This window comes from Terrapene carolina, unplaced genomic scaffold (genome assembly GCF_002925995.2).
Source record: "Terrapene carolina triunguis isolate 2854851 unplaced genomic scaffold, T_m_triunguis-2.0 Scaffold714, whole genome shotgun sequence".
Taxonomy (NCBI): Eukaryota; Metazoa; Chordata; order Testudines; family Emydidae; genus Terrapene; species Terrapene triunguis.
In genome coordinates, this window is record NW_020665065.1 from 12,855,215 (window position 1) to 12,927,303 (window position 72,089).

At 43.9% G+C, this 72,089-nt stretch overlaps 1 protein-coding gene across 1 annotated transcript; it reads right to left on the minus strand.

Moving 5' to 3' along the window:
* Positions 1–25,715: 25,715 nt before the first annotated feature.
* Positions 25,716–50,676, minus strand: LRRC38 (leucine rich repeat containing 38). Its single transcript, XM_024197707.3, is given in 3 exon segments — positions 25,716–26,009; positions 49,924–50,646; positions 50,649–50,676. Coding segments are annotated over 3 exon segments (1,002 nt in total). The 3' UTR covers positions 25,716–25,758.
* Between the last annotated feature and the right edge of the window lie 21,413 nt (positions 50,677–72,089).

Sequence of the window (72,089 nt, forward strand, 5' to 3'; positions counted from 1 at the left end):
GGGAGGGGAGGGGGGAGAATAGACATTTTGGGTCAATTGAACGTTTTGTTTTGATATTGACCTTGGTAAAAAAAAATTATATAAAAAGTCCATTTTGATGAACTTGACTAACTTCTGTGCAGCGCTCCCTCCATCCTGCAGAGTCCTTGTCTTTAAGGGGGCTCCCAAGACCAGCAGCCAGGGTCCCACTTGAACATTAGCGCGGGCTGAGGGACTACTGGCCGGTGCTTCCAGCAGCTCCCATTGGCCTGGAGCAGCGAACCGAGGCCACTGGGAGCCGCGATCGGCCGAACCTGCGGACGCAGCAGGTACACAAACCGGCCCGGCCCACAAGGGCCTTTCCCTGCACAAGCGGCGGAACAAGTTTGGGAACCACTGGTTTAAAGGAACTTCCACTTTCCTGCTAAATGCAGTATGGACACTAGGGGGCGACATAATAATTTGCCGTTCCACGCTCAGTCAGACCTGCTGTGTCTAGTGACAATATCCGTGACAAACTGGTTGGTCAGGGACAGAGTCTTCCACTGTACTGCACCTAGCACAATGCTCCCTGAGCACTTATGCAATATAATAATAAAAATATAGTTGTAGTTTGACTGCTTTGAAGACAAAAGGGTAGCACATGCATAACTGAGGGCCTAATTTGGCGTGCGGAACCTCTCTGTTCTGCTGATGATGGGGCGGGGGGGCGGGGCGGAAAACACAGCTTCACCCTCTGATCCCAGGCTGAGTTTGCAGAGTTGTCAGCTTGTAAAAAAAATACACGTAAACAGAGCACAGTTGGTAGGAGGTTTGAAAGGCGATAAAGACAAAACTTCACAACCTTAGTAGTGCAGTCGCTTTTCATAGGGAAACTGTACTTCAAACATTACACTGTGCTCTAGACGCAGTCATTTTATACATGATTGTGGAAGCCAAAGCACAGACGTTGTCAAGTTTGTTTAATGACATTAGGCAAGCTTTGAACAGCATACTACATATCACTGGCAATTTGGCCATAACTCATTCTCTGGCTTCTTGGCTATTACATTTAAGCAATAATATTTGACCCTAAACATAATTCCAGCACTGAATCAATTACTTTATTAGTACAATTAAATACAGTTACAATCCAATTCTAATTTCTTTGGGGGAAAAACAACACCCAGGATGGTTGCTGGTCGTGTTACATGAACAATCAGCCTGAAATGTAACTCCAAGCCCTTTCACAGAAATTATTCATAATGAGCTCTCTGTTAAGGTGTTACATTACTTCCTGTTCCCTCTCACTGACACAGGAAGTCTGTGTTGCGAAGGGCAGCCTCCTACGGTTGTTATAGAGATGCCTTCAGCTAGGTTGTCCAGTTCCTGCTGATCCTAGGGTTAAATTAATTCAAAGGAACGCGTGCCAGGACAGAGGTCTTAGGTTGTGCCAACATGTTTTTAGAATTGCATTAACAAGTTGCTCCGCATGTATAATTAATAGAGAGGAAGGAACCCTAGACTGTCAGAGAGCTCAGCCTCCATCCCAGCACATCTTCCTTCCCTATACCTTCTTTTCTCTTCTCTGTTGTTTCTTAGAAGGTGGACAGGGCTTAGTATATTACACAGGGAAAGGAAGAATGTAGAAGTGAACAAAGAAAGGAGGCACTAGCTGTGGTGCTAAAGAGAGGACAGCGAAACTATTTTGCACCACAGCAAAAGAGCATCTTTTACACTGACAGCTCAAAGTGCCTTACAGAGTTTAATTAACAATTAAGCCTCACTACACCCATGCCAGGTAGGTAAGTAGTCTCATATCCATTGTACAGATGGTTAAAATGCCGCATAGAAAGGTTAAATGATGTCATACAAAGTCATACAAGAAGTCAGCTGCAATGCTGGGAAAAGAGCCCAGGAATTCTGGCCTCTACTCACTGCTATGATTATTAGACTGCAATAGAGAATGAGAGTGACTCTGTTGTCCCATGAAAATGATTCAGGGGACTGGTTTTTGGAGGTGGTGTATTTCACCATTGATGGTTATTGGTAAGTGGACAGGATAGCTCTTGGGATTGGAACTGGCCTAAATCAGTAGTGAGCATGAGTCCTTATTCTCTGTCTGCAATATACCAATGCTGTGGATAGAAAGAGGACTTCTCCCCTCACAGCTGTCAATCTGGAATCTTTGAAGATAGATTTCAAAAGTTCCTGCTTGTTGGTCTTGCTGTAAACCATCCAGACCGTGATGCAGCAAAGCCCTTAAGAACACACACAACTTGAAGCTGTACTTAAGTTCATCTCTATTCAGCAAAGCACTTAAGCACATGCTGTCGATTTGGAATCTCAGGGAGCAATTTCCAGCTCAGACAAGCTCAGCAGTGTATTGTCTCACTCAGAAGGAGACTTCCCTTTCCTCAGTTCCCCTGGTAGAGCTGCCATCTACAGACGACAAGAAAGAGTCTAGTTCTAGACTAGGGGCTTGTCTTCACGTATAGCGTTGCAGCTGTAGCGCTTTAGTGAAGACACTACTATGCCGACAGGAGAGCGTCTCCGGTTGGCGTCGTTAATCTGCCTCCCCAAGAAGCAGTAGCTATGTCGATAGGAGAAGCCATCCTGCCAATATAGCACTTTCTGCCCCGAGTGTTAGGTCGGTATAACTACATCGTTCTGGGGGGTGGATTTTTCACATCCCCGAGCGACGTAGTTCTATTGATATAGGTCTGGAGAGTAGACCTGGCCTAGGCTGTGGTCCTGGTTAGAGGGCAGGCCACACATCCAGGAAACCCAGTCTCTGGATGTGGGATTCTGGTAAGTAGCTGCTGCCATTAAAGTTCTGACAGCATTATATGATAAACCCTTATTCTGAAGGTTTCCTAACTTGGCCATTTTAAATCACATTCATCTGGAGTGCAGCCAGCAGGGAAATCATTTTGTAAAGGCTAGCCCAAAAAAGCACCGTGGCAGTTTTACACAATGCCAGGAGCACTCATTGAGCTGAAACATTTTTTCCTTTTCCATTTAATGTTGTGACTTGCCTATTTCTCCAGCACAGTCGTAGAAAAAACCCGAAGACAAACCCCTGTTTGCTCTATCAGTGATAGTGTAACCCACACACCTTCTAGGTGTGGTGTTCTGTCCCATCCAGTGGCACCAAGACCACTTAGAGAGAGAGAAAATGAGTCTGCTCTACACCCTCGGCTAAAAGCCAGTTAGCTTTTAGTGCATGAATCTCTACCGCATGAGCTAAGCTCCAGAGGTCCCGGGTTTGATCCTCCCACTGACGACCGGGGTCTGTCGGTGTTACAATAGCAGCAGCAGCAGTGATGGGGATGGGGGGCAGTTCTGGGTCTCAGCTGTACGTTAGCATACATCATTCTCTTATTTGTATTAAAAACAAAGCAAACCGACAAACACAACCAGCCTATTGGAATCCCAAGACAGTGGGTAGAGTCCACCAAGACGACATGAATAGTCCACCCCTTCAGACAAGGGAAGGGCCACAGAGCCCAGAACTCAACAAAATAGAAGGATACAGTGAATGCAAAAAACAGGGACTGGGTGCAGGTCACAGGGTCAAAGCAAGGGGACACCAAGCGGAGAGCTCCAGACAGCACCCTAGGGAGTCCAAGGAGTCAGTGGTTGCTGCCCAAAGGAATTCTGCCTGGATGTGAGCACGGACAAGGGATTGGGGAAAGGCCCCACAGTCGCAGAGAGCCCCCCCACCTCCACCCAGCTTTGTCCTGCCAGGACTGATAAATGGTCCTCTTAACCGCTGCTGGGAGAAGATTGATGAGGAGGGCTTGGGACTTTGTGGGGCAAGGAATGGGGAGTGCATAGAGGAGGAGGTGCAGGGAGAAGTGCATGAGGAAAGGGGCTCCAATCTGCTACCCTGCAGGTAGGCATGTGCCAGGATCTCCCTCTTGCTGCAGAAGGGAAGAGGTGTTGGGGGCCTCAGTGCACAGGGCTAGAATGACAGCCCTGGAGATGGAACTTCTGCTTGCATCCACCCAGAGCACAGATATGGCAACAGAGCAGCGGACTTCCCCCACACGAATAAATGAGATATTAATAACTCACATCTCCTTAGAAGGATCCCAAGACACTAACAACTGAGTTCCTGGTCCAACATCCATTGAAGTGAATAGGGGTCTCGCCATAGATCTCAGCAAGCTTTGGAATGGGCCCTAAAGGAGGGGATGGTGGCCAAGCAATCCAAACAGAGACAATGGAAGTCAGGACTCCCAGACTTATTCCCAGCTGTGTCACGGCCTTGCTGGGTGACTGGCATGGGGTTCACTCACCACTAGCAGCACCTCCTGCTGGCAATCCTGGGAATTAGCAATGCCAGGCATTGCACGCATGCTCCAGCGGTGTCTTCCCCCGTGCTGTCTCGCTCTGCAGCCCCTCTCACTCCAGGGACTGCGATCTCCTCTTCATGGCTTCGCCCTCCAGCCAGGTCATTACAGTCCTCCCCTTCTGGGGAATTCAAAGTCCTCCCAGGCCTGCTGGCAGCTCCAACACCCCATCACTTTCCAGTGGCAGGTAGGGGAACCTAGGCCCACCCTCCACACTGGGATCCAGCCCAGGGACCCTATAACAAGCAGCCAAAGTCTCTGCACTATCCTACCCCTTGCTGCTGTTTCCCTGGGCTTCTTCCCACATCACTGTCTCCTACCCTCTCCGGGTTTGCCAGCCTCTCAACTCACTCCACTCAGGGAGCGGCTGCAGTCTATTTCCCTGCAGTCTTCCCCAGCAGCAGCCCTCTGTCTGCACTGCAGCCAGCTACCTGGCTTTATACAGGTCCCGCCTGTTCCTAATTAGCTGCTTCCAACCTAAAGCTCCCCTGTTTGCAGCCCCTGTTTGCAGCTCTTGCTGGGCTAGTGTGGGGAGTGCCCCCCATGACAGTGACCTTGGGTGGGACTCAGGCATAGCTTTGTGCTTCAGTGTTCTTATTTCTAAAACGTTGAGAGTGATATTTGCGTGCTTCATAGGAGTATTGTAAAGCTTTCCTAGCTAGGGCCAGACCTTCCTTCCTTCCACACATGAAGCCATTTGTGTGAGTGAAAGGAGCAAGATTTGGTCCTAAGTTTGCAAATTATATTGAGACCCTGAGATGAAAAGTGTTTTGTCCATTCAAAGCATACATGATAATGATAAAATCATTTTATAAAGACATACACAGGGCATTGTACTAACCTCCCACCCCCACAAAACAACCTCAGGCCAGTTGGTGTTTTCTGACAGCCACCTCACATCCCCGGAACTCAGTGAGGGTGCCTGGCTGAAAACGAGATCACAGCAATGGCCTCTTAGCTACAAACCATTTCCACATCCATCTATCAAATGAAAGGTCCTTAAAAAAATCAATCCAAAAATCCCTCTGGTGCAACGTTCTGAGAAATAATAAATTAAACCAAAGCTGCTCCTCAGAGAGATTAGGCCAGACAAAACAATTATCTTCTGCTTTTTGATTTAATCCGAGATCAACCCCACACTGGAACATCCCTCCCTTTCATACGTCACAGACGTTGGACAATCCCATAACCTAATGCGTCCCGTGGCAGGATTAGTGTGTCGTCTGTCTGTGACTTGGCTGAGACCCAGTCATGCTAAAGTTTGGGGCATATGTTCAGTAATACACATCCCAGGGAATTTGCAGTAAAAGAGGATGGGAGCAAAATTGGAAACAGTTATCCACTTTCCCTCTCTGCACACTACATTGGAGGGGCTCAGAGAAAAGATCTAGCTAGCTACAACCTTGTGAAGCTTGGGAGGCTTTCCATAGATGTCAATGGGCTTTAGATCAGGCCTTCCCTGCACTCTTGCTACCCTTCTATTTGCTTACCTGGCCTCCACCCCCAAAGTATCTGACTCACCCCACAGTTATGGACTTGGTTACAGATGGGCCTAAGATGTAAAATCCTCATGTGGCCCCAGATTCTGAATGTCATGAAGTTCAGAGTTGGAGGTTGGGATCAGAGTATAAAGGTGGGGCTCAAACGTGAGATCGGGATTCAGAATCTGAACGTCCCCTCCCCACCAAGCTTTGTTTTGGGCGCCTCTCTAATACGTATTTTGCAAAATCAATATGACTCGCTGCTTTGCTCATTTCTACAACAAACACCTACAGAAGGCCTCTTAAGTCGAGGAAATATCTAGATTCCATTGAAACATAAGTTTGGATCCCTTCACAATCAGTGACGCAATCGAAAGACCTCCCAGAGTCCCACCGTGCAGCCCCCATGCCACCCCCAAAGAACATGCATCAAATGACCCCTTGCAAGCCTGGCTGGTGCAGTGAGGAGCATGAAGCATAGCCCCAGGCCCATCCCCTTACTGTCCTTGTTGAGATGCAAGCTACAGCAGAGCTATTAGCTGTCAGGAGCCTGGCTGCTCCTTGCATCCTGTCTCCTCTATTGGGCACCCACACTTGGGAAGGTCACAATCTTGCCCTATGCCGGGGAAGACCATGATTCAGTGCTTGTTTTGTCAGACCACAAGAAGACACCTTGAAACAAGAAATGGCTCTTGATGTGTCAGTCTGCCTGGCGGAGCAGATAGCTGGGTGAGGCTGAGGTGAAAGACACTCAGAATAAATCCATCATCAAACGAGGACAAGGTACATAGAGGTACAATGATGATGAGATGTGGAGCATGTGCTTGGAATGGCAATGACTCAAGGATTTGTTCACAACTAAGACAGGACTGTGGTCAAGTTTAGATGAATGGGGCCTGATCCGGCTTTCATTGACCCTGGGGTGACTCCACTGAATTCATTTTAAGCCCGTTGAGCATCTGTGTGGAGAACTGAGTCCCATGTTTGTGCAGCACCGGGACCCTCTAAGCAGTGCTATTTGACATCATAAACAAGAAGGCGCAACCACGCCCCAGTTCAGAATCAGATGTTCACGGCAGTATGGAAATGACAGATGTATAGTTCATCCTTGTAAAATGTGCATGCTATGGGCCATTCGTTTCCTTCCTGCAACAAAATGTGCAGAGGGCAATAAACATACAAAAGCTCCTAAGCGCCGTAAGGTTTACATTTTCCAGCCTATGTCCTCATTGGGGTAAACCAGCATAGCTCTGTACCACTGAAGTCAACAGATCCACGTTTGTTTATATCAGCTGAAGAATTGGTCCTGTATTTTAGTGTGAGGCCATACAAGGGATATTGGTCTTCAGGCATTTTTAAAAAGTCCTATTTGAAATTTAATAGAAACCAATCAATTGTTCTTTTTCTTTCTCACTCCCAGTCACACACACACAGGCGTGCACACACGTACACACAAATACACGCACACACATTCAAACATCAGTAAGTAATGTGCACTCTGCAACATTACACAGAAATCAGTCCCCATGGTATATTTTCTTCTGGAAACAGTAAAAAGCTCTCATCTCAAAGTGTACTGCGCTCTTAGGGGATGATATTAATTAGACCGTGTTAAATTTTTTGGTCATTTTCTTGTCATATCATAGTTTTGTGTTCGTCAGACTATGGTTTAAACCCTTTCATTTATAAACCAGCCTCTCAGGGTATATTTTCATTCTACTGCTTTAAAAACAAAAAAGGCCATTCCAGACTGAATAATCCCAACAGAAGCTTTTTCTTGCAGGTCTGTTTTAAAGATTATTTTGTACAGTTATGAACAATGTTTGTTAAGTTTGGACACTCTCTAACATAACTTCAGCCTTGAAATGTTGTCCGGCAATTGGATTGTGAGAATTTCCAACACCACGTTATATGATGCTAAAACATTTCTGGCACTATGTTTTAGATATCACTTTTCTTGTCACATTTGCCAAATGAGCTGTTAGCCAAGGTCAAAAAGTAGAATGACACTTAGGATTTGTCACAAGAAGAAAACAATTAATCCAGTTCACTGCAAAGTAACGCACCCTCCCTTCCTTTTTAAAGATGCAATGCACATTTTAAAAACAAAAGTTGTGAGTGTAATGATCATGAAAACTGAAGGATGAATTACACTGAAAGAATCACCTATTGAGCGGGAACAGCACGGACAGGTGGACAGTTTAGGATTAGGAGTCAAGACACTTGGGTTCTAATCCCAGCTCTGCCTCTGCCTTCGCATGTGACTTTGGAGAAATCACTTTGGTCCAATTTTTCAGAAGTGGCCTCTGATTCTGGAGGTTTTAATATTTGCATACCCAAGCTGAGATGCACCCCAAAATCAAGCCACTCAAAAAGACCAGCCAGGTTTGAAAATGTTGGCCTTAATCTCTTTGCACCTCAGTTTTACCATTTGTAAAATGGAGATAATAATGTGTATGGTACCTGCCTTTGTAAAGTGCTTGAGATCTATGGATGGAAAGCCCTATAGGTGTGCTAAGGGCTAAGTGTTGTTGTACACCCTTAATGAAATAATAATAATAATGTATAAAAAAATAGACCACCTGGCTTTTATAGACATGGATTTAGGTGTAAAATATGACATTTAATACAGAAATCAAAACATTCTATTATGTTTCCCTTGTCTCCAGTATAAATAGTGAATGAATAAGAAACTAGAGAATTTGAAAATGAATATTATTATAGCCTTTCATGGAAATAAATTAAGACATAATTGCTTAAAAGTGGAATCAGACAAGGTAATAGAAATAGACTGTAAACTCCGTGGGGCGGGGGGCCATGATTTCGTACCTGCTTGTTCAATGCCCCAGTACATTGTGAGCACCACCAGAAATAAAGAATAGTATTTAAACTTTTTAAATGACTTTCCTTATGGATTTTAAATATGCAGCTAATTTGCTGACTCTGTCCCCCAATGCACCACTTCAAGTAAATAGGAAAATTCTACACCTTTTTGGACAGATCGATGGCTCAGAAGGTTGGTTCAGCCGTTAAGTAACACAGGTATTTTCAAAAACCATCTGAGTCCATATTTATATGAGAGACTGAACAGGTTACAAAGGAGCTCCCCAGCCCGGCAGGTACAGCGTGTACATTTTTAATAAAGGTCTCAAATGTGTTTGCCCAGCTGATCGAAATGACCGTAAGGGATTTTTTTCTGATCATTTTCTTCTGTGACCTAAATCCATGTTTGAAGCCAGATCTTCGAAGGATAAAGGGTAATACTTTAACCCGCTGCAGATTGTGCGACCTAATCTACTCTTGAGAGCACGACAGAGTTACTCAATTTGGGGGGAAATTAGTAGGCAAAAATAGATTGCCAAACTGCACAGAGTCATTTCATTCCCTATTAAAGGCTTTGAGGACGAAACCACATTTCTTTTGCAAAGCTTTTCAACAATGATCCACTAAAAAGGCAAAAAACACCCCAAACCCTGCATTGCAACACTAATGAACCCGCTACCTGAGTGCCAGATGTACCTGAACTGTATTGTCTGTATCCAATTGTAAGAGACCAATTGCCTGTAAGCTCTCATACAATTTGGCAGTTTTGTTTCGTGCACAAGCTTAGCGGGCCAATGGAAGTTCCCTCCTGCACAGAAGAAACTTTGGGTGATGTCCAGCTGCCCTAGCAGCTCCTATGTTACCATCCCCACTCCTGGCAACGGGGCCAGGGGGTGTGACCAGGAAAAAGGAGGTGTGATTGAGGTATCTTCATACCTCAGGGATTCCTGGTTGGCAGAATGACCCGTGGGGCCCAGAGACCACTGATGCAACTTAGAGCAGCCTTCCGGTCTCATATTCTGGGTGGGGATTTGGACTCTTTCATTTCTGGGTTGCTCAGATCTGGGGTTTTGGTACAGCCCATTACAGAGGTAGCATGGCCCATTTCAGTTCCCAATTCAAACTTCCCTGAAGTTGGCAGGTGTTTCAATTCAGAGCTGTGTAAAGCTGAGATTTTAATTCAGGTCCATTTCTACCTGGCCTACCCAGATGTGGCTGGTCTAACCTTCAGGATTCACATTTTGTAGCAGACGGTGTAAGGAAAGGCGCTCACCAATCAAGCAAAACGCTGCCTGGGAGACAACCTTGAATCTACCAAACAGCAGCAGCCCAGTCGCCCCGTTCATCTCCTGTTTGCTGTTCGTTCCTGCAAACTTTCCTCTTCCCAAGATGCTAAAACTAAAGCTTGTTCTGCAGTGTTTACTCATGTTTTTTGACAGCCTGAGAAAAAAGCACATTATGCGCTGCTAACCCAATGTTACACATTTCCACGTGGCTTCACAGGGCTGGTGGCGGGGAGTGAAAGTGCTGAAAATGCAGACTCCAGACTCCAGTTGCAATTCAAACATTCAGCATTGCAACAGGAGGGCTTTCTTGCAGGCTTGCACTGTCGGAAAGCTTGAAATCCAATGGGGTTTTCCTCCAAACTCTTTGAAGGCATCAGTACATGGGGAGTCATTCAGTATAAACAAAATCCTGCTTTATGGGGGAGCTTGCCTTAGTCTTCTGGTTAATGATACTATTCTGTTTGATTGATCATTTGTATCACTGTAGCATTCAGAGATTTTAACCCGGTTGGGACCCCACTGTACTGGGTACTGTACAAAAGTATAGTAAACAACAGTCCCAGATGCAAAGACCTTACAGTTTGACCGATAAGACATAACAGGCAGGTAAAGCAAACAGGTGAGCAAAGGGAGAGAGGATGTGGGAACTAAAATAGGATGTTTCAGCACAAGTTAGCGGTATGCACAATCGGTAGCTGATCAGTAGCAGTGATCATAGTAATCACAACCTGTGATCTGTAACCCCAGTCCTTTCCTCTTCCCGGTTAGTAGGGTGCCTCTGACTAAAGCAGTCAACCTGGTCACAGATGATTGACTACAGAAAGGTGGGAAATTCCCACCCTGCAGTTCATGTGTGCCTCTGCAGTACGTCACAGCATGTTTAAAGTTCAGGCAACTGGACACACTGGCAGGTAATTACACAAATACCTAAGTAAATAATGCTTTGCATTAATCCAGTCTGTATCTGAGTCTGAAATAGAACCCAGCTCTTGTGTCGCAATATTCTCGTGCTTGGAGCACAAACCCATCCTTTTCTTTACACACTTGATAGAAGTTCAGGTGGGACATGGAACCAGGAGGCCTTTGATGGCTTATGGTCATTACAAAGTGCCTGACACACAGAGCCCCTGGCACTTCCTGTTCCACAAGCAGTTTTATCGGTTTAGCTTTCTCTTTGGAAAGGGCGTATGGGCATTCAACATGTCAATCTAAAAACACTACTATGAACCACAACACTCTAACTCCCTAGTAAAGCACTTCTATTGCCACTAGAGGTCACTAAAAACAGGTTCCAGGACAAATCATAACATTTTTACTCAGTGAGAACTCTTGCCAGGGATGTCAGACAAATTCAGATGTAACACGAAAATAAATGTCTGTGTTCTTTTCCTTTATTTGTAGGCAGGTGAATTTAGTGCTCAAGAAATATGCCAGACTGGCAGCCTTGGAGACTAACGGTAGACTGCAGGTAGAGAGCATGGTAAACTTCCCCATCTGGCTCTGCCAATGTGCTTGGATCCTTGTCTGGAGGCATGAATGGTCATTTCAGCCCCCATGGCCCATTCACTCTTCAGACGTTCTACTGAGACAGACTACAAGGGGGATAATTAGAGGAAGTTCTCTGCCCACTGCTGATATAATTTTTTTAGCCCCAAGGTAGGGTTGTGCCTGCAAACCAGCAGCATTTTGCTCCATTTTCAAGTCTACAAGATTTCTGGGAAAGACTTTGGGGGTCTTGTAAATTTTGAAAGTTATTGTGCATACCTCCAGACTTTCCCGGGCTACTGTTCACAGGGCACTTTGCATTCATGCCCAGTTTGTTGGGATACATCACATGGTATTTTTGCTGTGTTCCTTATTTGTTGTCTGATAATTGGTTGTCTCGGTAGAGATTCATAGATGTTAAGGCCAGAAGGGACCTTTAGATCATGTAGTCAGACCTCCTGTATTACACAGGCCATAAAATTTCCCCTTGTTACCCCTGCATTGAGCCCAATAACTAGTGTTTGACTAAAGTAAATCTTCCAGAAAGGCATCCAATCTTGATTTGATAAGAAGAGATTGAAAATCCACCATTTCCCTGGGTAGTTTGTTCCAGTGGTTCCTCACCCCCACTGTTTAAAATTTGTGCCTAGTTCTAATTTGAATTTGTCTGACTTCAACTTCCAACCGTTGGTTCTTGTTCTGCCTTTCTCTGCTAGACTGAAGAGCAATTTGGTACCGAGTATTTTCTCCCCAGGAAGGTACTTATACACTGTAGTCAAAACACCTCTCAATCTCCTCTTTGGTAAACTGAACAGATCGATCTCTTTAAGTCTCTCCCCGTAGGGCATTTTCTCTAGCCCTTGAATATTTTTTGTGGCTTTTCTGCACTCCGATTTTTCAACATCCTTTTTAACATGTGGCCACCAGAACTGGATGTAGTTTTCTAGTAGCAGCCTCACCAATGCTGTAAATAGAGGTAAAATCACCTCAGATTCTGTACTCCCAGGATCACACTGGCCCTCTTTGTTCCAACATTCCACTGGGAGCTCATGGTCAGTTGCTTGTCCGCCATGATCCAAAATCCCTTTCAGGGTCACTGCTTTCCAGTAGGCAGTCCTTCTGTAGGCATGGCCTGCATTCTTTCTGTCCCAATGTAGGATCTTGCATTTGACTGTATTACAACATATTTTGTTTGAATGGGACCATCTTACCAAGCAATCCACATCGCTCTGTATGACTGCCCTGTCCTCATCATTACTTACCACGCTGCCAATCTTTGTGTCATCTGAAAATTTGATCAGTATTGATTTCATATTTACTTCCAGACCATGGATACAAATATTGAATAGTGCTGGGCCTAGTACTGATCCCTGGGGAACCTCACTAGGAATACCCAGGGCCGACGAGAGGGGGGGGAAGCCAGTACAAATTACCAAGGCCCGGCAGTTGGGAAGGGGGCCCGGGGCCTGGCTTCCCCACCCCCCCCACTCGTCGGCCCTGTTTAGCCGGTCCGCCCTTGCAGGGGGCCCGAAAAAATTCCGGAAGGGGGCCCGGGGCCCGGCTTCCCCAGATCCCCCCCCTCTCGTCAGCCCTGTTTAGCCGGTCCGCCCTTGCTGGGGGGCCCGAAAAAATTTTTTCACCGGGGCCCGAACCCGCTCTTGGCGGCCCTGGGAATACCTCCATCCAGTGACGATTTCCCATTGACAAATACTTCTTGAGATCAGTCCATTAGCCAGTTCTTAATCAATGTAACATGTTCTTTACTGATATTGTACAGTTATAATTTTTTAATCAGAATGCCATGTTGTACTAAGTCAAATGCCATACAGAGGTCTAAATGTATTACATCTACATAGTTCCCTTTGTCAACCAAACTTGCAAATCCATAAATTTGTTTCATAAATCCATGTTGAATGGCACCAATTAGACTCCCATACTTGAATCCTTTATTGATTGAATCCCATATCATCATGGGATTATTAGTCCATTATTTTTTTTGGAAATTATTTTTCCATATCATTATTCAATTATATTTTCCAGAATTGATGTCTGACTAACCAACCTGTCATTACCCAGGTTATCCTGCTGGTCTTGTTTGAATATTGGCATGACATTAGCACAGAAGGAGTCTTCGGGAGTTTCCCCCATATTCCAGGATTTATTAAAAATTAACGTCCGCAGGCAAGAGATCCCTTCCAGCCAAGGTACAAGTTATCCACGCTGGCTGATTTTAAAATGTTTATCCCTAGTAGATGCTGTTTAACATCCTCTTTAGTTTTAGTGGATTGGAAAGTACTTCATCCTCCTCCTGTGATATAAGTACATCATCACACTTCTTTCCAAATACTGCCCATGAGTAATACTGCCCATGAACACTTCAGTCTTTCCTGCATCATTATTCACAATTGTATCATCTCTACCTAGTAATGAGTCTTTAGCATTGTTAGGATTTTTTTCAGAGGCTGCATTGTATTTGAGTTTTCTAATCCAGATGGAAAAATGAGGGAAAAAACATGTTCTTTTAATCCTAGCACTTGGGTCTGTTTGATTCCATCAGGTAGGAGCCTAGTGCATTTAATGGCTTCATTAATCCCTCTGGGAACTGTCTTATTTTTATCTTATATTTGCCTTGCCATAAACGCAGCACCTCCCAGGTTTGTAATCTGTTTTACTGGTATCTGCGATTTCTCTTTTGCCATCAGACCAAGACTCTGTGTATTACTCATGAACAGAAGGGGGTGGCAAAAGCTTCAGTGCACTAACATTTTACTAGCTAATGGACAGGTTATAATTTTTGCACTCTCTCTGTGCTTCATAAGTGCACTGAAACACACACATATGCACAACCTTTTGTATTTGTGTAGATACAAATGCGGATTGTATCAGCTATTCCATGATAGGAAAAGAAAAGTCTTTGCATGGGGGTAGCATAGATCCATTTTTCACTGTGGGTCTCATGATTGAAATTTGACCTACTACACAAATGTGACCTACGTTATTTTCAGTGGTATTCTGCTATGGAGAAGACCAGCTGAATAATGCTGCTGTTCCTACCAAGTGACTCTGTTTGTTAGTTTATTCGATTTTCATGTGCTCCTTCTCAGTGCTGTGTCTCTCTGGGAACGGTGCACAAGATCAGATTCAGTAATGTGGGATCCTGCAAACTCAAGTGAACTCACAGGTAATGCCGGAATTTCTCAGCCAGCCACAATTGATGGGAATTTGCATTTATGCAATGCAGACATGGGATTTTGCTTGAGCACAAATACCAGCCATTTGTGAAGGCAATTTGCACGTGGACTGGACCAATGACAAAATTCACAGAATTGTGGGAGAGCCACATTGGAGGATCCACTCAGCACTGATCAGAATCGTGTGTGGTGGCATTTTGTGTGGACAGTTAAGTCATTGGCAAGTTAACTAAGGCCACGCAGTCTGTTGCACATAGGAAACCTCACAGTGGGTAACAAGTTTTTGTTATTATTAGGTGTGTCCTGAGCAGGATGCAAATTAGCAGCCTAGAACCTACCTGCCGTTGGCTTCAATTAAACTATACTTCTGTGAGAGGCAAGCAAGATTTGGCCTTTACATTGCCATTTACCAGTTCTCAGGACCATCCCCTCGACTTGCTTTCCCAAGACATGTTTATGTTGCTCCAGAAACTGACCCATTCTTATCCATAATTGACTATGATCCACAGCAGGGAGAAACAACAAGGAGTCTGGTGGCACCTTAAAGACTAACAGATTTATTTGGGCATAAGCTTTCGTGGGTAAAAACCTCACTTCTACCCACGAAAGCTTATGCCCAAATAAATCTGTTAGTCTTTAAGATGCCACCAGACTCCTTGTTGTTTTTGTAGATACAGACTAACATGGCTACCCCCTGATACTTGACAGCAGGGAGAAAGTCAACTCAAAACACCTTGGCTGATGAAGAATAAAATGCTGGGCTCATATAGTCACTCCAGGTGATATGTTACTTAAATATTCTCTATGTTGAACCATCTTTTTTAGTCAATGTGTATATTTCTTAAAAGTCAGTGCCCATTTCTCACAATTTCATCGCACAGATATGCTTCCCTGCACAATATTTTGGACCTTAATGCACAGCCCCATGATGCTCCAGCATTTCGTCAAGGAGATATATCCTCAGGCAATGTAACAGCTGCTTCCTGGCTCTTTCAGCTTGCAACATTTTATCTGGGTCAGGTGAAGTATCTCTTCTTCCCTTGAAGCAGGTAAAACATTTGCTCATTTCAGGGTGACAGCAGGAGACATTACTGCGAACTAAAAGCCATTTTTACAAGGGAAATTGTAAATTAGGATGCACCTGCTCCGCTATTACACAAGTGTTTGTAATAAGCTACCGATAAAGCTTCTTGTGCGTTGCTTTGAATTGGTGGCATAGGGAATTAAAGTTAACGCTCTCGATTGTATTGGTGACATGCTTATTTTAATAGGGTTTCACTCTAGATTAACACCAGTGTAACTGAGAAGAGAGGGCCCAATCAGACCCCCTCCACAGGTAAATATCCCACTTCTGCACAGAAGGAAAGGGATTAGCCAGACCCTACCAGCCGTACAGAGCTAGGGATCGAAAAGATAATATAAGCTCTTTAATCATGGTCACTCTCTTCGTGGTGGGATTCTCTCTTAAAGAGGGGGTGGCCCCCCGTGGCCTCTTCTAGTTGTGGGACTCCCCTGCAGCTGTACTACTAGGAAATGGACGGGAAGGAGCGCCAAGTGCCAGAGCAGAGGCATAGGGTCAGGTGGGCCTGGCCTCTTTCTGATCCCTGTATCTACACAGAGCCCAGAAGACCAACATGATTTGGTGGCCGGCTCTGCAGGGTGAGAATTGGGGCTCAAACCCAAAATCTGGGCCTATGGAGTCAGAGCCTCCTTTCATTGTCACTGGTGTAAATCAGAGAATCTCCACAGTGGCTCCTATGGGTATCTAAGAGGAAATAGGCTAGAGAGAGACATGCAGACAGACAGAGCTTGGGGGTTCTCTGTATCGATGCTGAAGCCTCTCCCTGACACCCGAGGCTCCCTGATCCTCGAGAATACTACACCCACCACGGTCAGTGGAGTCACTCTGGGTTTACACTGGAGTCACTAACAGTAGAATATGACCCATTATCTTTACCTGCGGCCATAGCACGTCTCTCAGTGCACTGCATGACAATTTTTCCTACCCACTCTCAAATGCCACCAGTCTCCACTGATTAATAAGCCACTACTCCATGCTTTTTTTTTTTAGTAAGTCATAGAGAGGATAATCAGTCATTTCAATTATGGGCAATAAATCAGAGTAATTGGTTGGCAATTAGTACAGCACAAATGGTTCTGAAAAAGTGAGTGATGGTCGTAAGAATGGAATGCTTTGGACTTTCACAGCACCTTGCATCCAAGAATTTTAAAGTGATTTACAAACATTTTGTTACATCTCACAACCTCCCTTTGAGGTAGGGAAGTATTCCTCACCCCAGTATGCAGGTGGGGAAACTGAGGAATAGGGAGGCTCAGTGATTTGTCCAAGTTCCCACTGCACGTCTGTGAAGAGCTAAGGACAGACTCCCAGTTCCAGCTGTGCCACTGTCTCATACATCGTCCCTTCCAGGTGCGCACACACACACACACACACACACATCATTGTGGGTATATGCATTTCCATGACATTAACATGGGTTTCATGTGTTTTTCACATATTTTACCAGCTAGTTAATATATATGTTATACATACATATGCCCAACTGTACATATTTGATTGTAACCCTCTCTCTCCACCTGCTCCTTATCCTCATAAGATCTTTGGGGCAGGGACCATGTCTTCGTATATGTTTATTTAACACCTAGCACAACAAGGCCCGGTTCTGATTGGGACTGTGTGCTTTGGCAATATTATTATTATTGTTATCCTTCCATATTACATTATGGGCATTTTTTAAACAAATAGCCTTCACAATGTACAAGATCTTTAAGCTTAAAAAGGGGATTTCTGCTGACTAAAATTTATCCCCATGAGTCACTGATAAATCCTGATCATGAACTGGCTCTGTAGGTTTGAGTAGTCAGGAGTTTTGTTAAACCCTCCACAGAATTCTTGCATTTTAGGGGCTCACGTGCATTCGTTCTCCTTGACTTTCCTTAAAATCCTCACAGTGTCTAAGTGCACTGTCTTCTGGAGGTCACTGATCCTGATGTCTTGCACTCCCAATTAGTTCTTGAGCTGCTCATCCGTATCCTTAGGGATTGCTCCAATTGCTCCAACAGTCACTGGGATTGTCTTTATTCTAGTTTTCCATAATCATTCCACTTGGTGGCAGAGTTCTTCAGACTTCACTATCTTCTCCTTTTGTTTCTTTTTCTATGTGTCTGTCTGCTGGGATCGCAACATCAACAAACACGATCTTTTTTGTCTTCTTTTCTACAACAACGATGTCTGGCCTGTTTGACAGCACCATTCAGTCTGTGACAATTGCCAGATCCCATAAAATCTTGGCCTCCTCGTTCTCTAGAGCAGTTTCAATTAGGTGGTCATAATACTGCACCGTTTGTTTAAATCCGTATTTGCCACAGAGGCTCCAGTGCAGATACTTGGTGACCTCATTGTGTCTGTTCATATATTCTCTCCCAGCCAGGCTCCGACAGGCGCTCGGCACATGTTCCACCATCTCTTCCTTTCCGGAACACATTCTGCAGTTCAGGGAGCAGTGCTGTCGGTTAGTTTTGCTTTGAACATAATTAAGCCTGAAGATCTGCTCTTGTGCACTCATAATGAGGTTCCCTGACTCTCTTTTGAGGCATCCTTCAACAAGCCAGGAGCATGTTAGTTTTTGATCACTAAGGGGTTTGAGCTCTCTCCACCACTGTCCGTACCCTGATTTCTGTGTACATCTTTTGAGTCTCTCTTTGGCGATTTGCTTTCTTCTTTCTTTTATGCTTTCTTGGGCTTGGATGCACAGTCAGTCATCACTTGTTATCATGAACAGATGATCTTTTACTCTGGCTGGCTCATAATATAATTTAATCTTATACTTTATATTGTCAGATGCTTCCTCCACAGATAGCAGACCTTTTCTTCCATCATATGGTCGGACCCCAACTCCTTGGCTGCCAGTGCTGTGGTACATTGTTCCCCCATCCATTTGCTGCAATGCCACAACCCTTTAGGAATTCTAGAGGATTGTGGAAAATGAACGTCTTCCCATCCACCAGGACCTTAACAACGTCCCTCACCACCGTTTGCAGTCACAAGCATTGGACCCATGCATTTAACCTTCAGCAATGCAACTTCAACCCTGAGGCAGCTTGGAAAGCCAAATGGACTTCACAAGAAGTCATAAATAAACACCTTGTGAAAGATCTGATGCAGTCAATCCATGGCTTCGATTTCCCATGAAGCTCATGGGCAACCCTAAAACTTATCCGCACAAACCCTGGTAGATGCAGATACTTGCTGCACAAATGGAAAATTAAAAACTCTCAGTGTGTGACTGTGGTCACCCAGAACAGACCATGGAACATTTAACAACTCAATGCCTGATTCACAAATACAAAGGAGGCATCACAGCAATGAACTCTGCTATTCCAGATGCAATTATCTGGCTTAACCATCTAAATGTAAAGTTTTAGTTGTTGCTCTATACCTACATCAGTCATATGAAGAAGAAGAAGAAGAAGAAGTCAGGTGTACATCCTGTCAACATCTTGATTGATATTCATTACTCTATGCATCTCCTGGAGCTTTCTTGTTTAGATGCCAAATTTTTTCGTCTCCCCTTGATTCCACTTGATCACCCCCACAGTGTACTGTACTACTGGTATCACCCACATATTAATAGCTCAGCTCAAATTCTTCTAGTTGAGTCTTGTCCTTAGAATAGGTCTTATTTGTCTGTACTATTCTTTCCGCCCCTCTTCATTGATTTCCTTATGTTATAACACTCACAGTTCCCTGATTCAGGTATTTGTAGGGGCTACGCTGAGAGATATCTTGAATAGCACCTTTGTTAACTTGTATGCCAGCTGTCTGTACCAGTTTGTTCTTCTTTACAGATCCGGATGCATGTTTAGCCAAGTCAACTCGTAGCTTTATATCTTCACCAAATGTATCTACCACATCATCGATTTCTGTATCTCCTTTTGTGATAGTCTATATAGTTTCAGATCATCCATGTATAGCAAATAGTTAACTGGTGGTTGCCCTTTGCTGATATGGTAACCACAATTGGTCTCATGTAGCATCCATGCCAGCAGCATCATTGCTACAACAAACGGCATTGGTGATAAGGGATGCCTTTGAAAATTTCCTCTTTTAATTTGGACCTCACCAGTGAGAATGGAGTGTTATTATTAATTATTATTAATTATTATTATTATTTATATTACAGCAGCTCCCAGGCACCCAACTGAAATAGGGCCCCCAACATGCCAGGCACTATACAAACACACACTAATAGACAGTCCTGCCCCAAGAAGTTTATAATCTACACAGACAAGACCAACCAAGGAAATTTGATTACCTACATTTTACAAGTGGGGAACAGAGGCACAGAGAAATTAATTGACTTGCTCACAGTCAAGTCTGTGGCAGAACTGAACCCAGGACTTCTCTGTTCCAGCCCTGCGCTTTAGCTCCAGCCCACCATTCCTTTCAATATAGATATTAAATAATAATAATAAAAACCCAGTGAGAACTAAGTCCAAGTTCTGACACATTGAATAGCAAGTAAAAATATGTGAAACCCATGTTAATGGCATGTGAGTGCATATGTTTATCTTTGAGTGTGTTTATCTTTGAAAACTCATGGCAATCGGGGGAGGTCCCGGATGACTGGAAAAAGGCTAATGTAGTGCCCATCTTTAAAAAAGGGAAGGAGGAGGATCTGGGGAACTACAGGCCAGTCAGCCTCACCTCAGTCCCTGGAAAAATCATGGAGCAGGTCCTCAAGGAATCAATTCTGAAGCACTTAGAGGAGAGGAAAGTGATCAGGAACAGTCAGCATGGATTCACCAAGGGCAAGTCATGCCTGACTAACCTAATTGCCTTCTATGAAGAGATAACTGACTCTGTGGATGAGGGGAAAGTAGTGGATGTGTTATTCCTTGACTTTAGCAAAGCTTTTGATACAGTCTCCCACAGTATTCTTGCCAGCAAGTTAAAGAAGTATGGGCTGGATGAATGGACTATAAGGTGGATAGAAAGCTGGCTAGATCGTCGGGCTCAACGGGTAGTGATCAACGGCTCCATGTCTAGTTGGCAGCCAGTTTCAAGTGCAGTGCCCCAGGGGTCGGTCCTGGGGCCGGTTTTGTTCAATATCTTCATTAATGATCTGGAGGATGGCATGGACTGCACTCTCAGCAAGTTTGCAGATGACACTAAACTGGGAGGAGTGGTAGATACACTGGAGGGTAGGGTAAGGATACAGAGGGACCTAGACAAATTAGAGGATTGGGCCAAAAGAAACCTGATGAGGTTCAACAAGGACAAGTGCAGAGTCCTGCACTTAGGACGGAAGAATCCCATGAAGAAGTTACAAACTAGGGACCGAATGGCTAGGAAGCAGTTCTGCAGAAAAGGACCTAGGGGTTACAGTGGACGAGAAGCTGGATATGAGTCAACAGTGTGCCCTTGTTGCCAAGAAGGCTAACGGCATTTTGGGCTGTATAAGTAGGGGCATTGCCAGCAGATCGAGGGACGTGATCATTCCCCTCTATTCGACATTGATGAGGCCTCATCTGGAGTACTGTGTCCAGTTTTGGGCCCCATGCTACAAGAAGGATGTGGAAAAATTGGAAAGAGTCCAGCGGAGGGCAACAAAAATGATTAGGGGGCTGGAACACATGACTTATGAGGAGAGGCTGAGGGAACTGGGATTGTTTAGTCTGCAGAAGAGAAGAATGAGGGGGGATTTGATAGCTGCTTTCAACTACCTGAAAGGGGGTTCCAAAGAGGATGGATCTAGTGTGTTCTCAGTGGTAGCAGATGACAGAACAAGGAGCAATGGTCTCAAGTTGCAGTGGGGGAGGTTTAGGTTGGATATTAGGAAAAACTATTTCACTAGGAGGGTGGTGAAGCACTGGAAGGGGTTACCTAGGGAGGTGGTGGAATCTCCTTCCTTAGAGGTTTTTAAGGTCAGGCTTGACAAAGCCCTGGCTGGGATGATTTAGTTGGGAATTGGTCCTGCTTTGAGCAGGGGGTTGGACTAGATGACCTCCTGAGGTCCCTTCCAACCCTGATATTCTATGATTCTATGATGTTCACAATGCAAAAATGATTCCAAACAGTTGAGTATAATACCGACATATTATATATTATTCAGTAGTGTACGATGTTATGAAATGCTCTTATCTTGAAAATAACATATTTTGCAAAAGTCTCTTTAACATGAAACAGTGACAGTGTTATAAACAGAGCTTTGCTAAACTCTGCCATTCAGTTGGCAATGGGTTTACAAACTATTTTGGGTTTCAGCCTGGCTTGGTTCTCATCCCCTGAGTTTCAAGTGGCGCTTAGGCCCTAACCAAAACCAGTGTTTCACAAGACTTCTATCTTCACAGTGGGTTGAACCAAAATCTTCAAATGCCAACAGGCCTAAACCTGGGAGCATTCTCAGTCCAAATCTTAGTTTTGTGAAGCAAGTCTAACAAGTTAAAACGAATCTGGAAATTCAAATTAGAACCCCGTCAAAATGGCCAAAGTTTTGCCTAGTTTGGGTCAAAAAGCACACAAAATTGCTGAGTTTCACAAGACATAAATCCCTCCCTTGAATGGTTTTATGACTATTATTTATTATTTGCAGTACCGTAGCATCTATGAGCCCTCATCATGGGCAAGGATCCTGCGGAGCTAGGCACGGTACAAACAGAAAAAAAGTTGATCCCCATAGGATTTTCCCCCCAAACATAGTGAAGTTTCACTTGAAAATTGGGCAAAACAAAACATTTGGTGAATCCGGACCAAGTTTTGGAGCCATAATAAAACTTGAAAGCAGAAAAGTGTCACCTTGGTTCATGTGTCACTAAAAGCTGTTTGCACAGCTCTAATTATAAAACTGTTGCTAACATATCTGTGTATGCTGCAAATGGCGCATTTTTCATTAATTGAGCGAGTAGGGCAAAGGAGTTGTGTATTTCCACTCATGTTGTGCAAAGTGTCTTTTTAATAAGAACAGAATCAGGTGCTTGTTGGGTGGGGGGGAGAGTGCATTCTCATATACAAATAAACAACAGCAGCAATATATTCATTAGAAATATATTTGTGTAATTTGTAACCATGGCACTACATAGTGAAAATCATGTCATTTCATTTTCTTGAAAGAGCAAGAAGAGAGTAAGAGAGAATTGATGCAGCATATCCTTTGACTGGACCACTTAATTTTGTTTCAGTGTATTTCCAGAAAGAATAGTCTTATGACTATAACTGTAACATTACATCAAGTTGAAGAAGCTAGAGAGATAGGGCGGAATGAGAAACTGAATTACACTAGGTTTGATTCTGATCTCACCCTGGTGTACATGAGAAGTAACTCCATCGAGATCAATGGAATTATACTGGTGTAAGATCAGAATTAGACTTACTGTATATCTTGTGCTCCAGCCTAGCTTATGTAATAATAATACATAGCCCGATACAGTGCTTTTCACCCACAGATCTCAAAGCACTTTGTAAAGATAAATAAGTATTAATCCCCCTTATACATATAGGGAAACTGAGGCACAGAGATGGAAAGTGACCTGTCAAAAGTCACACAGCAGGCCAATGGTAGAGTTGGAACGAAGACAGGTCTCTTGAGTCCCAGTCTTGTTCCCTATCCACTGACCCACACGACCTGTCAAATAGGCAAATTAAATTTCACTCCCATCTGTTTGAGCAATTAGCACACAATATAGATACAAGGGATTTGGATGATTGCCATAAAAATCAATCCGCATGAATTGTGCAAGGCAAAATCATAGCAAAAAAATGTTTTCCAGAAACAATACCAGTTTTTACAGTAGTTAGATGCTACTTATGGTCACATCTGAGTCTTCTACAACAGCTTATAGTTCTTGGCTTGCTTCTACTTATTTTTGTTTGTTTGTTTTTGGTTTTTTGTACTATTTTCAGTCTTCGTAGCTTTTCTAAATAATATTTTCAGTATGTACATTTTTAAAAAAATATTTCCATGGCAAATTTTTTAAAAATATACTTGTCCAAAAAAGCTGTCCATTGCTATTCCAAAAATCTCCTTTAATAAATGTTCATTTATCTTTTTAACAAAAATATCTGCCCTTTTATAGATGAAATCAAGTTTTGACAAGACCTATAATACAATCAGAATTGATGTATCCTAGAGCCAGATTCTGCTCTTGTTTGCATTGGTGCCAATCTGGATTAACTCCATTGATTTCACTGGTGTTATTCTGGATTTATACCAGTGCAACTGTGAGCAGAACATAGCCCTTAGTATTTCAAAACAATAATTTAGAGCCAGATTCTGCAAGCAGACCCTTGCTCCTGCTTGAAGTCCAACTGAAGTCAATAAGGGGTGTGTGAATGCCAGGATTGGCCCGCCTGGATCTGCTTGCAAGATCAGGGCCTTATTGGCCAATAATTTTCACTGATTATGTCATGCTGCCAGAGCAAGAGTAGGAGAAGATCCCCAGTTCTTCTAATATCTCACCCCAGTTCCATGCATTACAAACATAATTTTTCATCATGTCTATTTATCCAATATTGACTCACTGAAGAAATAAATGATTTAAAACATTCTTTGATAAATGTCAACCCCCTTCCTGAACAAACTCCTTGGTGATCCCTGCCTCGTGGAAACATAACATAATCCTTCTACCCAGTGACAAGGCTGTTGGGATGACTGTGACAGAGAGGGGGAAGAAGCCATCTCTGCTATGAGAGTACCTCCTAAGACCCTGATTCATCAAAGCATCCTTATTCAGGACAGCACTTAATCACGTGCTTCAATCCTACTGAGATCATTGGGGCTTCAGCACATATTTAAATCCTGCACTGAATCAGTGTCTAAACGTGGATGGGGATTTGTATTCTGAACCATGATCCACAGCCACGTTTTACCCTTGGCCTCGTCTCAGTGTTGGGCCAAGCTAAAACCTCCATGCCAAACTCTCCAATATTGTGGGTATTCACAATCCAGATCCAGTGATTTCTCAACTTTCCAGAGTTAACCATTGCACTAAGTATGAATGTTTTAATGGTTTGTTTTGTATTTCATAATGGGAACTTCGTATACTCAAACTTGGAACCCACTTCTAGCTAGGCCTGGCCTCGAGCTTCAAAACTCAGAGACGCAATCTGGGTCAGATTGCAAATACCCCAAGACTGGGGCTTTTCCAGTTCAACTGAGGGAACCAATCTTAAAATGCAAACTCAGAAGAAACCTCTCAATCGTTGGGGATGTTCAAATCCAGTGTTCTGCTTCATGCTCAGGTCTCATGGTCATGAACTTGGGTCTAATGAAGCTCTATTTATAATGAAGGAGAACGAATGCACCAGAGTATTTCAGTACATTGCTGTATGCAGACTGCAATTCCAGTTAGAGTATCCCTCTGCTGATTATAGTGAAGTTGTTCAAGTGGCTAATGACACCCAGCGTTGTTCCAGGATTTGAGTGATACATTAGGATAAAGATCCTGGTCCCTAGTATTGCAGGGCTAAAGGATTGTCTTTGCTTCATTGCCCCCCAAACCAGAAAGGAAATCTATCATTATTTATACCCTGGCCAAAGATATGCCGGGCAGCTGCTTAACTGCAGCTAATGCTTGAGGGTTTTTGTTGTTGTTGAGACCTAGAACACTATTGGCTTATTTAAAATGCTTGAATGAGGCCCATAACTCGGAGCACTAACTTGTGGGACAATCTTTGCAGAGACACTGTGTATAAAGAAAACGTCAAACTTCCTATAATGGTTTATACAACTCTATGAACCAATTTAATTGAATTTGGTCATTTGGGAAGTTGGGGAAGTTTACCTGACTCTCCCCTCCCCAGGTAGAGGGAGGAGCCGATATGAAATTGCTTCTGTATTTCCAACTGAAAGCTCTGTATTTATGCTACATATAGTGGGCCCTTTTCAGGGTGCAATTAGAACCATCTATTAAGTACATATGCTATCATGAGGACAATCTTTTCCAAACACCGGGACTTCTTTTGGATTCATTCCCCTCTTTCTTCGTCCCCTAGCCCCACCCTGAGTTTAAAAGCAATGTTTGATTGAACTCCACAGAAACAGATCCAGCGTCAAGAAATCTAGGTTCGCTTTTCTTTCTTTCTTCTTCTTCTTCTTCAACATTGGCTGTTGATCCAGTAACTTATAAACGAGGGATATTTAAATACAGGAATGGTTCAGTCCTCGCTGTCTTCTTCGTCATCGTCATCTTTGCTGGGAGCGCATCTCTGGAAGCAATGCACCAGCGCTGCCAAGAGGAAGCTTGACAGAATGGCGGCGATGGAGACCGCGACGCCAGAGAAGATGATGATCAACAGATCCGTTAACGACAAACTAAATTTGCATTCACTGAAGCTGACCTCAGATAATTCATCCAGAAAGATTCTTCTGTTTTCCACAGGCAGGGAACACTGGAGTTCATGTAGACCTGCAAAGAAAAAAAACAAAAGAGGGAGGAGATGAGAAGCGCATTGGCCGATCGTTTACTTGATTAAAGCTGGGACGCGGATAGCTGGGGAGATTTGTATGGGGATCACCTTTAGGTTTCTAAGTTTGTATTCAGTGAGTCCAGGAAGGAAGTGACTAAAAGCTGACATCATCTGATGGCTGTTGTTACACAGCCCATCCGAAATAAGCTTTGGGAGTATCTAGACAAGTGTCCACATCCCCAAAATAGAACATTAGTGTTGACCTCAGCAAAGAAGGCAAGGATGGAATGGACCATGAAGGCGGAGTTATGCACTTCTCTTTACCCCTTCAGGCCAGGTTTGATATATTAGTGAGTCAGGGTGGGAAAGCATGCAACATGCACGTTCTGTAAATAACAACAGGACTTCTGTCTTCAGGGCTGTCTGTTTTGGGTATGTTTCTTGTGTGCTACAGTCACCTATAAAAATAAAACACATTCTTAAATGTAAGCCTCCACATCATAGTATTATTTTCATATACGACCCTATAATACCTGTGCATTCTCCTGTGGGATTTTTTCCCGCTGTGTGCAGCAACAAAAACCAACCAGGAGGTCACTTTGGGTAAAATTCCCCTCTGCGCAAAGGGTGAGCAATGTTATGCACCATCTAAGTCCCAATTACACTTTATTTTGAGGGCTAAAGTGAGACTTGAATAATGCCTAGGTCTTGTGCTGCCCTTCGCATGAGGGTAAATTTTACCCTTTGTAATGATCTTGTTTGAAACAGATCATTGTTCCTTTAAGCCAAAGGACGTGCAGAGAGATGCCCAGGTCGAGTGCACTTGGTGCTCATGTTGTGAACTTTGGCCTCCCCCCCTCCCACCCGCTTCCTATGGCTAAAACTATAGTGATGTTTTTCCTTCTGATCAAGATAACAGCTTGGGATTAACCGATGCTTGATTAATTCTGTGATCTGCTTTCAACTTCTCCTTTACACTTTGTTATAAGATATTATTCCTCCATGCATTATTGAGGAATGCCTAGAGCTGCGCAATAGTTTGGTTTCTTTATGATGAAATTAGGAAATCCAAATTCAGAAACGAATATGAATGTAGCTTGATACGGACAGCGAGGACACTAGTAAAAGTAATCTCCTCCTTGCAGAGCAAGCAGACTGGAGAGAGTATTTCTAATGGTGCCAAGGAAGTGCTTTGATGGACTGATGGGTAAAGTGAGTGAACTCTTCAGGGGTCGTTAGCATGATGGACTCTACTTGGCTATTGAGGATAGGAATGTAAAGGGGAAATACGAGAAATGTGTATTAATGGCCTGGGAGCCGCTACTGGTCTATTTGATACATTCTTCCCTTTGTCTGCTGGTGAGCACAGAATAGCTGGAAAGGCCCCTGGCCGCCCAGGTTTTGACTCTGTATCATTGCGTGCTCACAGTTCAAGGTGTGTTTCTGGGGCAGTACTGCATGAACACAGTTCCCACTTCATTTTAATTACATGGAGAGTTGTTACAATAGGACTGCATGGGGTGTTTACGACTATCAGATTGAGACGGTTGAAGCTAGTGATCTAGGTGTGACAGACAGTCTGGACCCGGCTTAGCTGTTACATATTAGTTGCTTCATTTGGGATGTGGTTAGGTTGAAGTCCATCCTAGACTCATTGTTCCACTGTCTTTTTGACCCTTTCATGTTACAACCCTGGTTTACTAAATTCTGGCTCCTAAACCTCTCGGCACAACCCTGGCTAATCCTCCCAAGGTTCTATCCTCTTCACTGTGCCCCATGCTCCTCTCACCCATAGCACAATACGCAGCCGCCCGCCAGCTTCTCCAAAGCAGGCTAGCAAAAGAGGACACCAGTCTGCATGCCCCAGGCTGGGTGGCAGAGGATCCTACTGAGCAGTTTCCACATGACAAATTGCCACCTGGAGCATGAGCTGCATGTTCTAAGCTTGGAGGGCAGTGGAAATGTGTGCCGGACAGCCACACAGACTGGTTGGCTATGTGGACCTTTTGAAACCATCCTGTCCGCATCGCTAGCCAGCATCCAGTGAAGCTGCGGAAACCAAAGGTTTCAAATGTCCTCTGAGACCTTCAGCAAATTGGGGCTGCTCTGTATTTAAACAGGTCCATAAATGTTCCCTAGACTTTGTGCAGGCCGGGGGATGGATCGGTGCACTCAGCTAGTGGGAAGAGGGTACAATTTAATTATAATGTCTGTGACTAGTAGGGGCAGCTGGAGGAGGTAGGAGAGAAGGAACTGCTGCTCCATAGCTTGCAGGGGTGTTTTCTGTACCCTCCAGGCATCTCTGCAGATCTTTCCAGTACACGGCCTGTTCACTGGAGCTTTGCATTGGGTCTAGCTAGCATTTGCACTTGGGATAGCCATTCTAACCTAGTTATTTATCCAGTGGTAACAAAAAGGGTAAAAAGCAAAATAAGATTGGAACAGAAGCCCCTCCCCTCCCAAGATCCCTGGGAAAGAAACCAGGGTGAAGAGAAAATGTAGAGGTCTTAGCAAGGGAGGCTAAGCCATAGGACCTAGATCTCTCTCTCTCTCTCTCTCAATTCTATCAGATGTTAAAGCCGTGAACAGTTATAAAATGACTCATTGCAATTTGCACACACAGCTATTGATTTACATTCTTCTTACCAGATTGTCACAAGTAAGAATTTTAGTTGTACTCAGAACGATAAAATAATTACTACCAATAATATAGTGTATGTAAGCCTCATCTCCATGCAAGAGCCACCTAGTTCTCTGGGACAATGCAGCTAAAAAAGGCCCTGATGAAGCGCATGAGAGCTGGACACAAAGCATTCTTGGAGAAGAAGGTTTGGCTATGGAATGAGCTACCAGAGGGGATCAGACTATGCCAAAATTTGGCCACATTTAGAACATGTGGCCAGGCACAGTTTTTTGCGTAAGCTTTTCTAGTGGAACTGGAAAGGTTTTTTCTATATTGCAAATAAACAAATGCACCTGTATACAGGCTTCCTAAAATCTGGGAAAGGAGACGAGCAGAAGTCTGCTATGATTTATACTAACCTAATTTACCTATATGCTTAGCTAATACAGGGCCAAATTTTCAAAAGTGCCTTGCGTATAGGGTTCTGAACATGACTGAAAATCAGACCCCAGCTTTGGATGATGAACACATGAAAATCTAGCCCTGGGCTGTTTTGAAAGTCTGACAGTGAAGTCCAACCTAGAAAACCCCAAAATAGATTTAATGTTATGCAAGCATCTTAATATGTTTTACAAATATTAATGTTGTGATTTTCAAAAGCTCGTAAGTGATTTAGGACCACATTTCCCATTGACTTTCAAAGGGCCTTGTGCTCCTAAATTGCTTAAGTGCTTTTGAAAATCTAACCCTACATTATTAAATTCCCTAATACCCTTGTTAGGCATGTATTATTCCCTTTTAATATATGGGGAAACTGAGGCACCAAGCTTTAAAGAGCACACCACCTCCAGTGTGTCAATGGTAGACAAGAAGTATATGCTAGAGGCCCCGAACTCTGCAAAACCTTTGCATACATTTGCACCTAGAAATTAATTGTCCGCTGCACTGGTAGTTTGCAGAGAAGGCCTCATATGTTGTAAGTTCAGTTTTATTCTCTCAAAAGAAAAAGGACAATTTCTTTCCTCCTGCTTCTGAGAAATTTCCTTGCTGTTTGGTTGTATCCTGAAAACTGCTTCATGTCAGGCTGCTACAATCACATTTTGTAACATAAAAGGACCTGACTGGCCAACTGTGCTGAAAAAGTCAGACTTTCATCATCTGAACCTTTGAGAAAAATCCTGTCTTTTAAAATTTCTTGGCTGATGCATCACACTGGGTCGAAAGAGTCAAGTCACGAATCATGAGGCGATATGGCCAGGAAATAACAAAGGGAGAGAAAGAAACTTTCTGAAAGGGATGTTGGAGAATGCTGCAAGAGAACTTCTTTGAACAGCACTGAAAGCTCATAATGGGTGCTGTAGCAAATCAATGGCGAATCATTTGGAAGGCTAGGAGTTTGAGCCATTATGCATTTCATTGCAAATTGAAAGTTAGTCCTGATTCCATTAAATTATCCTGCCAAAATGGGACCATTTTCAGAGCAGAGAGCATGTACAATCCCAAAACTGCAGCCTCATTCACACGCTGGTTCTCTGAACCCTCGCTGATTGAAACTCTTGGTTGGGGAAGCTCAGGTTCCTGGCATATGGCTGAATCCCAATTCACTTTTTAATTTGAATTAATATTCACAAATATTCTTTTCCCATGAGTCCCTCAGTTTTAACCATTCAGTCTCTGCATCCGTTTATGAGGGTGTCATCTTGCAGGGTGCTCAGTGCCCTCAATTTGCAGAACTGACTTTTACTCCTGGGCCTCTCTGCTGGGACTGCAGAGGATTAAAGTAATGGGGAGCAGCAGGGTGGGAAGCATAGCTCCCCTTCTGCTGTTAAAATTAGCGGGAGCTCCCCAACTACTGCTCCCAGATACTGGAGTTACTCCTATAACTCAGGAATTGGTCTGAGACCATCAGCTCATCACATAGAGTCCATCAAAATAATAAAAACTTGTGGATACTTTTTATATAGACTGGAGTTGAAACAGAGACCAAGACAGCAAAGCTTCATATGCAACTCCCCAGAAACATCCAGTTTCCTTATGATTTATTGAATACAATTTGTACACTAGAAATAATGAAATCTAGCTGCTCTTTGCTTCTCAAACACTAATTATATCTTAACGGTTAAAACATGTTGGAACATAAGTAGGGAGCAGCCAGAAGCGAATCAGGGTAACATATTGCAAATTAGAATGAACAGGAAGAGTTTGCTATGGGGAGGAGATCAGTGCCATGCTGTGACAGAAAAGTCTGCTCCAAGGGGACATAGGAAGGTTTCAGTTAAGTACACTGAGAAAATGGGGGAAGGGCGGGAGAGGGGAGAGAATCTGCAAATAGTCCGTCAGATGTGAAAGCAAATTTCAGTTTGAATGTGGTTGTGACCCTTTGGGCTTTACTAGCGTGAATACTCGTGAGCAGCCCATTGTTTAGCTCAAGTGCCTGAATATTCACTCAGGCTGAAACTCACCCCAAATTCAGAGGGCAAGTGTAACCCATGCCTGCTTGGTGTGGTGCTCTGTCACCCTCTAGTAACAGCTAGACCTCTAGGATTGATGAGTCTGTACAGCTGAAGCTAAGAGGCAAGTGGCTTTTAGCTCGTTCAGTAGAGGCTCATACATAAGCTCTTGAGGTCCCAGGTTCAATCCCGCCCACTGCTGACTGGGGTCTGTCGGAATTACACAAGGACCAGGCCTATGCACCACTTAAATTCTACTGGACTTAAATGCAATTTAAGTAACTGATAAGCTTTGTGCTGGAGCTCTGCCCGGGGTGAATTTCATCCATAGAATAAAATTCTGCACTGACTCACTGACATTATTAGTGGTATTCCAGAAGTGCCCAGAGGCCCCGAATCAGGGTCTCAATGTGCTAGACGTGGTACGAAAATGGAATAAAAGTCAAAGTCCCTGCCCCAAAGAGCATACAATCGAACATCTTTGCAGTCCCACTGAAGCCAGCGGGGAGAGTCAAGGCCCGATATGACTTCTTAGGTCAAAACTAGTTAATAGTGTGTTATTCTGAAATGTGTACGCCTGCTTTTCCTGTTTTCGTTTTACAGATACAGCCTTATCAAGAGCACTATCTCTGGTGCCATGAAATGAGTGGTGGTGTAATTATAATTCTAGGCATATGCACACACCTAGGAAAATCATAAAGTTGGGATGCATCGCTAGAGCCAAACTTCCTCAAAGGTGGTCAGATCCGATCTTCTAGTTTGGGCTGACCATCTATCAGCTTCCATAGCGATAGTTAGCTTGCGAATACCGTTCGGAGAAACTAGTTCCAAACGGCTATGTTTTCCCATATACAAAATTCAAGGCATGTATTTCTCGGCATAGATTGCCACAGTAGCTATTGGACTCCTGTTTGTTGCCAACACTCCTGTCTGTCACGCCCTTATTACACAGACAACATTTATTTCAGACAAAGAACAAAAGAAAGAATGAAAGAAAGAACAACTCTAAAATCCTAAGGAAAGACAGAGCACAGCCCTGCCCTCTGTAACATTCAGCATCTGGACTAAAATTCAAAACGGCAGCTACCCCGTGCAGTAGGCAAGGGAACTCCAATCCATTTAAGGGGACAGCGCACAGAGAACAGAGTGAAAGCGTTCCTTTCCTATTATAGTTACACAGAGCAAACAGGCAAAACAATAGGGGTATGGAGATATAGTGTTATGGTAAGTGGCACTGTAATAAAGAGGGCTCCTATTTTCTGGTACCTCTGCGTTGTAGTCAGCACAAGTCTAGAGGAGGGGCGCAGAAGGTGGTTTTAAGCCGCCTTTGTGCCCACTAATCCTGGGGTTCAGTGAGGGTACTGATCTGGTCCTCAATTTAACTTAGAACTGCCTAATTTATACTGTTTGCCTATGTTCTTGGATGCACTGTTCCAGCAACCAGAGATCAGCCTGGCATAAGTACATCCTGGCTGTTCCCCGACCCAGCATGTAGCAGTTTCTATACAGGAGGAATCCTTCACGGTCTGGATCCACCAGAATTAGGGCTGTGTTGTGTGCTGGAGTGGCACAAAGCAGCATCCATGCACAGGCATATTGGAGCCACTGTATTTTCTTGAGAGAAAAAGAAATTGAGAGAAACAGGAGAAAGAGACATTGTTTCTAGGTGCATCACCTCCTGGAGCCTGGGAATAACTCAGCATGGTGATGCGTCCAGTATCTAAGAGGCAGATTTTCTTTGTGTGGTACTGGGAAAGATTGGGGCCCAATCCTGCACAACAGATGTCAATAGTAGTTTTACTGTTGACCTCAGTGGGAGCAGGATTGAGCCGAGAGGGAATATGTCAGCTCTGTTCCTTTCCCCGTATGACATTCCCTGTCTTCACCTTACATCAGGATGTAAAGCATCCAAATCAAAGAGCGTTTGTATTGTACTGAGCCCTGGGGGAATATTTCCTGCTGTGTGTGAACTAGACTAGAGTGTGCTGCAGTGATGGAAAGCCTGATTATAAAACAAAACACACACACACACACACAAAGTGCTCCTCTTTGCGTAGCTGTGGGTCCTGGAATCTAGGTCACGCTCTCAAACAAACCAGATTAGATTGGAATTTTCTACTTGCTTTATTCTCACACACTCCGACATGCTAGTTTAGCCCGGAGTTTTCACAGAGTTCTTAGTCATGGAAACTAATAGATGCCACGGGCAAAGCTCGGCTTGAGACAAAAGAGGCCTTGCTAGCTCCTAGCTATGGCTCACCCACACTGTGTATGTGCCTTCTTCTGGTTGAGACCAGGAGGGGGGGGGGGGGAAAACGCTAAAGCTTTTTTGGGAATAACCTAACGTGACTCCATTACTCATTGGGAGCTGGAGTCGGTGGGGGTGGGAGAGAGAGAGACCACGTATTGTTCCATTCAAATTGGTGAATTAACTTTGTGAGGCTGTTCCAAAGCCCATTAAAGTATGGGGGTTTTCCTGTTGACTTCAAGGGGCTTTGGATCAGGTCCTTTATTTGTAACAGGAGTGATAACAATAGCAACGTCTCCAACTGCGCATGGTGCTTCTCCTCCCCAGGTGATGCATGGATAAGGCAGGACACCAGTGGTTTTCACCATTTTCATTTGTGGACCCCTAAAACATTTTGAATGGACGTGCAGACTGCTTTGGAAATCTTGTACATAGTGGGTCTGCGGACCACGGGTTGAAAACTACTACAATACAAATTGCATCATATCTACTGATTGCCGACTGGAAGTGCTACATACCTGGGCAACACATGATGAATTTAGTAAGATATGTGGACCATAACAATTCCTTTCTTGTCTTTCATAGCTTGGTGTCACACCCTTCATGCTATTTAAATGTGAGTTGTCTTCAGCATCATGAAACTTGAGTCCATTATTTCAGAAGTACAGATGTTCTGCGTTCGAGAAGAGGTCCTATCTCATATCTAGCAACAAATCCACGTGGTGGATCTTAAATCCACTGGTCTGTCTCCTCTGTACATGGAACTCCCTCCCGCAAGTGATCCTGGGGGTTCTGTGCAGGAAGGAAGGGCAAGACAGCCTGCTGCAAAGTGGTCAGCATTAATTACAATGGTTATTTCCCAACAGGGAGGTTGCTGCACCTAGTCCGTATCCTCTCCACCCACCTGGGTCAGAGGGCCAGAAGAATGATGACATTTAAGCTCAGCTCCTCATCTTCTGACAGAAGTATTGTCCATTTGTCTACCATTTATTGCTTCTTTCTTCCTCTCTGCAGTGAAAATCAGCAGGGATGATCTAACCCTTACCGATCTATTATACCATGATAATAGAGAAACACTGAGATACTTTCCAGAAATGGGTCGCACAGGTATTAACCTACTGAGCCACTCTAGCAAAGGCATAAATACACAGTGCATAAGGATTTGGGACTTTTTTTAGATAATCCCTTTGTCACTTAAATGTGTGCGAATCCCAGGGGCTGCAATAACAAACTGTTGAAAATAAGGACGGCAAAGTATCCTCGTCTTGACTGAGAACCCCCGCGACTTTTCTTTAATCGTCGTGTTTAAAATTTGTTTAACAACAGAACCCAGAGCTCCAATCAGGATTGGGGACACACCATGCAAACATGTCTGAATCTGTTGATACGCACCCCTTCTTGTCAACTGTTGAGAATGGGCCACATCCACCCTAATTGAATTGGGCTCGTTAGCACTGACCCCCCACTCGGTAAGGCAACTCCCATCTTTCCATGTGCTGTATATTTACCCTGACTACTGTATTTTCCACTCCATGCATCTGATGAAGTGGGTTCTAGCCCACGAAAGCTTATGCCCAAATAAATGTGTTAGTCTCTAAGGTGCCACAAGGACCCCTCGTTGTTTTTGCTGATACAGACCGACACTGGTACCACTCTGAAACCAGTCACCATTCTGAAGGCCTAAAAAAATAACTCAGTGGGAATTTCAGCACGTTGACTGGAATGCAAGCACAGAGCGAAAGGAAGGAAAGAGAGGCCGTGCACCACCAGGTAGGGCCGGCTGTGCCTGGCCCAACGTGGGTGTGCAAGGGGGGGCGGGGCGACAGCATGAGAAGCTATTTGCTTGTGCCCCCAATGAATTCCCGCTGAGTGCAGCAGCCTCCCACAATAGAGTCACCTCCACCAGCTCTGTGCTGATCCCATCTCCCTGCACATGAGGCACGGTGTGAGTGGGCTGAAAGAGAGAGTGGGCATGGTCAGTATAGACCTGAGCCCCTGTGATTCTTCACTCCTGTTGCAATGATTGAAGACAGGGGTCATTACAACAGCGATACAAGTTAGGACTGCCCCAGCCTATACCAGATGCTTCGCCCTCTGAATGTGGAAGTGGCAAGCTGACTCCCTTCTGCGCCTTAGGCACCAGCACAAATCTACCCCAAGGACTCCCCTAGGTTCCCCAAAGTGATTGAGGAGGAGTTGGCTCCTGAAACAGACAGTAGAGTCACTCAGGTCAAAGAGTGGTGCCACGGTCATGTTCTCTAGGAGGAGGCCACTGGTGTCGTGTGCCTGCACACCGTCCCCACCATGGCATAGGACTTAAAGCCACAGTTCAAGCCCAAACACCTAGACTGCACTGTTTCCTATGCGTGATTCCTGGTGCAATAGAGAGGTCTGAAAACAGGACATTAGATAACAGAAGATCAAGACATGCACAGCTAGCATTACTTATGTGCTTGCATAATATGAAGCTCCAGTTTTACATACGGATCATTTAGACTAGGTCTTTCCGTCACCAGATGGGAGATAAGATCTTCTCTGGTGAGTAATAAAAATCCTTCTGAGTCTCCTAACAAATTATAACAACCTTGCCAGAAGACAAACTGTACAGAAGTGGGCAAAATGTGTGCAGAGATGCTCAACAGAGTATCAGTTGTATTCCGGAGCCCTAGAGAACTTGCCCCACTGCAATCCTCCACTGCTGTCTAAAACCTGACAAAGAACGGGTCTTATTTTATGTTATGCTGCTTGACACGAATAGTAAACCCATAGTCAGGTACATCTGACAGTCATAGGGTGACCAGATGTTCTGATTTTATAGGGACAGTCCCGATATTTGGAATATTTTTCTTATATAGGTGCCAATTACTCCCCACCCCATCCTGATTTTTCACACTTGCTGTCTGGTCACCCTACACGGTCACTAATCTCAGATGCTGGCCTGTCCAAGATTTTAGTGATTTTATTAGTGCAGCACTAGAATTTGGTCCAAGAACAAGTGCCCAAGTTATCCAGCCCTTTGGAGATAAAACCTCAGTTAATGGGAGAAAATGTAAAAACCTAGCAGTTGAACGGTTCCTTTCTGTAAGTCCACAGTCCAAGAAAAGTTCTATAGGCTGTAATAGGAATGTTACCTTTTCTAGAGGTTTTTGAACTGTCCTATTCAGTTTAATAGAGAATTCTATCCCGGCTACACAATTCTATAAGGTCCCCCCGAGCCATGGGCTGACGTGACAAAGGCACATTCGTTTTCATGGCCAGCAGCACACATGGGCGTGATGTGGCCAGCACTATGTCCAACCGCACTGGCGATGGGGATCCAGTGGGAAAGTGAGTGAGATCTGAACTGGCAACTTTCAGGACTGTGATGAAGACCCTGAACAACCCACCCACCTCCTACACAATTCTATAAAATGGCTAAAATAACCGGAGCGAGGATCTCATTCACTGTTCATTTCTATAGGTTTTGAGAGTAACTTCTATAGAACCCTGTTGATTTCACCCCTTTTAAAATTCTACCAGGCTTTCCCATAAAAGGTATCTCATGGGGGCTGTGGAAGTTTGAAGTTGAAAAATTAGCTGGAGCTAATAAAGATGACAGTTATATAAATAGGGTGACCAGACAGCAAGTGTAAAAAATCGGGACAGGGGGTGGGAGGTAATAGGAGCCTATATAAGAAAAAGCCCCCAAAATCGGGACTGCCCCTATAAAATCGGGACATCTGGTCACTCTATATATAAATCAACTTGCTCCCACCCAGTGTACAGAAGAGCCGCTTCTTCATACCAAACACAAATCTGTAAATGAAATAACAAGTGTTATAAATATGTCACGTATGTTATTTTGGTCAGGGTCACCCTTTATCTTGTAAACTCCAGCTGTCCCAAGGACAAGGTCGTACGTTCTGTATCTTTCTGGTGTGTCATTTGCAGAGACAGATGTATTCATGTTGCAAGCAGTCTATTGTTTCTCATTCTTGTTATTATGGGAACACTTAGAACCCCAGGCAGAGATCAGGTGCTAGGCATTGCACTAGAGCCTTTATGTACACATGACAACAAGGTGGATGTGTCTTAAAGAGCTGACAGGCTAAATAAAGTTGGAAGCTTGGGACTGATGGAGCTCTAGAACATATTTTGAAAGGAGGTGTGTTCTGAGGCACGTCAGGATATGTGTACTGTTTCTTTAAATAGCAGAAAGTGAGGAAGGATAGTGCTGAGGGAAGGTTCTAGGCAGAAGCTCTACTTATTTTAATACAATTCCTTGTTCAGTGTTCGAAGAACAGGACTCAGGGATGCTTTACTATTGTCACACGACAGAGGGGGAAATGTTAAGGAGTCTTGCTGGTTGTTCTGCCTCCAATGGGGTAAAGCCCTGACAATCAGGTGAAGGCACTCACACTGCAGCTAATTCATGTCTAAATGTAGAGGGGGACAGGAGGACTATGCATCTGCTTAAGTGCTTTGAAAATGGAGACAATCTGGAAAATGGATCTATATTCTCACCCTCCCCTCCCCGCTCCCCCGCTTTTTTTTTCCGGATGAAAAATGGAATGGAAGACAGTTTCAGCAAAAAATTGTTTCTCTTTTTAAAAACAGCTCTGTTAGAACATTGTGCCACGCAAAGAGATGTGACCCTGCCGTCCTACCCAATCCTAACAGCACACAAAACACCCAGATACATTTAAGCTGTGTAGGAAATCTGCAACATTCAATATCCATGATTCAATCATGTTTGTCACTGGTGCTGGTGAGCCAAACAAGTTTCTAGCTACACACCAGCTGGCCCACTGATTGCTTTGAAATTGCCTGCTCTGGGATCTGATGGGAATATTTCCCCAGACGTCTGCAACGAGTGATGTTATATTGTCCGGTAACTTCTGATTTGGATTTATGTTCCTCTGGCTCAAGATAAGCAGCAAATAGCATAACTGGCCTCAGGGTAACTTGACTCTGCTTTAAAAGACCTTCTGAGTACATGCTCTGTCCTTGGTTATTCCTAATACTTAGGATGTTGTAGGAAATATTTGTATTAGTTATACCTTTTATACGGAATATTTTGAAGCCCATTAGTATTGCAATATCATTGCTTTAGTCTGTTTTCCCTTTAGGGCTGGGATTGCCCCTTTTCTTTATACAGCACCCTACACAAATCCCAATTGGGCCCTTTGGGTGCTACCATACTATAAATATTTACTACTTCTTCTACTAATCATTATAATTCCCTAATACCAGAAACTTACTCTTGCCTTAGTTAATATTACATGTAAACTATCCATTGAATAATTGATAAATTTGTAAAAACCAACATATGTTGGCAGGCAATTAGCCAGCAGAAAGAGGGACTAAAACTTTATTGGTTACTGCAAATATTTTCCTCAACTCTATTTTAATCTGCATGAGTGAGTTACTGAAGATTATTGCAAGAGCATTTGAATTAAAAAAAATATATATGGAGATATACCAATCTCATAGAACTGGAAGGGATCCTGAAAGGTCATCAAGTCCAGCCCCCTGTCTTCACTAGGCAGGACCAAGTACTGATTTTTGCCCCAGATCCTTAAGCGGCCCCTGCAAGGATTGAACTCACAATCCTGGGTTTAGCAGGCCAATGCTCAAACCACTGAGCTATCCCCTCCCAACTTTCCTAGAAAAAAAGTAAAATTGATATTTGTCATTTTGGGTAAAATTGTAGCTGTTTGCTGATGTTACTGAGGTTACAAAGCCTTGAAATGCTTAAATGTGGCATTTTATTCCTTATATTGTATTTTGCCTCTAGTTATAGATCCCTTTCTTCTACTTTAACACTGTCACTAATGTCTTAGTTGTAGTAATAAGTACTGAGAGAGACTTCTGCTCTGAAGAGATTTGAACTGCCACTCGGCTCCTGCCTATGGCTACCAAAAAAGAAAGGCAAAAAAATTCAAATCTGGGTGTTTATAGTTAGGCACCTAATTCCACATTTAGAGACCTATAAATAGCCTACTTTTTTTAAAGGAGGCGAGTGCCCACACTTCCTACTGACTTCAATTTACCCTCAGTTAGAGCTGACTGCTCATCACCTTTGAAAATCAGACTATTTGTTTTGGATCCTAAATGTAGATTAAGCCCGAAACTTTTGGCCAGAGTGAAGTTGCAAAATAGGAATGACCAAAATTCTCTTGAAAATCCTAAGAAATGAGGAACAGAACAAAAGAAGCCAGTAACAGATCGTTTTGCTGCAACTGAGCAGGATTCAGTGTATAAATAAAAACCCATGCACGGTGCTTGTGGAGGAATCTTATTTCTGTTAGGGGATTCTGCATGAATAGACTAAAAGCTGCTGAATGTGTGAGATGTCTCGGAGCTTTTAATTCCATTCCTGGCCTTGGATGTTATGTACTAAACTATTGATGTGTTAGTATATGCATTGATACCCGATGAAACGCTGTGCTGTGGAAATGGACTGTAGTCTCCTGCCTTTTCGGTGGAAGCTTGATCTAATTCTATACTAGCATGCAGTGTAAAGGCAGCCTTGTGCGTATAGCAGAGAAACAGGTACAGGTACTACTGGCAGGAAGACAGGAGTGACAAAAAGGTCAGTAGTTTCATTGACTTTCCACCTGGCTAGAAATTTAAATAAAACTTGTGCCTTTACATATAGGGCACCATTTGAAATTAACATTTACCATTTTCATTGAGTCCATTAGGGCCACTGATGTCAACGAGGCCAGGATCTGGCTGCTGGCAGCAAGAACCTACATCAGGAGTGCAGATAAATTGCAGCATACTGTTTTAGACTACATACCATGACTTGGTCATCTCTTGACTCTCATCCATCGTAACCTTTCCCTCTGATCTCACCCCACTCCATTCTACAAAAAACCCACTGTTACTAAAGTTGTTCTTTTCCATTGCTCCACCCCTGGAATCCCACATTGGTTTCCTGTTCAATTCAACCTCCACTTCCTCACTCTGGAAAACTTGCTCATAATCTCATCTCCACCTACTGTGTATCACGGCTCCCATTTTCTCCTACTCCCTCACTCAGCCCTAACCTGCTTCCCAGTTCTGTTGTGCAGCTCATCTCTAAGCGGTCTATATCGGGGAGGTGGCTGACTACAAAACTGCTCATTGCAGTAGCACAGCAGGGTGTACGTCAGCTGTGATATGAAGCCAATGCCCTTTGGCTCTCCTAAGGTCATATGTGACTCTTGTGCACACAGTTTTCTAAAGCGGAGCAACAGCTGATCAAAAGAATGCCTGGCAAACAAGAGAATGACATGGGGCCTTTGTATTTTCATGTGCGATTTCCTGCCACCAGTGGGGTCCCTTTCAACAATTTTCAAAGGGAACCAGAGAGCTATGATTCTGCTGTTACTTCAGCACAGGAGATGTGGCGGTGACTCTACTAGGCTTAGATGGGCAATCTCCCACTGTTGCTCTCTCACTGGTGGGACCATTGATAGAAGCACTAGTGTAGACAGCATTGTCATTTAAACCACTGTGTCAGCTAACCACGTTCAGAGCAGTGGTAAATAGTGCACCAATGAAAACCAGTTCCCTATCTGCACTACAGCGCCCTCTGTTGGGACCGTTGATTTCCTACATTTATAACCACTGAAAATCGGTTAGGGAGTTTGTGAGTGGCCAACACAGCAGGCATCTTACTCCAGAAAAGGAGGTGGTGCATCACAGGGATTATACCAGACCATATTGGTTTGATAGTCGCCATTCACAGTCTCTACCTTCTGCTTAAATTGATGCAAATCATTGACATAGCTCTACAGCGTTTTCATAGAATATCAGGGTTGGAAGGGACCTCAGGAGGTCATCTAGTCCAACCCCCTGCTCAAAGCAGGACCAATCCCCAATTAAATCATCCAACAGATTTTTGCCTCATATCCCTAAATGGCCCCCTCAAGGATTGAACTCACATCCCTGGGTTTAACAGGCCACTGCTCAAACCACTGAGCTAGCCCTCCCCCTAGCATAGCTAGGTTTAGCATATAAGACCATCAAAGCCTTTTGTTCCTATAAAATGTAGGGGGGAGTTAAGTGGGACATGCATTAAATAGCAACAAGATGAGAATGCCTGTACTATTGACACTAGGTTTAGTGGCACAGTGGCTGCTCTTTGCAAGACCAATGCAGCACACCAGCTTCTTCGCCCTTCCTGAAAAGGCTTTTTCCTAAGACACTGAAAGGAAAAAAAAAAAAGAGGGCAAGATGACAGAAAGGAGACACCACAGTCACACTTCAAGGACTATTTAAACTCTAATTAAAAGTCATGTTAAAAATGCATTAGCCATTAGTAAACAAGGTCACGCTCACAGCTACCCAAGGCATGTCCATGCAAGGTATAAAATAGCAATAGAGACCTCTACAAAGCACTTAATTAAATATGGGCACCGCAGGCTACTTGAATTCCCTTCAGGACCTGCATTTCATCGGAACCCACCTTTTGCATGCAAGTGGGGAGAATCAACGGGATCCTTTTACAGCATTTAATTTTTAAAATTGCATCTTCCTTCCAAGCCGTGTGCCCAGAAGGCTTTATAGGTTTAAATGATGAAATGGCAGAGTTAGGCCCCAATCCTGCAGTTCATGGCGCACCTGCAAGCAGCAAAGCATCAGGGCCTGCAGTAGTAAATAATAACATTAGAAGAGTGAAATTAAGAAGTTTAGGCCTTTTCAGCTGAGATGGGACATATGAGAAAGAGAGAGCAGATGAGGTCCAGAGATACAGGAAGGTTGTTACAGATAGCAGGAGCAGCAGGGTTGTATTTTCATGGCATTGCTTCATTCTACATGAAGCAGCAAATACCAGAAATCTCATCAGACTATGGATGAAATCCTGGCCTTACAGAAGTCAAGGGCAAAATTTCCTTTGATGTCAGTTGGGTCAATATTTCATCCAATAGTCCCAAGATCTCCCTAGACCAGCCCTGCAGACCCAGCAGACTTGGGTGGTTTGAATCGGCCTCTGAAAGTTATTCACACCAACTCCCCAAATGCCCTGCATCAGTTCTCGCTTTTTTAATAGCACATTTCTTACCCCACTTCTATCAGGTTCCTTAAAGGAGCCCATGTGAGCTCCTTCCCTCTTAAAGTTTCCACTCTGGTGAATCTGGACCTTGTCTATCACCTCTGGTAAAACCCAGCAAGCAAAAAATGAAATGTGTTATGGAGCCAATAGAATGAAGCAGAGGGGATGCCATAATGGTATAAGCCTCAAATGTGCAATTCCCTTGACTCCCTCAACCAACAAGGTCAAATCCTGGCAAAGCCAGCTCAGCCCTTGATCCAAACGAGACCTTTAATGGAAGAGACCCTGTCTTCTCTGCATAGACTCTACAGATCTGATGGAGGATTTCTTAAGAGCAGACATTTGCCCTGGTTTTCTCCCTCATTATTCTTAGCATTCTGTGCAGCCGTCATCTACCTGGTTGCTGCAATTCAATGGTGCCACATGTATATCCAATGAAATTCACCCCCCGTGCATAGAGCCGGCACCAGTTTTAAACCTCAGGTTGAATTTCTTCCATAGTTTGGAAAGCACACTTTTTGGATCCTTTCAGATAAAAGCTGCTATATACAATCCAAATATTATTATTACATTGACCTTCACTTCTTTTGACAGTTTAATGCATTGCACAAGTTGTCTTCACTAAACGTGGAACCATTTAGATGGGGGGAAATTGCCCTTTGTTCTGGATTGTGATGAAAATTCAACATTTTACATTAAAAAAAAAAAGTACTTGCCTTCCATAAAATTGGCAAAGTGATCAGCAGCCATTTGTTTTGAGTGCAAAACATTTTATGCAGCTCCTGTCACAAGTCTGTCTGCAATTTAGGGGGTGAGAAGAAGCACTTTTTGCTGAGTAATGCTTTATTTAGAAATAAAGGTTAGGTTCATAAAGGCTGAGATCTATAAAAGGAATCAAATGTCAGCTGTTTGTGCGAAGCAACAGAGCCAGATAGGCAAGAGCAGCATAGCTGGGAAGAGACTTTCTGGTCAAACAGTCGAAGACAGATCAGCAGAAAAAGTAACTTCAGAGGCCTTTTCCAGTAGTTGCCCTGCTAATTAGAAATCAGGCACAATGGATGTAGGTTTTGCAAACCGTCATGGGTTGAATTGTTTTTCATATCCAGGTCACTGATTTATCCAAACATTTGGAGTGTAGGGGGAAGGAGGGTGTTTGGGATGAATTGTTCTGGGGTTTGGCCCATATCTGCTGCAGCAGAATGGAATTTCTATTCAGATGGGCTACACTGCAGAGTGGTTTGAATGTTTTTCAAATCTCATCAACTAGGGGTTGAACTTCATCAGCTGGGTGTCTATTTTGCAAAACCCAAACCCAAGGCATTTTTGGATCAGGACAGCGGCGGCTCCAGGCACCAGCGCTCCAAGCGCTGTGAGGGCAGCAGTCAGGCAGCCTTCAGTGGCGTGCCTGTGGGAGGTCCACCGTTTCGGTGGCAATTCGGCGGCGGGTACGCCGAAGCCGCGGGACCGGGGACCTCCTGCAGGCAGGCCGCCGAAGGCAGCCCGCCTGCCGTGCTTGGGACGGCAAAAAAGCTAGAGCCCCCCCGGATCAGGATCCCATTTTAAGGAAATGCCCAAATTTCAGGGGAGGGGTAGTTGCTGGACTCGATACACAGTTCCAGTTTGTGTCATTCTCTGCTATATGAGAGGCAGGGCACATTAAACTGCATTTTCAACAGTCTCATTTTAAGCTCACAATCAAGAGTAATTTTACAGCATCCGACTATCCTGAAGTTTCTCTCCCCCAGCCACTTAGTTTCTGTTTCTTTCCACCTGTCTCTGATCCTTACAGGGGCCATATTTCACAGTAGTATCTGAAAGCTGCAGTCCTGAGCCCCAGTTCAGTCCCTAGTGCAGGTTAAAAATATCCTTATGGTTGTTTTAGCAGCCACAGAATAGCAGACGTGCACCTCCTGCCTCTTCTGGCATGCTTTCTCCTCCTCCAATCCACCCTGATGCCCCGAACCAGCTTTGAGCCCGCCAAGGAGGTCCACTGAAATGGATGGGGCATTATAGCTGGTGCAAAGAGGCATAGGGCACTGATGAATCAGTCCCTCCCCCCTTAAATTTCCACCTGTATTTCAGGAGGGGGTGTCTTTCTTTTCTTTTTAAACAGGAACTCAGTATTGTTGAATGAAAGGCATATGAGATTCCCAGGCTCAATAACTTTACAGCTCTGTCCCTTGACAATCTGTTGTTAATCCCGCCATGTACCTAAACAATCTCAAGTGGAGATAATCACCAGCCAGTTCGCCACATCTCAGCTTTCCCCATTAGCGTGTACTGTGATATCCAAACACTGGAATTGCTCTAGAAGTGAAAAGGAAAAGCGTGGTGCGGAATTCAGACCTTTATCTTGAAACCTGCACAATTTGTCTCTGTCTTTCCTTTCTAAACTGTTTCCAGGCATAACGCTGGCTGCCCTACTTATCTTGATGTGCTGACAGCAAGAACACGCCTCTGTGACTCCAAACTTGCAGCAGCACATCAGGGAATTCAGTTAGTCGGATCGCCAAATGTCCAGGTGGATTGCTGTTTGCATAGGCGCTGACTCCGTGGGTGCTCCAGGGCTGGAGCACCCACAGAAAAAATTAGTGGATGCTTAGCATCCCCAGGCAGCCTGCTCCTCCTCTTCCCCCCAGTGCCTCCTTTCCACCGGCGGCCCCACCGATCAACTCCTTCCCTTCCCTCCCAGCACCTCCCGCCCACCACAATCAGCTGTTTAGCGGCAGGGGGAGAGGGAGGAGTGGGGACGGGGCACACTCGAGGGAGAGGGCGGAACTGGGCAGAAGAGGTCAGGCAGGGGCAGAGCGGGGGCGGGAAGAGGTGGGGCGGGGATGGGGTCTTGGGGAAGAAGTGGGGTAGGGGTGGGGCCTGGGGCAGAGTGGGGGCAGTTAGCCCAATGATTTTAAAGTATTGTTGAGAAAATCTTGCCCTTTGTGGCTTGGGTTTGCCCTCACCTCCTTGAGTAATACTTTCCTAAGTTTAATGAAATAGACAGCCTACCCTTTTAACAGCAGTAGCTTCGATGAGGCAATGTGAACTAGGGCTCCAACCCCTTCGGAATGTATGTACTTAAATTCACTCATGTGAACTGTCCCAGTGAAGTCAATGGCACTGCCCTGTCAGGCAAGTTAAGCAGGTGTTCACAGGATTGGGGAATAGGGACAGGGAGACCATTTCAGATAAAATAAGAACCTGCCCAAACCTTTGCTGCAAACTCAATCTTCTGAAAGCTTGAAAAAGTTTAGTGATTTTTTTTCGGTAAATTGGTGAGCTCCTCTGCTCTGTTGATTCATAGAATCATGGAATCACAGAAATATAGGACTGGAAGGGACCTTGAGAAGTTATTAAGTCCAGCTCCCTGTGCTCAGGCAGGACCAAGTAAACCTAGACCAGCCCTGACACGTGTTTGTCCAACCTGTTCTTAAAAACCTCCAGTGATGGCTATTCCACAACCTTCCTTGGAAGCCTATTCCAGTGCTTAACCACCCTTATAATTAGAAAGTTTTTCCTAATATCTAATCTAAATCTCTCTTGCTGTAGATTAAGCCCATTACTTCTTGTCCTACTTTCAGCAGATTTGGAGAACAATCGATCACTGTCCTCTTTATAACAGACCTTAACATATTTGAAGACTGTTATCAGATTCCCCCTCAGTTGTCTTTTCTCAAGACTAAACATGCCCAGTTTTTTTAACTTTTCCTCGTAGGACGGGTATTCTAAACCTTTTATCACTTTTGTTGAAGAGAGTCCAGAGAAGAGTGATTTGTCCATGTTTCCTAAAATGTGGTGCCCAGAATTGGACACAGTACTCCAGCTGAGGTGAGGCCTCACCAGCGCCAAGGAGAGTGAGACAATTACCTCCCGGATCTTACATACAACACTCACATTAATACACCCCAGAATGGTATTAGCCTTTTTCGCATTTGCATAACATTGTTGACTCGTATTCTATTTGTGGTCCAAAACCTTACCAAAATCAAGATATATCACATCTGCAGCTTCTCTCTTATCCACTAGGTCAGTAACCCTATCGAAGAAGGAAACTAGGGTGATTTGGATGATTTGTTCTTAACAAATCCATGCTGGCTATTCCTTACAACCCTATTATTCTCTAGGAGCTTACAAATGGATTGTTTAATCATTTGTTCCAGTATCTTTCCACATATTGACATTAAACTGGCTGGTCTATAATTCCCCGGGTTCTCTTTGTTCTCCTTTTTTAAGACAGATACTATGTTTGTCCTTTACCAGTCCTCTGGGACCTCACCCACAGTCCCTGAGTTCTCCAAGTATAATCGCTAATGGTTTCAAGCTTGCTTCAGCTAGTTCCTTAAGCACCTTACGATGAATTTCATCACTCCCTGCTGCCTTGAGTACATCTAACATATTCTTTATCCTGTTCTTTTCCTATTTTGGCTTTGTTCCTTCCCCCTTGTTGTTAATATTAATTATGTGAAGTATCTGGTCACAATTTACCATTTTAGTGACAACTGGAGCAAAATAGGCATTAAAATACCTCAGCCCTCTTGATGTCATCAGTTATTAGCTTTTCTTCCCCATTAAGTAGAGGAACTATACTTTCCTTTGTCTTTCTCTTGCTCCTAATGTATTCATAGAACCTCTTCTTACTGTCTTTTATGTCCCTTGCTAGGTGTAACTCACTTTGTGCCTTAGCCTTTCTACTTTTGTCCCTACATACTTGTGCTATTCTTTTGTACTCCTCCTAGCAATTTGTCCATGTTTCCACTTTTTGTAGAATTCCTTCTTGATTTACAGGCCATTAAAGAGGGAGCCATAGTCTTTTATATTCTTCCTATCGTTCCTTCACATTGGAATAGTTGGCAGTTTTGCCTTTAATATCAACTCCTTGAGAAACTGCCAGGTCTCCTGAACTCCATTTTCCCTTAGATTTTCTTCCCATGGGATCTTACTTCCCAGTTCTCTTAGTTTGTTAAAGTCTGCTTTTCCGAAGTCCATTATCCTTATTCTGATGATCTCACTCCTTCCTTTCCTTAGAATAATGAAATCTATCATTTCATGATCACTTTCACCCAAAATTCCTTCCACCTTCAGATTCGCTACCAATTCCTCCCTGTTGGTGAGAATCAAGTCTAAAATGGCTGCCCCTTGGTTACTTCCTCCACTTTCTGAAACAAAAAAATTGTCCCCAACACATTCCAACAACCTACTGGAAATTTTGTGTTTTACTGTATTACTTTTCCAACGGATCTCTGGATAGCTAAAGTCCCCCATTACTTCCAGGTCTTGTGTTTTGGATATCTCTGTTATTTGTTCTAGAAATGCCTCATCCACCTCCTCATCCTGATTTGGCGGTCTATAGTAGACCACTACCATGATGTTACCCCTGTTATTTACCTCTTTTATCTTTATCAAGAGACTTCCAAGTGGTCTTCCTCTCATAGAATCATAGAAGATTAGGGTTGGAAGAGACTTCAGGAGGTCATCTAGTCCAACTCCCTGCTCAAAGCAGGACCAACACCAACTAAATCATCCCAGCCAGGGCTTTGTCAAGCCGGTCCTTAAAAACCTCTAAGGATGGAGATTCCATCTCTCACCTCCTTCTGGTGCTCAGAACAAATATATAGATATTTTTGGGTTCATCTGGGGTTGGAAATGGCTGAGACAAAACATTGTGACAAAGTGTTTTTAGCCTCGCTGACCCCAGGAAGCATGGGAAATCCTGTAAGAAAACTTGATCTCTAGGGATTTCCAGGCTAAAGAACCACAGGTAAACTTAGGAACAGGCATAAGACCAATGGGAGGGTGAAAGTGGAGGTGGGGAGGAAGGTATCCTGGGAAGGGAGGCAGATTGGGGAGGGGAGGATCTCATTATTTGAATATTTTTGAAGGTGGAACAGATTGGGGTGGTTTGGGGGGGATGGGAGAAAGATTTGCTAAGAAAAAGGGGTGGAATGAGGGATAATGCTGGCTCAGGTAAGGAGGTGGGGGGAAAATGATCACAGCTTTTGCTCAGTTAAAGGTTCGGGGAGAAAAATTAAAATACCGTTGAGACAAGGAGTTGGGGGAAATGAGTGAAGGTTCCGTTGGGACACAGAGGGGCAGATGGATGAAGGTTTGGCTTGGATACAGGGAAGAGATGGGCCAGGGTTTGGCTCAGATCCTGCCAACACTCCGCTCAGAGACAGACCAAAGCTGGCCCCAGGCATCGTGGGGGAAGTAGGTCGAGATTCGGCTCACGCCCGGCGGGGGTGAGGAGATCAACCCTTTTTTCTCCCCAAATCACTTCATTCATCTCTAATAGGAGCTGGTTCCATTACATCCTTGAGCATCTAGGGCAAACAAGATTAATGTATCAAAAATGCCACCCAAGGTCACGAGCACAGGGAGAGCTCACATAAGTGATTACAGCCTCTCTGGTAACGAAGAGGAGGGGAAAAGCTATTGAAATCGTTTTCTTGGCTCATTCTGTGTTTTTCTCCCTCTGCCTCTGACATTCCATGAAATACACAGAGATGCTCTTTAGAGAATGGATTCTTCCTCTTTCTCCATCTCCTCCCATTCTCCCTGGCTCTCAAGCCTCAACCTTTTATCACCCCACCCCCCATTCCTCCCCAGTCAAACATAGTTCTGCTCAGAAGCAGACTAGGCAGCCGTGATCTCATTAAGGGTGTTACTTTGTGGACCCTCAGTAACACTGTTAGCACCTACGCTCCTAGCAGTTTGTCTTTCATGTGCATCTTGGGGGCTGGTGGCATGAGTTTATGACCCGGTGCTTGTTGGGAACCATGAACTGTGGTTGATCTCTAGCTAAGGCTTGTAAGATTAACAGGAACTTTGGGCAGGGAGAGTCTGGATTCCTGCACATGGCTGCTTTAATATTATTTCAATACACATCTGAAAAATAACTGGCCAAAACCCCAGAACGCCATTTGAGGTGTTCCAGATCCAAACCTGGATGCCGTTCCAAATTTTGCAGCTTGCGCTCTCGTGTAAATTGGCTTCCAAAACTAAAAGCTATGTTATTTGTATGAAAACCAGCAACAACCAAGCTGGAATTTGAGATCCTAATGCAGGCAATCAAAAGCAACTAATTCCAGGAGAGGGTCCAACAACCACAGTGGTATAAAATAGGATGCATGGACTGAACTATCCTGTGCTGCTTCACAGAAAATCTAGGCAGGGTAAGATCAGGTTCCCCCATGTGCTGGCACAAATATTCAGCCATTCAAAGGGCTTATTAAGGGAAATATATTTATTTACTTAATAGAAACCAAAGCCTGGAAGAGAATCAGTGCTGGGTTACCCTAATTGAAAAGGCTCCTTCTCAACATGGATAGGTTTTAGTCTCAGGACCAAAATATCACATTTACTGGGAGGGGATGTTGTTACTAAAGGAAACCAGCTTCATTTTAAGGGACTCGCTGGTTCAAATGTGTAATTGTGGTAGGAGCAGAATTCACAGGTTGGATCACTGCAGGCAATACACCCAGACAGACAAGCTGACCAACAGGAACAGCGTGAGTGCACACACACACACACACACACACACACACTAGCTGCCTTGCAAGTCATTTAGCTTTACCTTTCTGAAGCTTGGATGCATTCTCTTGTATCCAGCTGAAGAGGTTGGCAAAGTCACAGTCACAGACCCATGGGTTGCCCTCTAGACGTATAGTCCGAAGGGACGGAAGTGCATCCAGGGCAGCCACGTTGAGGCTCTGCAAGTTATTGTCATTCAGTTCTAACACTTGGAGCTGTTCCAGGCTCTCAAAAGCAGCCTCGTCCACATCCACTAGGTTATTGTTCCCAAGGCTTAATTTTATCAGCTTCTCTGCCGACTTGAATATCCCAGCATCAAGCTGCGTTAAATTATTGTAGCTTAGGTCTAAAAACACCAGCTTGGTGGAACTGCTGAAAGTGCCCTCTTCTAAGGAGGTGATTGAGTTATTCCTGAAGTCCAAGTAGACTAGATCACCATAAAATATAAAGAAATCAGCCGGTATCACCTGAATGTTGTTGTCAGCTATGAGAAGTTTCCGTACGTCCAGTGGAAACAGATTAGGAACCCTGGGGAGTCCTTGATCCCTGCAGTCTATAGTGTGGGAGTCCATACAGCTACAGAGAGGAGGGCAAAGATGCCCCAAGGGCAGGAAGAGCAGGCAGAAACAGAGAGAAAGTAGAAGGCAGAGGGGAAAGCATGGCCACATCGTCAAGGATTTGAAAGCTATGACGAGCACCGCTGCTAGGAGAAAGACATTTTGCTCAGCTGGGTAGCAGCAATGCCTGGTGGTTTGTGTGTGTGTGTGGTTGTATCCAAGAGATCACATATCATCATAGATCAGATAGCAGCCGACTAGGGAGGAGGGGGAGAGAGTGTGTGTGTGACTGAGGGAGAGAGGGAGGGAAGCAAATGTGAGGATTTACACTATCAGGGATTTAGAATGTAGGGAAGAGAGAGAGGACTGAGCGGATGGATGAGCTTTGAAGGACTCCCTTGTTTTTGCAGGTTAAAGGAAGCAGGGAGCCTGTCTGCGTGTTTGCTGCTTATTCCAGCAAAAGGGAAATCAGACTTTCTCCTATGGCTCTGCGAGCAGCAGTTAACCGGTCACCAGTTCATGGTTAACTAGCTGTGAATGTGATGAAACCTGATGAAGTCAGTTATTTTATTTCTTTCCTCACCGTGCTGTGTTCCTAGCTCTAAGGGCTCCATGCCCAAAAAACAGCCAGGCAGGGGGAGGGGAGGGAACCAGCCTGGACTGCTGCTAAGGTCTCTTTCTTTTCCATTTGCAAAGCAGGGGGGCAAAGACCAGCTGGGGCAGGGAACACTGACTTATGTTTTATCTGACTGCTCTTCCTGAAAGTACTGGCTTCTTTTGGTTCAGATCAAGTGTAACCTCGGTTAAATACGAGTCGACCTACCTTCCACGAAGGGGATAGAACCCATAATAGCACGAAGGGGCACTCGATCTGTTAGACATTTATATGGCTCCTTTTTTATGATCCACAGCTGCTACTTTTTAATATTGCCCTTGCCACGTCACCAGGAGGCCAGGTACAAACGTGTCTTATGGGCCATATCCTCTGGTGGAGTCAACTGAAGGCAGTGGAGTGGCACAGATTGACATTGGCTGAAAATTTGGCCTCAGGGGTTTTGGAATATCTGACATTCTCCCCATTCCCACCCCCAACAGACATGCCTTTGTAGAGAAGCATGTGTGTCTTCCGGACACTATCCCAAGTATCACTGCCCCAAGGACATACCCTCCCCTTCGGCTGCAGGGAGCTGAGCGTGTCCTACAAGGAGGCAGACTTGTGGCCCGGACACTAGATCAGCAGTTTAGGGGCTAAGGGGGAGATATTCCAAAAGCACAATTGATCTTTAGGCGCCTAACTCCCATGGAAGAGTGATTGGAATTGGGCACCTAAATGCCAGTTTTGCCTTTCCCTAAACCTCCAGGGGAGCTGGCCACGATGGTTTATTATCACATGAGAGAAACGTGTTTAGAGTCACTGTTACTCAACACAGGCTGCCCACGTGCCCTTCCCTCTAAAGCTTTGTCTACACTACACAGCTAAAAGCCAGGCAGCATAGCCGCTGTTTGTCGGTACTTTTGCCGACAAAATACTTCCACCCCCAACGAGCGGCATTCGCGTTGTCGACAGGAGAGCGGTCCTGCCAACAACCCACTGTTAACACTGACACTTGCCGTTTGTCTTGGGGGAGGGGGGTTAGCACCTCTGAACGACAAACGTTTTGTTGCTCAATTGCCAGTGTAGACATAGCCTAAACCAGTCTATACTTGTGAAGTGCTTAGCGCTAAATCTGACTGGAGAAAGCAGAGTTTGGGGAAGGAGGGGGATAGCAGCATCTGTATTTGCCAGGTCTATGCTACTCGTCCCATAGAAATAGACACCCCATTCTCCTTTAATTTAAGAAGACTTCTCCGTGTAGGACTGCCTGCAATTGGGACTACTCCATGCACTCTGCTGTTTTGGACGGAGGGCCCTGCTTTACCACATTATTCATTATTATGCCAGTTCTCATGACTATTGGCGGAAGAGAGTTGGAGTGAAATCGCTAGCACCTGGGTTCTAAGGTGCCCCGCTCAATCTGCCTTGCTGATACTGCAGAGTAGTTCTGCATCACGTTATGATTTCAGGAGTTTATGATAACAAAGGGATTATTCAGGTGCACTAACTTACAGAGAAGGTTTGTCTTGTTTCATCTCACGCTCGCTTAGCTCTGGAGGGTTTGTGTAGCTGTTGTAACAAGAGTGCAGAGCCGGAGTAGAGCGCACCAGTGATGAGACCTCGCTGGGGAAAGTGAGGTTACAGCAGGAATTTGAAGGAGGCCAGGGGCACTAAGACGGGCACAAAGCAGCCATAAAGGCCCCCTCCCTTGCAAATACCCCGGCAAAGGGGATTTTTCCAGCATGCACAAAGACTCAGACTCATAGATTTTAAGGTCAGAAGGGACCATTATGGTCATCTAGTCTGACCTCCTGCACAACGCAGGCCACAGAATCTCACCCACCCACTCCCGTAACAAACCCCTAACCTATGTCTGAGTTACTGAAGTCCTCAAATCGTGGTTTAAAGACAATTCAGGCAGCTCTGCACCAATCCCCACCTGCACCCATGCAGGAGGTGTGTTGGGGGCAGGAAAGAGTGGGCTGTGGGAGGGAGGAGGCATTAGTCGGACATCCCAACACGCCGGCTATTCCCTGATTGCGAACAGCCCGGTCAATATTACACCTCGGGCACAAGTTAGGGCATCCCTCTGGTCTGCTCTAGCCCACACTAGGGGCCATATTGGCCGCCAGCAGCCCCAGGAAATGGAAGGCGCAAGCCACTCCCGCTCCTTGGGTTCAGCACCAGCACAGTCAGGCTGTCCCCGCTCAAGGCAGAGGGGATGGGAAAGGCTGTTCAGATGTAAGGGGTCGTATGGAAAGAGACAGAACTGCAAGTAGGAAGAGGAGACAAAGGAGGGGCAAGGTGCCGTGAACACTGCTACCTTGTCCTGCAACATCCTCTATTACTGCAGTTGCTAGGCCCCTCTAGGGTGACCAGATGTCCCGATTTTATAGGGACAGTCCCGATATTTGGGGCTTTTTTTAATATGGGCTCCTATTACCCCTCACCCACTGTCCCGATTTTTCACACTTGCTGTCTGGTCACCCTAGGCCCCTCTGCTAGTGTAGCGCCCCTATGCTATTCCATCCCTCATGTCTGACCCTTAGAATTTCCTCTATAAAGCCACCCAGAGTTAAGTGGGCACAGTTAGCTCTTTAAATATCACTAGGATAGAGAAAAGTCCAACAAACTGTTACAACTGTGATTTAAAAAATTCCATAACCAAATTAAAACGCGAATGGACAGCTGTCAACTTGCCACAAAATGCACGTCCCTTCTGGCCCGGAATTCCTCCACAAATCAGCATCAGAAAGGCACTACAACTGATATTTCTTATGCAGAATTGCAGGCTTTTAACCTCGAAAGGCCCAGTCTTGCAAACAACTGCTAACCAGGAAGTAGTCCCTTTGGGAGTGACAGGTACCTCTCTATATTTAGCCTAACACATGTGTTTTAGGTCAGAGCCGGTGCTGTTCCTGTTTTCTTCAGGTACAAAAGACAGAGCTGGCACCATACCCGGTCATGTAGTCCCTGTAAGCAATAATAAAATAAATAATCATAATAATTAATAATAATAATAATTAATTTCTTTCATTTACATAGGGCATGTTCCTATGCTCATTGACGTCAATATTGACATGTATGGTTCAGAATCAGGACCATAATACTTTTCATTAGTCCTATTTTACACAGGGGAAATTGAGCTTAGAGACATTAACCCCTGATTGCCAAAGATCACTGTATTAGTAGAGGCAAGAACAGAACTGAGTTCTCCTGACTCCTAGGTCCCACCACAGTCCTCTTCCCTAAAGAAACTTCCCCGTTGGTATTAAATCAGAAACTTCCTTTACCTAGCATAGAAGATGCTGCCTGTGGCAAAAGAAGATTTCCTTAGCTTGTCATTTTGTACCTGAAATGTGATATGAGATTTCCATGTGGCCTGAAGGCAGACTTCATGTCCGAGACATTCCATATGCAGAGCAAGGCAGGAGCCTAGAGACTGCAATCGAGCTTTGGATCCCATTGTGGGGTGCTAGCAGACAGGAGAACGCCTGTTCTTGTGTGGTGCAAACATATAGCACGCAGGCCCTGTCCCAACCAGCGTACAGCCAAACCAAACAAAGTTTAACAGATGATGGTTGTGTATAACAATGTTACTCTTTGGTTGTACAATAGCAGCTGTTGTGTTTCTTGAGCCCTACCCTGCTACCTCTCCTGTACTATCCTTGATTTCCACTTTTTCCTCCTGACTTGTTTTTTAATCTGTCTGACATTTCTGTGTCTCTTTGTTTTGCTGCTTTGCTCAGCAATTTCCTTGACTTTTGCTTGTTTGGGTTTCTCACCCGTCTCCCTCAGAATCGAAAGCCTCTCTCTCCTCCTTTTGAAACTTCCTTCATCGTTAATATTTGAAACGTTCAAAACGTTTCCAGGAATCCTGCTATGGGGACAGAGCTGCAGCAGAATTATCTAACTAATAATCCAGTAAGACACAGTTACTACAGTGACTGGTCTGGTCCTTTATTTGTATCACACAGACATAGTTGCCCTGTGCTATTTACATAGCCAGTTTTCTGCTAAGTATATAGCACCCTCTTGTGACCTACAAGTCAGTGGCCATTATATAGTTAATTATATCACTATATTACACCTATTACCGATTCTAATGTGCAGTTTATATTCTGAGCTCCGTTTCTTCCTCCCCCCCTTCCAAAAACACGCTACAAAATGAAACTACAGGATTTAATTCATGCTGTCTCCCTTTCAACCGGCTATTTTTGAGGAGCTATAATCAGACAGAGGCATAGATTGAAATAACTATGCTGCCCATGGGTAATTCTTCCAGCTATGTGGCCTATGCACTGGCCAGATCACACTTACAGACTTGTGCAGAATGGGTGAATAAAGTTCTCCTCTATACTACAGCTTCTATTTCCCTGCCAGCAGCCCTGCCTCTAAGTACAAGGAGCCAAAATTCAAGCCCACGGCAAAACAATGCAACTCCAGTCACTGCAGCCAATGGAGTTGGAATCACACTAGATCTCAGTTTGGCCCACTGTGGGTAGTTCAATAACTCTCTTGGGCATTTCTTCCAGGAATTAGGACCGGCAGGCTTAGGTTTTGAACGTCATCTGGCAGATCTGGAGCTTTCAGGTAAATGTAGAAGCATCTGATGCTGGGTAAAGCAAAACCTCAGCACTTTTCCTTTGGCCCCGGAGGCCAAGGAGCTAGAAAACAAAATTGCTCCATGAATATTCCACGATTTTTCAGAGTATACAGGGTTCCGTTATATTTTCCATGTCTCTCGTGCCCATCCAGCACCTCCCAACAGGTAAAGCCACACCCATAGGAATCGAAAATTTCCAGGGCCAAACTTACATTCATCCAATTTTGAAAAACCACAACTTTTCCAATCAGGTACATGTCATGCAAGAACCAAAGCTGCTCCACTCGAGCACATGGTGAGACACCTCCTGCCCCAAATCATCTTTCAACATCCAGCCTTAACACCCACTTCCAAGCTCCCCGAAGGCCAAGGGGGAAAGACGGGCTTTGCAGTGTGCCTGGAAGGTTACCACAGTCACAAATTCCTTGTCAATGTCCTATATTTTTAGCTCTCCGAGCCAGGGATTGTCTTTGTTTTACTCATTTGTACAACTCCGAGCACAATGATCCCTGATTGGGACCTCTAAGCACTACTATCATATAACTCATCATTGTAAAGCATACCAGCCTATGATAAACCAGCACTGCAAGTATTCCAAAATAATGAAGGGGGTTATTGTGCTTAGCCCCTGTGTGGACAAAAAGAAGGCATAAGGAGCTCCCCTCACCACCTACTTGCACTGGCTGGGCACAATGGCAGACCTTGCACAAGGACCTGAGTGCAAATCTGCTTTCCGTGCAACGGACTGTCAGCAGCAGCCTATCCCAAACTGAACCAGGGTGGGGTGAGGCCATCCATCTGTTGGTCTGTCTTGGAGTTTTATACTCCTGTCCATCACCATCACTGTAGTATCTCAGTGCCTCCCACATAAAATCAATAGCAAAATAGCCATCTGGATACTGCTAATGTTACACCCTTTCTTCACTGGCCACCAGAGAGAGAGAGGGAGAGAGAGAGAAGTGTATTCTGCACCCTTGGGGAAGGTGGCACAATTTCTGTGTTCCCCCTGCTTCCCTGCTTCCAACAACTGACTATGCCTTAAAGGTACAGGATAACCCCAGCCAATTTCAGTAACTCAGTAACGAGAAGAGCAGGTGCAGCCATCTCTCAGAAATGCCTGAGGGACACAGATATTTCAACCAAGAGACCATTATGTATAACAGACTGAAGTGGGGAGCTGCCCATCCTAACTGAAGTCTGTGAAAAGTTAATGGAGCAATCTTTTTAAAGGATGTTGTTATTCCAGGCTTACGCTTTATTGGGCTAAGGTACGGGTCATGCCCTGGGGCTGCTGTACTAGGTGCATTTGATGATCACCAACTCCCTTCCTCTTCATTATCATCCATCAGCAATGTGTGCCGGGGCCCAAATGTTCAAACTTGGATGGGCAAAGTTAAGAACCTAACTTTAACCAATTAATTAATTAAACACTGAAATGAATGGTATTTGTAAGTGCTCAACATCTCTGAAAATCTCTTATTTAGTTGCCTAACATTTTGATGCAGATTGTTTCTTCTGATGACAAATATTTGCAACCGTTCTGGGCAGGGATGGTTGATGTTCGTATGAACACCATTGGACAGTTTTTCTTTCACTCTTTCTTAGATGTAAGATCAAAAGAAAAAAAGGGAGAAAAGGGAAACTTCTTTGTCTTGTTTAATTCCTAAGGAATGTCGGGAACTGCGAAGGGAACTGAAGCTTGTGTTATACCTGCTCCGAGTTCTTCATTGCTGCTACTGCTGCTCCACTGGGAGACAAAACATCTCAGAATTAATCAACTTCACAGTGGCAATGATTGAATTTGAAAACTTTAGACACCGCAGTTCAGCAGCCAAACGAGTCCAGCCATCTACATCAGAATGATTCCATTATTTGCTTCACAGGGAACGTGGGTTAGACAGGCATGTGGTGACGATGTTATTAGCAAGTCCTTTAAATACAACACAACCATTCACGGACCAAAGGACCCTGTAAGTTCTGTTTCCCTACCCCAAAAAGGTCTTGGTACACAACTGCCAACATGTAGTTAGATGCCCAGCCTCTGTCACATGCAGTAGCAGGTGATTGGACATGCTGGCCCAGTATTACCAGGGTTTCAAGGGGAATTAAAGGCAACTAAAAGTGGCAACTTGCCAACTCATGGGAAACACTGTCTTGTTATCTAACAGGAATGAATGTGTGTCCCCATTGCACTTTGATGAGTGAACTGTTGTGTCTCTGGTTACTGGGAGTTCATTAAGTCGGTGACGTATAGGATTATGAGTTTTACGGTTCATGATGTTCTACACAGGAATCTGTACAGCACTACCTAAGCTTCCAAAGTCCAGTCCTGGCATGCCCATGACTTAATGAAAAACCTGGCATGGGGCCCCCAAACACTGCATGAATTTTAAAGTACTAGTTCTCAAAATGTGGTCTGTGGACCACTAGTGGTTGGAGAAAGCTGACAGGGTTTCTTTCTTATATCCAGCTACTCAACTGCATTAGAAGACAGCTAAAAATACATTAAATACTTCCCTACTGTTACTTTTCTATGTAGTTGCTACAGAGATTTTATGCAACTGTGACAGAAAGAGGACAGGACCCGCATGATACCAAGTGAGAGGGGAGCATAGGTGCTGGAACTAGGGATGCTGCCTTACCCCCTAGCTTGAAATGTTTTCCATCATATACAGGGTTTACAGTTTGGTTCAATGGCTCTCCGCACCCCCATTATACAAATTGTTCCAGCACCCCTGGAAGGGAGGTATCTATGCGACACTCTGTCTCCATTAAAAGGTGCTCCCCACTATGAGAAAAATTGAGAATTCCTGCTTTAAAAGGATCGCTCACCTCCAGGATTGGTTTGGATAAGCAGTTTGGACCATGTCTAGAGTCTGCAAAATTGGCCAGGACTCCTCACAAGATCAGGCCTTCTCATGCAATTTGCAGCACATTGCATCTGGTCAAGCTGGGAATATGGCAAGAAGAGCATTTCTTGGAGGATCATGGTGCATCCCGGTGTAGTCCTGGACATGCAGAGAATCACAACTATTCAACATAATGGGACAGGAGGGGACAAAAGATTAAATATTTTAGAACCTTCAAAAAGGTTTACATTTGGGCTCAGTTCTCAAACAGCTGAAAGGTTAGAGTGGGAAGGAAGTTCTGTTTTGTCTGACCCAATTTCTCCAACTTAAAGTTGACCCATTATAAGGCAAATTTACCTCACTTTCGTCCAGGATAATACACTGAGTCACCATACATCTGTAGACAAGTTGCAAGAGCTCTAAGGATGGGTCAGTTTATCACTCAGCTCTCTGCCTATTCCAGTTGATTTCTATCTAAAGATGTCCAAGTGCCTTACAGAGATAGCTGTTTTCAACATGTTTTAGCTTCTTTTAAAGCAACAAATGACATTTTTCTGTTCGCTGTTATCAAATGTTTCACTTCAAACATCTCCGTTACATTCATCTGTGAAGTGTATGCATATGGATAAATCTTCCTGTTTGTTTCAAGTGAATTTCCATTATTATATTTTATAGTGCAGTCGCACCTAAAGACCCCACCCAGAAACAGGCCCCATTGTGCTGTACATAGAAGAGAAGACTGTCCTAACACTATCTCAAAGGGTTGACAATCTAAAAAATAGCTTGCAACTAAGCATCAGTTCTCTCTTCTGCTGTTTAAGTTAAAAACAGAGCTGTGTGAAACTTTGACAATCTGGTTTTAGGTTCCTTCACAACCCCCAAATCTCTAGCCAGGTTCATTGAAAGGCTCATAAAGATTTGAAAAATCTGGAGCAAACCTGGGGTCTGAGCTTGCTCCGTAGTCTGGAGATAAATTTTTCAGTAAACCTTATGTGACATTATTATTTTCACTGGAAAACATATGAATCTCACTGGTTTTTAAACAGCAGCTGGGGTTGAGTGTTGCTTTGAGTTCTGAGGCTTGTTTGAACCGGAAACTCAAAAGGAAACTCAAGTGGAGAGAGCTCATGAGAAGCAAAATGGAAAAAAGAAGTTTGACTGAACCTCTAGGAATTGAAACCACCGAGTTTCTTGCAGCTTTAGTTAAAAGTTACATGAAAGATGATCTGAACCCACTGTTGCCAGTATAAAGATGTCGTGTTTGCTCCAAATAACATGATTCTAAGGACTTTGTGCAATTGATTTTTTCCAAGTATAACCCCTACACTCCACATTCATTCTTCCTAATCTTTCTGTAAAGAGCAATCTCCAAATACTTTATAGAAGCATTCAGAGTCTGACCATGTCACGCTGCGATCTGGCTAAGCTGAGAGTCATAGAGTATGACAAATTGTGTATGTTCTGGGAAGCAGAAGGAGCAAAAAAGCTCTTGGAGAAGGGAAAACAAGAACTTAATCTGGAAGATCGGGAGATGAATTTGTGTTGTTCAAGGGGATAATATCTCATTTTTATTACCTCTCCGAGCAATTTATGAAACATTCTGGATAGGCCCCTGTGCCCTGACTCCATGGTGACTAAGCCCAACCCAGACTGAAAGACATAAGCAGATGAGCAATGGGATTTATTTATTTTGATTTATGGAAAGGTGTTTTTCTGCTAACAGGCACCCATCTCATGCTGTGGGACAACCTTGAACATCCACTGACTCCCCCAATAACAACTATGTGGGTGAAACCAGGCAATCACTACGCTCGCAAATGAATTCACACAGGAAAATGTTGAGACAAAAACCACCCTGTCACCTGAGACAAGCCTGGGAGCTTAAATTCATAACTTTGCTAGACACTAAAAATCATTGTCTTAATAAAGACATGGGATTTATGGTTTATTACGACAATCTCTAACCCACTAACCTTCCTTTTTGTCCCATGACAACTGGGGTGTTAATGGACCACTTCATCTTAAATATGTGCTAACTACTTATGCTAAACTGTTCGACCTTGGATTTAGCTATGACACTGAGGCCTGGTCTACACTACATGGTTAGTTCAACGTAAGCTACCTTGCAGTGACCTGGGTGTGGAAGTGTCTTCGCTTAAATCTGGCTCCCGCCAACATAAGTCCCTCTGTACGCTGATTTAGTAACACCACTCCACAAGCGGCGTAGAGTCGCGGTTGATGTAATTAGGTCAACGTAGTGTCAATGTAGACACTGCCTTGCTTACATTAACTGTTACTGACCTCCAGGAGCCATCCCACAATGCCCCACACTGACAATACAATCGATGAAAGAGCTTCTGGTGAGGATGCAACACTGCTGACACAAGTAGCCAAGTCTGCACATGCACAAGCAATTTAATAACTGCGGTGGCTGGATGCTGAGGTAAGTTAGGGTGACATAACTTTATTGTGTAGACATGGCCTGAACGCCATCCCCAGACCTGAGGAAGAGCTCTGTGTAGATCAAAAGCTTGTCTCTCTCTCTCCAACAGAAGTTGGTCCAATAAAAGAGATTACCTCACCCACCTTGTCTCTTTAACATTGAACAGGATCATTCAGTCTCATCCACAAACAGGAAAAGAACAGGCTGCTCATTCCATCCCAGGTAATGAAGCAGCTAACCCTTCCCACCCTAGAGCTCCCCATAGAAAATAAACTTCTCCAGTGCCCACTGCCCCCTCCACACGTGCCTAGGGGAAAAGATGGGACTTGCAGCATATCCAGAAGTTAACAAATCTTGACCTCTGAAGAGGGTGCTGTGGTGGGCAGTGCACCCCCATGGGAGGTTCTGTTCACCTCCTGAGCATGCAAGGTGGGCTTCTTCCTGGCCCTGAAAAGGCCTACAGAGGATAATGCTGGAGGCAGACCAGCGAGTGGCTAGTGGATCCACAACTATGCAGATCCAGTTGCATCAATAACACAGGGAGGAGGAATGCAAAATGGTTGCAGTGCAGCCCCCTTCCCCGACCCTGAGTTGAGTGCGGATTGTGGATGTTGTGATTGCTGGGGTTACATGCACGTCCTTTATACTTTGCGATCACCAAGGACGCACAGCCCTTTAAGTCAGCAGAGCACTAAGAGAGAAGCCCCCGTTTATTTCCGAAGGGCTTGAATTCACTTTGCCATTAATGCTGTAATTTTAATGGACTGAAATGTTTTTTGGAGACTGAAGGAGATCGTGCACTATGGTAGTGGCTTTGTGCAACTGTGTGCCACATTATATACCCAGCTAGAAAAAAAAATTCTTTGCGGGTAAATGAGGACACAGGGAAATTAATGGGTAGCCAAGGTTTTTATAGCTGTTCCTGGGCACTTCTCTCTACTGCAAGAAAGGGGCTTATTTAACATAAGACGTTCTGAGCCACCACATTTTGCTGTGTTAAATCACCTTATTTGATGTGATACATCCTAATCACAATGGAAGAAAACAGCTTGGTTCTTCCAGTAGATAGAAACAAACAGCAATCCGTGAGCTGGAGTCTCTTCTCCCATCCACCATACGGCTTACTATTGCATACTCTTCACTGACTCCATGTGCATACTGCCTGTTTGTGTCAATGGGGATTCCACGCACGAGATGAGCGAGAGATGTAATGAGAATAATCATCTTGCGTTTCTCCAGTGTCTTTCACCCAGAGGCGCGTTACAAGCTTCACTAAGGCTGTGTCTACACTACAAGTGCTACAGAGGCACAGCTGCAGTGCTTCACCTACAATGGTGTAGTATAGACACTACCTACAGTGATAGATGGGTTTTTTCTGTAATTGTGGTAAATGCACCCCCTCAAAAGGGGGTAGCTTAATCAACAGAACAATTCTTCGGTAGCAATGTCTATACCGGGACTTAGGGTGGCTTAACTCAGTCTCCCAGAGATGTGATTTTTTTACACCCCTGCGCAATGCAGCTAGGAGGGCTGAAGTTTTAGGTGTAGACCAGGCCTAAGAGAGTATCAAAATGACAGGCCACATTTTCAAACTTGGTCTCTGAAATTGCACCCTCAGGATTGCACTCTCATCAGTTGGCAAACACCAGTAAGGCAGGCATACAGTTCCCTGATGTGCTTCTGCCACCTCACAGGTCATTTTTGAAACCTTGGCCCTGTATACAGACAGTAGCTTTATCCATCACCAAAATGCATCCAACTCTGAGGTGGAACACAGCAGCTGTTTAATGGTGCAAAGTGACACTGCATAATAATTTAGAGCAGTGTGGTGGAGTATATTCCCCACACGGGCTCCAAAAGAGTTAATATTGGCCTAAGAGGCCAATTAATATACCAGTCTGCACCTGGAGGGGGAGCCAAGGTTGACTGAGGATGAAGCTCAGGAGGGAGACTCTGGAACAGGACAATAAACAGAGGAAGCTGAGAGCAGAAGGGGGCTGTTCTTCAGTATAAGTGAACTCCAAATAGTGATAATAAGCCATCAGACAAAGACGAAATAAGCTTTGAAATGCTCAGACACCTAGGTGCCGAAAGCCTGAGGGTCATACTAAACTTCTACAATAGCATATGGAGAAAAGGGGAAATGCCTAAGGACTGGAAACATGTGATTATTGTCCCAGGGAGGAAACCACTCTAGACCTGAGGCATATCTGGAACCTCCTAGGGACAGGGGTGGTGCCTGTGGACAGGGCAGCGTGCAGAGCTGCCTGGCCGTACCTCTGCATAGGAGCCGGAGAAGGGACATGCCGCTACTTCTGGGAGCCACTTGAGGTAAGCGCCGCTCAGAGCCTGCACCCCTGAGCCTCTCCCCACTCCCCAACCCCCTGCCCCAGCCCTGATCCCCCTCCCACCCTCCAAACCCCTCAATCCCAGCCCAGAGCACCCTCCTGCAGTCCAAACCTCTCATCCCCAGCCCCACCCCAGAGCCCGCACCCCCAGCGGGAGCCTGCACCCCTTCCTGCACCCTAACCCCTTGCCCCAGCCCAGAGCCCCCTCACACACCCTGAACTCCTCATTTCTGGCCTCACACCAGAACCCTCACCCCCTCCCGCACCCCAACCCCAATTTTGTGAGTATTCATGGCCCACCGTACAATTTCTATTCCCAGATGGGGCCCTCGGGCCAAAACTTTTGCCCACCCCTGGGCAATGATTTGAAGAAATGATGATTTATACAGCATCCTAATCAGACCTTTTATTGAGTATGGCTGCCAGGCTCTTAGGTCAGTCTTGAAAACAAGTGTGACAAAACTAGACGGTATCCACATACAGGCATTGCATATTGCATGTGATGCCTTCATTACTATGCCCCTGTCTGTAATGTGGACACCAGCCAGAGAAATGCCTGTCACTCTTAGAATGCCCCTCCGAGACTTAGACTTAACTTTTTGGGCCAAAGTACTAGGTAATAGTGAAGATGCTAACACTGCGCTAATATAGACTGATTGTCGGAAATGAAGTGGAGGTAGGACAAAATCTCAAAATTCCTCATGAAATTAGGGCACAGAAGTGGATTAAGGATCTCAATGAAAAGAAAAGCTTAAAAGAGGGAAAGCTCTTTATCACTTGAAAACCATCCCCTCTCCCCCCGAGATAGACATGGAATTATATAATAAAATAAACAAAAGGAGAAGAAGAATATATCTACAAGATATAGCAACTCAATATATCTATGACAAGTGGGGGTGCTATTACCAAAAGTATACTGAAAGCTCCAAAGAGGAAGGAACAGGTAGAGTGGGAACAACTTTCTCTGTAACCTCATTCGGACTCCAGAAAGCTGAAAGACTATCTAACTTTATCTCCGCCTTCACAGCTGAGCTAACAGGGATATCGCTGGCACTAACTTGGGACTTAGATTTGCGGCCAGCTGATGCGGCCATCCTGCCTGATTTCTTATCAGAGCTGCAGGCACTGTGCAATGGTAAGTCTAACAGCAGAAACAATATACTTAAGGAAATATTACTGCCAATAACCGAATTTGCGCAATTGAATATGGCCGTCGTAATAGCACGGATCCCGTCGCATGCAGGGATAGCTGGCAATGAATTGATAGATAAAGAGACAAAAAATGCTATTAAACACAAACAAGTTGACCTAGCCCCTTAAATAAACTAGAATTTAAACACTTAATCAAAAGTGAGTGAAGGAAAGAATCGCAAGAACTGCAGGCACATGAAAGAAAGGGGGGAAATTCCATGAAGGTTGCCCAATAGTTGAAAAAGTTTCTATAATCCAAGACCCCGAGAGGAAGAGTGAAGTGGCTTTATTCTGAATGTTAACAGGTTATCATGGATTAAATAGCAATCTATTTCTAATAAACAAACCAAAGGACTGTCAATGGGATTCTGGCTCCTAAATCCCTATGGAAAATGAGATTTAGGATTTTAAATCAGCGGGCGGTTGCAATGCTGAGCACCGCAACCCATAAATGCCTTTAAAAATCTGGGCCTAAGTGTTTTGTCCACTAACTATAGGGAGCCCTTTCTATCATCTGACCCTTCAAACTCTTTAATGCTACTTACAAAATTCTAAAAAATATATCCTCCCCGAAGTTTTACTAAAGACTTTTGTAAACTTGTCAAACCTCTGTTCTTTCACACCCACACAACGATCAGAGACCAAAACAAAATGGCTGCATAAAGATCTTGGGGTCAGTGGGTGAAATTCAACCCTGTGCAAAAAGCCTGTTTTTTTACAATGTTAGTGGGAGTTAAGTGATGGCTAGGCCTGTGCATTCACAAAGGGACCATATTTCCCCCCATGGTGAATTAAGGCTGGATTGATTTGATCAGAGGATCTGGGACTGCCAACCTGAGGGGAACTTCCAGGATCACTTATTTTTCAGCACTCCCTTGTCTTTGCATCATTTCCTCCAGCACCACACTTCCGGGGCCTAGGAATGCCCAAATATTTGAGTGATGGATCACTCATAGGACAAGAGTTGGAAGTAAATTTTTGAAAAAGTAGTAAACTTAATTGAAAAATGGAGTTTCAGGGCAACTGAAACTATATGCTAATTCAGGCTGAATTCAGCAAATAACTTTAGCCAAGTAAAAAGTAGGGAAAAACTTCCAAAAAGTCAAAATGGTTTGTTTTGACTTTTTTGGAAATGAACCGTTTTGACATTTTGTTTCGGAACGATCTGTTTTGTTTCAAAATGTCATTTTGAATCTACATTTCATTTTAAAACGATGATTCGTTTGAGCCGAACAAAACTCTCAGTTTTTTATTTCAGTTAGAAAAAACAGGGGTGAAATCAGTTTCACTTTGAAACAAACCAAATTTTTGTGTGCTACCAAACCAAAAAATTAATTACTTGCTTACCTTTGCATAGGACCTGCTCCTATAAATCCATAGTCACACAAACAGCCTTTACTCACAGGAGTAGAGTCTTATGGAACCCAATTGGACTCTAGCCAGTATAAGGACAGGGACCTGAGTGTTTGCTGGGTGGGGACCATATTGATTAATTAGTTCAGTTACTACTCTCTGGGTTAGTTTGAAATGTATCTGCAGTGCTGTGCATGGCATGCTGCACCGGTCACTCAAGTATGTTCACACAAAGAAGATCCTTCCATGCTCTGAACAAGTTTCTCTGGCTCCACAAAAATATTGCACCCCTCAGGGAATGCAACATATTTTGACTTAATGTTTTCTGACATTTCACTCGCCTTCTTAATAAGATGGGTGAAATGTCAGGAAAAATTAAATCAGTGAGTGCAGCAATCCCCCAAAGGGGAACATTTGGAGTTCTAATACTTCCTCTGGATTTGCTTTTTAAAACAATTTGTTACCCATTCCTAACTGTTACAATTACCAGTTTTCATAATTGTTACAGAAAGTTCTTATCTCAATATCTAGTAATCAGTGGTACCACCCTTGTACTCAGTGATTTTACACAATGTCCTCTACAGTAATATTACACGTGCACTTGGTGACACTAAATTAGCACTTGTTAGTAGTGCTACTCTAATATTTGTCAGAAGTACTATATTAATCTTCTTGGCGTTACTGTACCATTACTCAGTAGTACTATATTAGTATTTTGTGGTATTATACTAGAACTCACTAGTAGTATTTTGTTAGTACTTGGTGGTATCATACAAGTATACATTACGAAAACCAGTAGATTCTAGGGAGTGTAATAGGATGTTTGTCTATATGTCATATCTGGATTAACTCCTTTTCTGTCTTTTTATTGTTGCCTTGGTTTTTTTAAAGGAGGGGCAGATATTGCTGCAGGTGACTATCTTTTCGAATGGCAAAGTATTCACCAAAAATGGCAAAACTCTAAATTTCCGCCCTGCAGAAAATTGATGAAATTAAAGATCTTTCTCCTGGATTGGCAGTTTCTACCGCATAGTTTTCAGGTACCATCATGGTCTTTCTGGGATCCTCTCACAAGTATGGAGCTTTTTTGTTTTTGGTCCATTAAAAGATATTACCTCACCTATCTTGTCTCTCTCCTATCCTGGGACCAGCACAGCTACAACAACACTGCAACACTCAGTTACTTAGGTCCTTGTCCTGCATTTGACACTCCCCAGGAAGTTCCCTGTACCTGGACAAAGCCGCATTGAAGTCACACTCATGTATGTGTCCTTCTAAAGCATCCTGTACTCTGCACAAACTTGAGACATAGCCCATTCCTACTATGAGTCCTGCTTTCAGCTCTGCATGCTTAAAGGGAGCATCTCCAACAGCACAGTGAGCACTTGCACCAGACTGGGACATACTGACCTAGATAGAATGCTATCTACTGATAAATGAACACCACTTCTCCTTTGCGTTTCTTGACAGCCTCCGTCCAAGTACTGACTCCGCCTGAACCCACTTGGCTGGTCAGATTTGACAAGATCATAACTAATGGTGGCAGGGAATTATTATTTGTGGTCTTTGTAAGAAAAAAGTGGCAATCCTGTAATGCTCTGAAATGTATGCTTAGGCCTACAATTTGTAAATCAACTAGTGATGTTGGATGTCTCCATTTTTGGGTGCTGAATGGGAAACACCCTCTGAAAGTGAGGCACCTTTTAAGGTGTCTCATGGAGACATGCAAAATGTAGGCTCCCAAAATCACTAGTCATTTTTTAAATATGTTGGCCTTGGGCATCAGTAGAATAAGGGGAATAACTTGTGATGGCTACCAGACTCCATGCCAGAGACTGGGAGTGACAGTCTGTATCGCTATGTTCACTTTTTACAGGACTATGATAAATTTTGTACAAAGTATGCCTTGTGATGTATCATTTGAAAACCCATAATTTGCTGCTCATTATTGTCATGGTAAAATATGTGTGGCAACACTGTATGTAAAGTTCTAAGATTCTGTTATATGATGTTACTTAAAACATATTCCAAATCTGGGGAAGCAGCCACAAACCAGTTCCCCAGATACCTCAGTCAGGTATTAACAAAATCAAATGGACCATCACCTAGTTAAGTGGCCATTCTTTGGCAGGAAAGAGGATGTGAGCAGAAAATCTACATCTTGACAAAGTAACAGCTTGGGGTTCCCATTCACACAGACTTTCTGTCTCCTGAACCTCAGCTGGAGATGCTTCTCAAAGAAGAGAAAGAACTATAAGAAGGGAAAATAGATGCCTCAAATTATTCCTCCCTTTCTCTCTACCCACAGCATCAACAACACTTGAAGAACAAAGGAAGCAGCATTAGACTGGGGGAGGGATCCTGACTGAAAGAATTCAGCCAGTAAGACTGCTAGAACATGTGGTGAGAGAGACCTTTACTTTGAATTCACTTAGCTTGTTAAGTTAGGCATTAGTTGTATTTTACTTTTATTTTCTTGTAACCAATTTTGACTTTTATGCCTCGTTACTTGTATTCACTTAAAATCTATCTTTTGTAGTTAATAAATTTGTTTTATTGTTTTGTCTAAACCAGCGTTTGTCTAAACTCTATTTGGGATAATAGGATTTGTGCATATAATTTTCTATTAATAAAATGACTGACTTTATTTGAGTTTGTATTGTCCAGGAGAAAGCAGGGCAGTACAAGACATATATTTGGGGAGAAAGTCTGGGAATGGGAATTTGCTGGTGTTGCTTTGCAGAGTAATACATGAGTGGCTGGCCATTGCACTCATACAGTATAACTGGGAGTAACTTACAGGAGTGGTAACTCTCACAGCAAAGCAGTGTAAACGATACCCATGTTGGAGAACTGAGGGAACACAGCTGTTCATCGGTCCAGCTTGTACCCTGGGTAATGTCACACTGGGTGAAAAGGGCATGATTTCAAATCAACCTGCAGAGACGTGTTCTAATTGCTCTAATTTTTGAGTAAGAGGAAATCAGTCACTATAGCTGCATCATGAGTTTTCTTCCCTTGAGAAAATCTGTCAAATCTATAAGTGCAAATATTAACATACGTATCAAGAAAAGCCGACTGGTTTTTTTTTTTTTTTAGTTTGTCTTGAGACTTACCATTGTTCAGGTATCATAGTTCACCTGAATATTGCTAGTGATAGTACTGGTGACAGGCTTCGCTCAGCAGAACAGAATTTGTTCATTCCTCTATGGGAGTTTTTATTATTATATTTAATCTGGAACTGCTCTTAACATGTGTTATCTTGGCACTTCCTGCCAATTTTTGAAACATTTGAATACTTGGGCAGAGAAGTGATAGAGGAGAAAAGCAGAGTGAATTAATCAGATTTCTGGATGCTAACTTTGGAAGTTCTCCAGGGTTTCCTTTGAGCCCAGGTGTCTTTTTTCAGGTTGAGGATGATCTCTGTATCTGGCACAAATCTGAAGAGCTGTATGATATGAGGGTGACTTACAGCTTGGTCCTGCTCCCATGGTAGAAGTTCCACTGAGTTCAGTGAGATAGGGTCACTTCCCCAGAGCCCAAGAATGCATCCCAAAACTCCCGACGAAGCCACTGGGAATTCTATGCACACATGATTTTACGTGTGATAACTTTGGAAGGAACACATCAATGCACAGGTTAACCTTTCCTGACACATGGTCTGAAACCAAACCACCAGGAGTCAACAATTTTTAAAAATATTTGGCCATTACTCATGTTTACAAGTCACAACAGCTCTGTGCTTCAGTTTCCCTTTTAGTACAAAGGGAATAAAACCACTTATGTTATCTGCATTACGGGCTCTGAGTTCTGATTATTTTTATTATACAGGGTCCACAAGTATGCTAGGTGTCCCACAAGACGGACAAATTGCATAGGGTCCTTGCCCTAAGAACATACAATCTATTTTCTGTTCATTAATATGAAAGGTAGTATATAATGGGAATTGAAAATATTATTATTATAAAAAATATTCCCTCCAGGCAATTAAAAATTGTCCACATCACTTGTGTCGCACATGGTGTGCAGATGCCTACGCCTACGAATATATGAATCATGATCCCTTAATTCACTTTACTGCACTAATACCAAGGAGAGATTCATAGTCCAGTAAACAAAAAGCTCTTAGCCCAATATCTAATAAAATAACATAGCAGGAAAACAGTGTGATCTAGTGGACAGGACCCTAGATTGGGAGTTTAGAAACCTGGGTTCTATCCCAGTTCTACCAAAGACAATCTGTGTGACCTTGGGCAAGTCACTTCACCTTTCTGTGCCTCAGTTTCCCAGTACATAAAATGGGGATAACGAGATCTTTGTTTGTAGAGTTCTTGGAGGCTTCCAGATGGAAAAAGACTTTTAAAGAGCTAAGTATTATTATTAATAGGCTAAAGGGCCCAAACTTGCCCATCTGCCCCAGCAGGAAATAGGCTATTGACGTAGGGCAGGACTGAACCCTAAGTTTAGATGAAACCTGTTTTCATGGAGTTATCAGTATTTGCATTTTCAAATTCATAGACTCAAATATTTACATTTTGTCATTGCAACAGTGCCTGGATTTTAAGCCGATTTTGTGCTATTAAAGCTGCACAACGCTCAAAGGGAGCAGCTGACTGGCTCTCCTTAGTGTCCTTGAATTGGTTTCCGCAAGACAGGTCTTGCTTGTAAATACAGAGCAAAGCACAAAGCATTTATCCTCTAATTTAAAGCTTGACTTAACTCACCCCATAGCTATAGAAATCCTGCGTTTGAACTGCGTTCCCATCATTCCCTCAAGTTACTGCTGACAAGATATTATCATATTAAATGATCACAGCAAAATACTTTCCTAGTGCAAAGAAGAGGTCTCTCTCAGTGAATATGCCATCGAGCCTTAATTGTGCCACTCCACATCCACCCTCCACATAAAGACCGAGTCTCTGCTGCTCTGCATCTTCCATGAGTGCTAAGTGGATGTAAACTGCAACGAACAAAAACGATAGCGTTTCACACCTACTCTGAACTCATGTTGTACAGGTGCAAATGATGACAGAAGGTGCAGGGTGGTGACCAATCAGGCCCTGACTCTCCAACTTTCACTCTGGCCCCTTCTGAATATTCATTAGATGATGATGTCGTTTGCAGAGGCGGCTCCAGGCACCAGCGCCCCAAGCGCGTGCCTGGGGCGGCAAGCCGTGGGGGGCGCCCTGCCGGTCGCCGTGAGGGTGGCAGAGTCAGGCAGCCTTTGGCGGCGTGCCTGCGGGAGGTCCGCTGGTCCCGTGGCTTCCTTGGTAATTCGGCGGCGGGTATGCTATATATTTACTTATTATGATACTGTGACAGGGGTCCCAGTGGGGGCCAGCTATGATCATTCAATTAGGGTGAACTGCAAAGAATAGGGCAGACGATCCCCAAAAAGCTGGTGGATATTCCAATAATTAGATTTACCAAGCCAGCATTAAACAGTTTCTTTATTACCTTACTGGTTACTCAGAAGTCCAAACAACGCAGTTCCCTTAAAGTGATCCAGCCCCACACCTCCATCCAGGTACCCAAGTCAAATATGATGATTTCTGACAATCTTATTTCATCATATAAAAGAAAAGGATCTACCAATCCCAAAGGATCAGACACATTACCTCTCAGGTTATTGAATGTTCCAGATCTTACCCAAATACACGCTACAGCCAATTCTTATTAACTAAACTAAAATTTATTAAAAAACAAAAGAGAGAGAGTATGATTAAAAGATCAATATGCATACAGACATGAATTCAATTCATTTAGATGCAGATTCATAGCAGAGATAGTGAGCTTTGTAATTGTAAAGAGTTCTTTTAGAAGTAGTTCATAGGTTATAGTCCAATATCCAAATATCATATTCAGGGCGTACCAGCATAACTGGGACCTCAGTCTTGTGACTCAAACTTCCCCTGATGAAGCCTAAGCAGATCTGAGATGACAGAATCAGGATCCAAGGATCTTTTATACAATTTCATGTTAAAGTTGAGATTTCCTCAGGGAACAAAAGGTCATTAGGATGACTTTGAAGGAAGTCCATCACTGGTACCTAGCTATAGAATTAACATAAGGCCATTTGCTTGTTCCTCCACCATTCACAGATGATTTACTATACATTTCAAAGAGCGATGAATACTGAGATATCCAGTGTTTACAATTCATCTAAATGCTAGGCTGTTTTTTTGACCTCTGAATTATCAGAATACACCATAGACAGGGACTGTTGATTACATTGTTGACCCTACTCATACATATGTAAATACACAA